At 35.6% G+C, this 72,089-nt stretch overlaps 2 protein-coding genes across 2 annotated transcripts; one reads left to right on the top strand and one right to left on the bottom strand.

Moving 5' to 3' along the window:
* Positions 1 to 17,468: 17,468 nt before the first annotated feature.
* Positions 17,469 to 21,309, top strand: LOC120424969 (zinc transporter 9). Its single transcript, XM_039589328.2, has 8 exons — positions 17,469 to 17,608; positions 17,694 to 17,883; positions 17,948 to 18,644; positions 18,701 to 18,827; positions 19,710 to 20,116; positions 20,179 to 20,507; positions 20,568 to 20,756; positions 20,814 to 21,309. The coding sequence occupies exons 2-8, from the start codon at positions 17,788 to 17,790 to the stop codon at positions 20,856 to 20,858; spliced, it is 1,890 nt and encodes a 629-aa protein (XP_039445262.1). The 5' UTR covers positions 17,469 to 17,608; positions 17,694 to 17,787; the 3' UTR covers positions 20,859 to 21,309.
* Positions 21,310 to 26,030: 4,721 nt separating this feature from the next.
* Positions 26,031 to 41,388, bottom strand: LOC120425168 (arylsulfatase B). The gene is made up of 4 exons (XM_039589606.2): positions 40,891 to 41,388; positions 40,502 to 40,832; positions 26,705 to 27,400; positions 26,031 to 26,648 (listed from the first exon to the last, which is right to left on the bottom strand). Exons 1-4 carry the CDS (start codon positions 40,910 to 40,912, stop codon positions 26,039 to 26,041), a joined length of 1,659 nt encoding a protein of 552 aa, XP_039445540.1. The 5' UTR covers positions 40,913 to 41,388; the 3' UTR covers positions 26,031 to 26,038.
* Between the last annotated feature and the right edge of the window lie 30,701 nt (positions 41,389 to 72,089).

The following is a 72,089-nucleotide window of genomic DNA, read 5'->3' on the forward strand; positions in this document are numbered from 1 at the left end:
AGGTGTGTCGTGTCGGCTCACGATCGCTTTAGGCTAGAGAGAGAGAGAGAGAGGTGTGCCATTGATCTTGAACTGATTTCTGGCGCGCGACGAACATGGCGAACAGGGGCGATCTTGATAGGTGTCAGTAAACCAGCAGCAGGTTTTGTTGATTAACTTTTTTTGCTGCGGTTTTAGCGTGTTTCCTTGCCATTTTCTAACGTCCGATGGAAATATTGCAATGTTTAGAATGGGTGAATGGAGGAATTCGAAGCACTGATCAGGTTGTTTAAGTAAAGTCAAGTATCATTTATAGTGCAAATGATGCAGATATTCATTGAAACACCCCCCCCCCCCTCGACTTTGTTCAGAGTCAAGGGACATAAACTTCAAAAATATTTGCAACTGCCTGATTTTTGAAAAAAAAAAATCGAAATTTCATGCAGAAACAAATTTAATTGATATGTATAATTGAATTTGCAATCGAAAAGTATTTTACAGATTTTGTGATAAAGAGCTCCGTTCTCAAAGAGCAATTCTCTCAGATTTCGGTCATTCGATTTTTGCCTTCCTCACTGAGGTAAGGCTATAATCCTGCTCTGAAAATGAACTTTTTATTAAAAGCTCCTAGACCCACCTTCATGTATACATATCGACTCAGAATCGAAAACTGAACAAATGTCTGTGTGTGTGTATGTGTGTGTGTATGTGTGTGTGTATGTGTGTGTGTATGTGTGTGTATGTATGTATGTGACTAAAATTCTCACTGAGTTTTCTCAGCACTGGCTGAACCGATTTTGATCGAACCAGTTGCATTCGACTTGGTTTAAGGTCCCATACATCGCTATTGAATTGTTTGAAGTTTCGATAAGTAGTTCAAAAGTTATGTATAAAAACGTGTTTTCGCAAATATCCGGATCTCAATTATATGCACGTAAACGATGTCCGGATCCATCATCCGACCCATCGTTGGTTAGGTAATAGAAAGGCCTTTCCAAAGAGTCCAAAATATTGAAGATCTGGCAACCCTGTCTCGAGTTATGACCACTTAAGTGATATTTATGTACTTTTTTGAAACCGGATCTCACTTAAATGTATGTAAACTATGTCCGGATCCATCATCCGACCCATCGTTGGTTAGGTAATTGAAAGGCCTTTCCAATGAATCCAAAACATTGAAGATCTGGCAACCCTGTCTCGAGTTATGACCACTTAAGTGATATTTATGTACTTTTTTGAAGCCGGATCTCACCTAAATGTATGTAAACTATGTCCGGATCCATCATCCGACCCATCGTTGGTTAGGCAATTGAGAGGCCTTTCCAATGAATCCAAAACATTGAAGATCTGGCAACCCTGTCTCGAGTTATGATCACTTAAGTGATATTTATGTACTTTTTTAAAGCCGGATCTCACCTAAATGTATGTAAACTATGTCCGGATCCATCATCCGACCCATCGTTGGTTAGGCAATTGAAAGGCCTTTCCAAAGAGTCCAAAACATTGAAGATCTGGCAACCCTGTCTCGAGTTATGACCACTTAAGTGATATTTATGTACCCTGTCTCTAGTTATTACCACATTTATACATTATTATATCTGTGTTTTTTCTGGAACTAAAAAAAGCTGAAATGTGTGTCCAAACCACTCATATTACCCATTTTTGGTAAAAAGTGAGGAAGGCATCAACCACATAGGTGGATTAGGTTAGTTTTTTTTGTATTTTTTAATCCGGCTGAAACTTTTTTGGTGCCTTCGGTATGCCCAAAGAAGCCATTTTGCATCATTAGTTTGTCCATATAAATTTCCATACAAATTTGGCAGCTGTCCATACAAAAATGATATATGAAAATTCAAAAATCTGTATCTTTTGAAGGAATTTTTGATCGATTTGGTGTCTTGGGCAAAGTTGTAGGTATGGATAAGGACTACACTATTTTTTATTTTTTATTATTTTTTGATATGTTTTAGGGAACATAAAATGCCAACTTTTCAGAAATTTCCAGGTTGTGCAAAAATTCTTTGACTGAGTTATTAACTTTTGAATCAATACTGATTTTTTCAAAAAATCGAAATATTGGTCGCAAAAAATTTCAACTTTATGTTTCGATGTAAAATCAAATTTGCAATCATTAAGTGAAATTTTGATATAGTGCACCGTTTTTAAGTTAAAGCCATTTTTAAGCAACGTTTTTGAAAATAGTCGCAGTTTTCCATTTTTTTAATTGCTGCCAAATTTGTATGGAAATTTATATGGGGTTCTCTACCAACTCACACGAAATCGGGAAAAGTTGCCCCGACCTCTCTTCGATTTGCGTGAAATTTTGTTCCAAGGGGTAACGTTTGTCCCTGATCACGAATCCGAGGACCATAAAAGGAACTTTTATGTGAAATTAGACGCCCGAATTGATGGCGTACTCAGAATTCCGAAAAAACGTATTAAAAAAAAATTCTCCCATTTTCCGTTACTCGACTGTAAAAAAATTGGAAAATGTCATTTTAAGGAAAATTTAATGTACATTTTGAGGTCATTTTTTTCATCTCAAAATTTCCTGTTTTTCCTAACTTTGCAAGGTTATTTTTTAGAGTGTAAGAATGTTCTACAAAGTTGTAAGGGGTTTGCTTATAAACATCATGAGTTATCGCTATTTTACAAAAAAAAGTTAATACAATGAGCAATTCTCTACCAAAACCGGAAATGGATTTTATTTGTATTTTTTTGATTCGGCTCAAACTTTGTGGGGGCCTTCCCTATGGCCAAATATGCTATTTTGTGTCATACAATTTTGGCAGCTGTCCATACAAAAATGGTATGTAAATATTCAAACAGCTGTAACTTTTGAGTGAATTTTCTGATCAATTTGGTATCTTCGGCAAAATAGTAGGTATTGTTGAGGACTTTTGAGAAAAAAATAAGTACACGGAAAAAAAATGCAGATTTTTTTTTCAACTTTTTTTTCACTAAAACTCAATTTCCCAAAATACGTATTTTTTGATTTTCGAGATTTTTTATATGTTTTAGGGGACAAAAATTCGCAACTTTTGAGCTATAGAGAAACATGGTCAAAAAATCTGCCGCCGAGTTATGAATTTTTGAAAAAATAGTGATTTTTGGAAAAAATCAAAGTTTCGTGCAAAAACAAGTTTGACATTATTTTTTAATGCAAAATTGAATTTGCAATTGAAAAGTACTTTACACATTTTTTGATAAAGGGCTCCGTTTTCAAGATATAGCCACCGAAAGTTTGATTTTAGCGAAATATTTGCAGTTTTTCAATTTTTAAAAATAGTGACCATTTCTAAAAATATTTTTTTTGAAAAGTTCAGAAAATTTTCTATAAAATTGTCTAAGAGACATTGAAGATTAGACCTCTGGTTGCGGTTTAAAGAAAAATAAACACGAAAATTGAAGTTTTCTCTGCCGCTCTAATCGAGTCCGTCCCATATGGCTTGCTGTTAGCCGAGAAAAACGCATGTCAATGTTGTCCCGCCCATAAAGCTACGTGTTAGAATTTCACAAAAAAGTGGATTTTTTTTTATCAAATTTTATTGGTTTTTCTGGTAGTTCACATGATTTCGAACCAAACTGCATCATTACCTCAAATTTGACGAAATTACATATGGGACGGACTAGCTTCGAGCGGGAGTCTAAGTCTCACCCAAACAGCCCATCATTTTCTAATGACGATATCTCAGCAATTAATGGTCCGATTTTCAATGTTAATACATGAAACATTCGTGAACTTTTCCGATCTTTTCGAAAAAAATATTTTGAAAATTTTTAAATCAAAACTAACATTTTAAAAGGGTCAAACATTGAATATTACGCCCATTTAAAATGCTAGTCTTGATTTAAAATATTTTTTTCGAAAAATTTCACGAATGTTTCATGTATTAACATTGAAAATCGGACCATTAGTTGCTGAGATATCGTCATTAGAAAATGGCGTGTTTTTTTGGTGAGATTTTGAAAACATCAATTTTCGTGTTTCTTTTTCTTAAAGCGGCTCTATCTCAGCAACCCGAGGTCCAAACTTCAATGTCTCTTAGACAATTTTATAGAAAATTTTCTGAACTTTTCAAAAAAAAATATTTTTAGAAATGGTCACTCATGGTCACTATTTTTAAAAATCAAAAATCTGCAAATATTTCGCTAAAATCAAACTTGCGGTGGCTATATCTTGAAAACGGAGCCCTTTATCAAAAAATTTGTAAAGTACTTTTCAATTGCAAATTCAATTGAACCAATGACGCAAAATAGCTTATTTGGTCATAGGGAAGGCCCCCACAAAGTTTGAGTTAAATCAAAAAATACAAAAAAAAAATGGTCGAAATCGGCCGATTTCGTAGAGAGTTGCTCAATTAGGAAAGCTTTTAACTGATTGATGTTATTTCATCAAAACAATATTAATTCCTTACCTCCAAATTAAAATTGAGATTTTTTTACGTTTTTGTTTAGTATGATCAAATGAGATGAAAATCGATTTTGTGCAAAAAGAATTATTTCGATTGGTTGAATACCTAGTACTAAAGAAATTACAATTTGAAGTAAAAGATGGAGCACTGGTGCAACTACAGGTGTTAGAGGGTTAAATGTGAAAAAAATAGAAGACTTTTTGTGGAATGATGTTAATTTATCGTATAATTTAAATCATATTGCATAATAATACAAACAAAAAATCATTAAAAAAATACTTTCTATTGTATGTTCTCAAAAAAACGAAAAAATATATTCAAACTTTGCTTCAAATATTTGAAAACATTGGGTTGTTTGGAGTAAAACCAACACTAAAAAGCTATACCATTTGTTCAAGAGCTGAATCCAGTATTTGTAATCAAAAACATAATTTCTACATGTTTTTTTTCTCATTTCAATAAATTGGTCACAGAGGCAAGTTTAAAATTTCTCATAAACAAATACCAAAATACATTTTCTTGTGGTTGAATGATTTTTTACATGCAGTCAAGCTGTTAATTGATCTTCACACTTATTTAAACCATTAATGTTGATGTCCTATACAATTTTGTTGCATAATATTTATTAAAACCTAGATCAAACATTGGACGCTCTACTCAAAAGTTACAGCTGTTTGAATATTTACGTACCATTTTTGTATGGAGACTTGTATGGGTGAACCAATGACACAAAATATCTTCTTTGGTCATAGATAAGACCCCCAAAAAAATAAAATTCACATCCGGTTTTGGTGGAGAATTGCTCCTATAACAAATCTGTAATCGTTATAGTGTTTACTGAATGATACCAGTTATTCAGTCGGTTCCAATCGATTTTCTTTCGGATTAATCTATCACTATGCTTGCAACAGTCTATTTTGAAGTTCACTATTCAGATAACCAACACTCAGTACCTTTTCTTATTTACAACTGAGAAGTAGTTTTTTTTTCACATGAGAAAAGCTTTGAAATGCGAGAACTGTTGCTAAGTTAAGATAATCAGAGTTAAATCTCAAGTGTTTCAGTCCGATGGAGTGTAGTTCACTATGCGTCACACTGTGGAAATTTATTAGTTTCCCATCAATAGTATTCCTTCAAGCATTTGATTCATTCGATTTTTATGTTTATTACGACTGGTTCTAATTTTATGTCTCGAATGTAAGTTTTATGTATCATGTCTCTAAATAATTATATCGAATTTTTCAAGAAGTAGATTTTTTTTTGTTAGAAAACGTTGATTTATAGTCATCTAATAGGGGAGAGTTGGATAGCGTGATCGCTAGCCACCAGCATGTGGATGAAAAATATGCCATTTTTTTTTCTCTAAATAACGGGACAATAAGTTGATATCTTGGTTGAATCTAGTTCAACCCGACTTAAGTCTTATCTTCACTGACGCAATGGATTTTCACAGCTCTCGTTTTCTTGAAAGGGGAAAAATCTTTGTGAACCTTGCCTTCTACAACTGATTGTACACCCCACAGCCAAAATGATTATGTTGATTCAATTGTTCATTGTCCTACAATCAGTCGAACTCAAAGACGAATCGCCGGACATTGGTCACGAGCAAAATAAATCTATCATTTTTGCGATTGATCTCCAGAACGGCACTTCCTCTCAAACCAATTGTTTTAATTTGTACAATAATTTGAACCTCACCCTGCCATGCAATTCACATGCAACTTACTTCATTCATATAACCTGATCTGCTAGGGGATCGACCGTTGTTGCGTTGCGCAAAAAAGCAACAGGATAATGATCTTCCCTTAATAATATGCAATTTTTCGATTTTCGCGGAAGGGTTCGGACCTCACGAGGAGCAGCCCAACTCGAGGAGTCCAGTGCGAACCAGTTTCGTTAAAATTCGCATTCGACTGACGACGACAAAGACGACAATGATGATAATATGAGCAGCCAGCAGCCAGCAGTTGAGGAAAGGAAATTGACCAATCATCACCGAGACTGGACCGAAGTGGAGAGGGCACTCCTCTCTGGAGTCTGTAATTGCAATCTACTTGCCGCTCGGACAAAGCAACGAACGACGACAGGTTCTTCGTTTGATGAAAGCGATCTTGTCGGGCTGGGCTGGGTTGATTGTGTCCCATGCACATGACTGCAGCGGACCAGAAGCATCAATGGAATCGTACGAGCTGTCGTGGGAAATCTTCGGAACTGGTTTCGGGCCCGGTTTGGTTTTAGGCTTTAGGGCAATTGCATTGTGCGGTGATACATCCCTATTGCACAAGATTTGCCTCAGAGATAAGAAATCATCAAACATGGTTAATTTGAGGCTAAAAGTGTTCCAAATTCCCCTGTAAGCTGGGATATTGGTCGAAGCATGCTTTTTCACACGCTTATCGCACAACTGTCAATCGCACGTGCGAAAACGCGCGCCGATACTCAAGTTCAGTCCGCGCCGCATGCTCTGAGCTGATGTGAGAACCTTCAGAGCATGTGCGCGCCTACTCAGAGTTTGGTTTGTAGCAGAAGCCTACTTATCAAACTACGCAGTTTAGTTTACTTTCTCACTCTCATTTGTGTTAAAAATGCTTCAACTAAGCGTGTTGTATTTACTACACACACTCTTGTTAAGTGAGCTGACGTGCGTTAATTGGTTGTAACTGATCGAATTAATTTTCACCTACTAATCAGTCGACTTTGATAGTACGGAGCGGTTAAGTTAGCTCTATAGGGTGGCGGGGCTTTGCTGTCGAACCGGTTAAGATTACCGCCCAAGGGCACCAGAATCTAAGCAGGGACAATTATATGATCACTATCATTGCATTATGCAGTACAAAGTTGTGATAAAAGCATGCAAGTGAAAGAGAATCCGGATTGTTCGCTAAACCTAGCTAGGTTAAAGTGAAGGTTGAATCATTTAACTAGTGCTTCCGTTTGCGGACACTCAACAGTACTTGGTCACTTGCTTAACATTGAAAGCTTTTGGGATTCATATAAAATGTAAAAAAAGCAAAACAAACAAACATATTTTTCGTGAAAAGTACAACCTGTGACACATTTTCAATACAGTTTTAACAACACAACACAATACTTGATTTCGTTTGCATAAATGTTTAGCAAAATTTCAAACAATTAGCACTTCACGACATCAGACCACCAGGCTGAACGTGGGAAAATTTAGATTAAAACAAGAAGTAACAACCAGTTATCAGTTGATAATTTATTTTGCAATATTTGTTTATCTATGTTTTTTTATGTTATGCCTATCGGATAAAGTTAGGGTATTTTGCTCAATAAAATGGTCATAAAAACTGTGCGTGATAAGCATTTTTTGTGTCTCTAGTGATATTTGTTTACGGAGGGATTGATATCGTGAGTGCAAGATTTGACACCTCTTTTTGGCAATTTGTTTTCGCGTTCATGTGAGAATTAAAAAAAATGCTTCTGAATTTGCCCGACTGACCTTTGAATAAAGAAGAGATTTCATTTGGCTAATTGTTCTTAACAAAACTTTGAAAAGGACAGTTTTATTTATTTTGATCATATTTTTAACACATTAGAAAATATTACTTGTATAATAGAGATATTTAGGATATTCAATCTTTGAATTGAAAATTTGAAAACTTTCATGCAACCCTGAGCAGACGGAAATAACTTGGGAATGACATTTTTTGATATTTGAAAAAACTAGGCCAATAACATTTTATGTTATTTATAACAAGATTTGTTATTCGTCGTTATGTTTTTTGTTATTGAATTGTTTTTGTAAAAACAGACTAATAGCAATTTTAGTTATACTTTGAACAAATCTTTGTTGTTATTTTTTGTTATTTTAACAACTAATTCGATCATCCTAATAACAGTTGAAGGTATTCTTCCACAGTAAAAAATGTTATTCCAAAGTTGTTTTGGCTTTCAACCAACATCAGACCGATAACAAATTTTGTTATGATAACATAAACTATTAATAAACCTTTATGCATTAATGATTTTTTCATGAAGATTCCATAACAGTATTTGTAATTGAAATGGAATGAATTTTGTTACTACCGTCTGCCCGGGACGAAATAAATTTAGTTGCCATTTTATATTTTTGCAGAATTTACAAAAGTAGAGCGTCCAATTTCCCGGGAAACGGGAAATTTTCAACAAATTTCCCGGGAAATCCCGAGAATTCCCGGGAAATTTGAAATTAAACGAAAATTATTCTAATCCTGTTTCTAATTGATCTTTTGCAACGAAATTGTATAGAACAGCAACTTTAATGGTCAAAATGAGTGTGAGGATCAATTAATGGCTTGACTGCTTGTTAAAAATCATGCAACTTTGAGAAAATATATATATAAACTATCTAATTTTTAAATCATTCAAATCGTCCCAAATGAAACAAAATATTATTAGTATTTTTGTTGAGAAGGATTTTTTTAAATCAAGGTGTTTGGACGGTGAAAATTTATGCTCCACAACCATAAACTTGCTATTAAATTTGTCTCAGTGACCATAAAGTTAAAGTCAGTTAAAAATAATTGGAGAACCTGATTTTATTTTATTTATTTCCATCTACTGTTCATATTGAACTAATCAGCTTGTCTGTAAAATTCATGTCAAGCTTTAAAAAATATTTTGAAAAAAAAAAATAAATCAAGACTGACATTTTAAATGTGCGTAATATTCATTGTTTGGCCCTTTTAAAATGTTAGTCTTGATTTATTTATTTTCAAAATATTTTTTTCGAAAAGATCGGAAAATTTTACGAATGTTTCATATTTTAACATTGAAAATCGGACCATTAGTTGCTGAGATATCGACATTAGAAAATGGTGGGTTGTTTTGGTGAGACTTAGAAAACTTAAATTTTCGTGTTTCTTTTTCTTAAAGCGGCTGTATCTCAGCAACCCGAGGTCCAATCTTCAATGTCTCTTAGACAATTTAATAGCAAATTTTCTGAACTCTTCAACATGTTTTTAGAAATGGTCACTCATGATCACTATTTTTAAAAATCGAAAAACTGCACATATTTTGCTAAAATCAAACTTTCGGTGGCTATATCTTGAAAACGAAGTCCTTTATCAAAAAAAATTTAGAGTAGTTTTCGATTGCAAATTCAATTTTGCATTAAAAAATAACTTAAAATTTGTTTTTGCATGAAATTTGGATTTTTTTACAAAAATCACTATTTTTTCAAAAATTCATAACTCGGCGGCAGATTTTTTGACCATGTTTCTCTATGGCTCAAAAGTTGCGGATTTTAGTCCCCTAAAACATATCAAAAAATCTCGAAAATCAAAAAATACGTATTTTGGGAAATTGAGTTTTAGTGAAAAAAAAATTGATAAAAAAATCAGCAATTTTTTTTTCCGTGTACCTATTTTTTTCTCAATTGTCCTCAACAATACCTACAACTTTGCCGAAGACACCAAATTGATCAGAAAATTCACTCAAAAGTTACAGCTGTTTGAATATTTACATACCATTTTTGTATGGACAGCAGCCAAAATTGTATTGAGACTTGTATGGGTGAACCAATGACACAAAATAGCTTATTTGGCCACAGGGAAGGCCCCCACAAAGTTTGAGCCAAATCAAAAAATACAAATAAAATCCATTTCCGGTTTTGGTAGAGAATTGCTCATTTCTGCTTGTATTGCGGAAATTCCCGGGCAATTTACAAATTTCCCGGGAAAGGGAAAATATTTTTTCCGGGAAATCCCGGGAATTTTAATTTTTAATGTTAATTTTATACAATTGTAGAGATTGTATTACACTTCAAATGTGAGCATTAGGGTGGAATATGATTTAATTCAAAATTGCATGCCAGTAAATTTCGTTAGGTTTTTCAACAAAGGCTATTAATTCGATGAAAAACTTTAATTTAAAAACTTTTTTCTCTTTTAAGAGTTTTTGTCAAATTTGAGGATTAGTTTGAATTATATTGTATTCATATGTTCAGTCAAAATTATTCGAGTTAACCCTAGTAACATTTTTAAACTTACAGGTTTTATCATGGTTCTGAAAACCCTCATACGGCCTAAATAGGCTTTTATGGCCTACTTAAAACCTAAAATGTTACTAGGGAAGTTTCAGCTCACTACCACATTCTTCGCCTAGAACACCACCAAAACCACAACTAAACAACCCAAAATCATTGAACTTGATCGCGTTCAATGCCGGGGCAGTAAATTGTAACCATTTCGTTACGACTGCCGCCAACAAAACGGTGCGACTTTTTTTTTGCATCACTCGTTTTATGAGATTTGCTATCTTGTACTAAGCGTTGGCGTAATGGTCGCGAACTTTTTTTTTTAAATTTCCGGTTTCCTCGCTTGATCAAGCGTTGCATTTTTTTTTTGTTCGCCCTCACACTGAGTGCAACATGTTCGCGGCATTTTCCCGTGCGAACGGTTATTCTATTTAAATTTATCAAACCACCGATTTCAGATCGTGGATTGCGGACTGTGTCGCGACAGTTAATATTACGATTGGTTTCGAGTTGGATTCTCTTGGCTGAGTGATTTTCGGAAGTAGCTTTTATTGCACTCTGAGAGCAGTGGACCTGGCTGTGATTGGAATGATTTTTCCAATTGTGGTGACATAATCAGAACAGGCGGTTTGAATAGGGTTTCAGAATAATCGATGTTGATCAGCATGCAAATTGTTTATTTTTAATTTAAACGATGTTTGATGGCACAGTGGATTACTTACTTGATACTTATGTTTATATTTATTCGATCAAATTATTCGTTGCAGGGTTTAAGGTTGATCAATTCAGCATTCTTTCACAAGTTTGTTAACAGCCCCTTTAGTCACACTCAACTGCTGATTGCTGATCAACTCAAATTTCCACAGAGCTGTCTTTTTTTTAGTTAGTCGATCACAACACTCGCGATCAATCGATCGCGGGCCAATCAAAACCTTTGGGTTTGAAACGGAGAGAATGGAACGCGACCAACGCTGCCCTCGGTTGAAAGGCAACTGACGGCGAGTTGCTGCGCGTGGTGACACGAGGCGTATACGCATCAAGAATTTGCGCGGTCCGAACTATCTGCCGATTCCACCGACCCGCCTGGTGTTCTGTGCTGACCGATGGGGTAAAAAAAGTTCTGAAAGCGCTAGCAGTTTTTGAGTTCACTTGAGTGTATGAACTTAGATTAGCGATCATGATTAAAATATTTATTTTAATGTCAAAGTTCAAAGATGATTTTTCAAACTGCTGCTTAAAATCACTTTCCAATGTTTTTAAGTCTATTTTTGTTCAAATTCAAACATTTATAACTTTTCTTTGGCTTTTTTTTCTTTTTTGGATCACAATTCAAAAACAGAACAGCTTTATGAAATAACATATTCAGGGAAGTGTGCAGAGAATTCGGTACTAAAGCCCTATGTCAATTTTTATGTACAACGGTAAAAAACACGATTAAAAACCATTTCTGATAACTTTTTTTCATTTTAACGCAATTTTTTTTTGACAAGACAACATTTTTTCGATGGATCAACTATGGTCCCCTTGGAACGAGCTGTCAAGTAGGAGCTTTTCTGTCAAGAAGGACCGCGAGGTTAATTTTTCAAAATTGATTTAAAAATCAATTTTAAACTTTTTGTGGTCGTACAAAGGGTCATTGTACTCAGAAAAATAAGCTTTATGGCTGTAATCAATAATATCACCAATCTAAGCTTCATTTTAGGACCCAATTGATTCTTCTTTTTTGAATTGCGCAGATCTTACTCAATTTATTAGAATTGTGTTTTTTTTTAATTGTGTCAAGTCCATTAACAACAAATTTTTGGAATGCTCCTTTTGTCTTGTAAAAAAACATAGAGACATCATACTCCTACAAAAGGAAAATGCTGCGATTCTGCGATTCTGCAATGCGTCGTGTTGATATAATCGTGATCAAATTGGGATTGCGGTTCTCAAGACAAATTGTCATTCTGCTGCAATCTTATCCCATACTTGCGGAAGTTGCAGAGGTCCCTTAACATTCCAACCCCCAACCCCTTAAAAAGTTGGAACGGTAAATTAAACTCGCTGGTTCTCGGGCATTGCTCAGCCAATCAGGACGTTTCTTTCTTCTACTGATTTGTAAGGATGTCTAGATGATCCTGGATTTTTGTAAAACTCAATTTGATCAAATCTGTAATTTTTGCGATCTAATACATCGTCCCAACTTTTTTTCAGGTGTAAAAAAAATTCTCCAGAAATTCCGCGGAGGCAGTCTTTAAAAAAAATGTAACGATGTTTTCGGTTGCAGAAATTACAGACACGGACGACGAAACAAAGAGAAACACAAAAAGTATTTTTTTCAAAACTTTTTTTTTTCGTTAAATCGCAATAACGCGTGATTTTTATAAGCAAACTCCGTATGTATTTTATATCAAAATTTGTGTAATTGGGTACTAAAATGAAGCTCAGATTGCTGATGCTTTTGTTAACAGCGATAAAGCTTATTTTTCTGAGTAAAATTACTCTTTGTACGACCACAAAGAGTTCAAAATGGATTTTGCGGTCCTTCTTGACAGCTCGTTCCAAGGGGACCATAGTTGATCCATCGATAAAATGTTGTCTTGTAAATTTTTTTTGCATTGAAATGAAAAAAAGTGATCAGAAACGGGTTTTAATCGAGTTTTTTACCGTTGTACATAAAAATTGACATAGGGTTTTAGTACCCAATTGTCTTTGTAGAACATTATTACACTCTAATAAATAACCCTGCAAAGTTAGGAAAACACGAAATTTTAAAATGAAAAATTTTGCTCTAAATGGAAAAATGACCTTTCTGGGTCAATGTAGATTCGAAAAGTACATTAAATTTACCATAAAATGACAAGCTCCCAAAAAAATTACGGTCGAATAACGGAAAATGGGACGGTTTTTAAAACTTTTTAAGTGTTTTTTTTTCGATGAAAAATATGTTTTTTCGGAATTCTGAGTACGTTATCAAATTGGGCGTCTAATTTTACATAAAAGTCCCTTTGACACCAAGTTTCTATCTCATCACCGTTTCAGGCTGCAAATTATTGAAAAACACCTCTTTTTCGCATTTTTAAAAATGGAACGGGTCGTACCGCCCCTCCGTTACGAGATATCAAAAACGGACCTCGGATTCGTGATCAGGGACAAACGTTACCCCTTAGAACAAAGTTTCACACAAATCGAAGAGGGGTTGGGGCAACTTTTCCCGATTTCGTGTGAATTGGTAGAGAATTATCCATTCAAATTTTCATGAAAAATGGAAATTACTCACATTTCTTCCACTCCGGAATTCGATCTGACCACCTTTGGATTGCGATTTTAACTGCTGACCAGCAAATCTACCGAAGCTGGCTTGTTCTGGTGCCTATTTGGTATTGTGGATTTAGCTCGTAGCTGGATTTTCTGGCATCTTCTCACGGTCATTGGAAACGGTCGTGGATAGACCTAGGGGTTCCCAGTTGGAGTGAAAAAAATCAATTTATAGAAAAAAATTATGGATTAAAATTTTGCTTTTTGATCACTTCTTCGACATCAGGAATAATTGTCTGAACAGAGTTCATTTCGAGGTGCCTGTCCGTCGGGACGCATTTTTTTCGCGTTCCGTTTTCGTCCATCGTCGTCGGTGTGTATTTCGGGTGAGTTCGTGCGTGTGTGTGTGAAGGTGCGGCTAGCTCTGGTTGTCACGATGACAGCAGAGCTGAGCCAGTTCGTTTCGCGGTGCCTGTCCGTCGGGACGCATTTTTTTCGCGTTCCGTTTTCGTCCATCGTCGTCGGTGTGTTTTTCTCGTTAGTCATGTATTTGATACACATCACAGTCGGATTTCTTTGTTCTATGATTTGCAATTGTTTCACGGGAAGATTCTTTATAAATTGCGTCAGCAAAATATAAATTATCATTCAATTAGACCATTCGTTTCCCGCGAATCACGGCGACAAATATTGTTTCAACGCGATTGTTCAAGTCCTTCAGATAACATCATAACTCTTCAGTCATTAATTGGTCGCTCATCTTATAATAATTTAAAAGTATAAATAGTCTCAGGGCAACTCTGCGTAAATATGTTACGCTAAGTTTAATATTTCACCTTTTAATCACACATAATTTTGATTCTATCTTTCCACAGCCGGCTGTCTAAGATTTAATCATTTACGTTAAACTCAACACCAAATAACCGGGAACGGTCTCATCCGCATCATCCGATTGTTTGCCTTGAGAATACATAATACACCACCCTATTCAACAAAATTCATTGATTATTGGGCCACATCATCATCCTCTATGATGAATCCTGGCCATTACCCTTCCCCACTAACAAAATCCCAAGTAGAAGTAGTTTTCCGGCACACGCGGGGGTGTGGATATCGTATAGAACCCACCCTTGGTAGCAGCCTGTGCTAACTAACATTCCCGTCCCATCCCCTCGAGATCTACAAACTGACATGGCGGGCGCCGTTGGTGGCCAACGACTGTTTCCTATTCGCACCGGCTCTAGTTTTGATGATCGTGATGTTTTATCTTTTCAGCGCATTCATGCATGCTGTTGATAAGGGAAACATCATTTGATCGTTGAAGCGTGTGGCCAGTTGTGCTGATGGGATATTACGGTCCTGTTCAGCAACGGAGAAGGACAACCATGGGTGGTCTCTCATGCTCATGCTCATGCTCATCAGGAATAATTGTCTGAACATGGAGTTCAATTAGTTGGGTGGTGACGCGCGGTCAATTATGTGGCATTGTGTGTGAAAAGAAAAGAATTTTATTTCGTGTTTCATCCTGGTTGGCTTGCCCACAAGCAGAAAAAAATCAGTTCAATTAGTTGGGTGGTGACGCGCGGTCAATTATGCGGCATTGTGTGTGAAAAGAAAAGAATTTTATTTCGTGTTTCATCCTGATTGGCTTGCTCAAGTCCTTCCTACATCATCGTTGATCGGGAGGCACGACGTCGTGTGAATTGTTGCATTAAAATAAGTTTAAGTATTACTGTAAATGACTGTAAAAAAGTCCTTTCTATATCATCAATGTCGTCTGGGTAATCGTGATGAAAAATTACATTTATTCAGTTTTTAAATACCTGTGCGCGAGTGTTTTGGTGTGCTAATTAGAAAGACCTCCCCATAGCATCGTTGCTCGGAAGGCTCGCCGACGGGTTTGTTATGAAAGTCCTCCCCATAGCATCGTAGCTCGGGAGGCATCGAAAAGCCAATACCTTATCCTACTTACCCAAAAAAAAAAAAAATAATCACGTGATGCTTGAAGGAGATGCTGTGGATTCAACGGTCTCAAGCGGTATCAACAAGTATATAGCGAAAAACTGTGTGCTTGATGAGTCTGCAACTTCAACTATCGGACTAACATTCCTCCCTTTTGTTGAACTGCAGGCTTCTTGGGAGGGCGCCGGTATTGACTAATAAAGTCGGGGTCTTCAGGGGTTAAACAGTGAACGGATGGTTGGCTCCCACCGAGGCTCCCACTGATCATTTTTGATTCATTGTTTAACTTCAGCTGATCTCTCAATAACGGAGTAGCAGCTCATTGGCAGTCAACCATGCTCATGCTGCTCATGCTCATGCTCATCAGGAATAATTGTCTGAACATGCTCGCAATTTTTTTATTCGGTCGGAAAAATAATATTTTTCTTGAAAAAACTTTCATTCTTAATCACATGATCACCCCTAATTCTTGCTCGATGCCGCCATCATGCGACCGCGTGCTCCGTTTCTTTGTCAACAAAGCTGCAGCTGGATGGTGAGACGAAGTGAGGGGGGAAGAGATTTTGACATTTTTATGCCCGCATCTGACCCGCCGCCTATTTCGTCGGTCACTGAGTCGCCGTCCAGCTAGGAACTGATCGTACAATATCTTTATCAAGGACACGACTTCTTCGCCTGAGCCGTATTGTCAAACTGGACTTTCGCACTTTAAAATTGCGATTGACAGGTGAAAAACATGCGAGTAAAATAGCTAGCGCTAGCTAGGCTCACTAAATCATTTCATAGGAAATTTTTAATTCCCAAAGCCAGTTTAATTTAGAGCTCAAATTGAGTACGAAATAAGTCCCTAAAATTATGTTTTTACCAGAATGCGCAATTATTCTGGTAAAAACAAAGTCCCATCCCAGAGAGTCTCGGAACACCAAAAAATCTTAGCATGGTGCTTCCAACGATAAATTGCTATAACTAACAGGAACTTGAGCGGGGATCTTTACGTTTCTTCCTCCCCTGTAGATTTAGAACTGTATTGCTGTTTGAACATTCGTCTTCAAACTCAATCCAATTCAACGAATCATCTTTGCGGTTAACTTTACGCAATTGGCCTGGCCGCTTTCTCGTTGGTGATGTTCCAATGCATTGGGCACGGCAAAAGTTAATACAGCACGCAGAAAAATAAGGCATATTTGAATCAACAAAACGTTTTGTTGATTTGAAAATCATATTTTTTGTTGAATCAACGCTAAACGTCAAAGCAGCTTTTTCAAAACAACAAAAGACTTTTGTGGAATCGAGAAAATCAAGGTTTGTTTCAACGCAAAATCGGCGTTGATTATATTCAACAAAAATTTTGTTGATTCAAACCTCGTACAGGCTGATTCTACAAAACTTTTTTCTGCGTGAGTAGTTGTTCGGCGACTATGTGCTTGATAACTGGGCCGTAGCCCAGTTAAAAAGCAGACAAACGTCAAAAAACCAAAACAACCCGAAACGGCCGAGGGCAAGACCGAGGGGTTAATGGATGCAACAATCATTTACAATAAATAAAAATCTTTTTTCAAATCTTTGTTAAATTTCATGTCACAATTAAAGAAATGTAAGACAGTATATAGGCATTGTAAATAAATTTGATTAACTTTTATTTTTATATTTCATCAGGAAAATATTATGCATCGATGTTCCCCTCGTTATTTTTCGTTCAGCTCAGTTAGCGAGCAGCATTCGGTGACTGGCCCAGTTACCGAACAAATACTGTAATTTAAATCGGGTTTGACCCCACCGCGAAGCGCCAAAATTTAACATTTTCTCCGTGTTTCGTTCCCAAAGGGCGTCCGCCACACAGCTGATCGGCGCGCCGGCGTCGCTCGTTCGTTGCGTTTGGCAACACGCAAGAGAAACGTCAAAAACAACTTTCCAAATCCAAAAGAAAAACAAAAGTTTCGTTCGGTGGTCGGAGATTGCGGAAAAAGTTGATAAATTACTGCAAAAATCGATTTGAATTCTGGTCAAATCATGGCATATTAGCGTTGAGAGGGTGAGTAACATCGGGGAGATATTAAAATATTAATTTAGTGGTTATTTCTCTAGAAAATCAATCAAATTCTTTCAATCGCCCACAGCTTTCTCTTCAAAATTGGTCAAACAAAACAAACAACAAAAACACTGCTCGTCGTCGTTTGTTGCGTGGTGTGAAAATTATCTAATTTCGGGAGGATGATCGTCCGAGTGGTGGACGTGGCCAAGACGATCGGAACCCGCCAGAACTTGTTTCCGTACCTGGCGCTGTGCCGGCTCGGCGGAAGCAATCAGGTGAGATTTCGCTTTTTGAGATGGGAAAATGAGTCATTTGTAAATCAATTATTTTTGTTTCCAGATTGGATTAATTGCACTGCGGAAGCTGTCGGCGTTCAGCAACTCAAAGTTCTCGAACAAAGTGTTGGCAAACGACTTTCTGAGTCGGTCCAACGTCAACGCGAAAAATGCTTTCAGTATTTCTAAGCTCACGTTTAGTTCTAAGTCAAATAGCACCGCACAAGAGGGCAAACCGGCTGGGGATGGCAAGGATAAGGCCGCCCAGGAGACCACCCTAGAGATAGACACCAAAAGTGGGAAGCTACTGGTCAAGACGACCACCTCTGCCGACGCAAAGCTCCAGGAGGTGATAATCGAAAAGCCAAAGACGCTTGGCGACGACAGCGATGGCCAGCTTAAAGTCCTTTCCCTGACCGACGACGAGAAGCTCCGGAAGGTGGAGGCCGAGCTGAAGGAGCAACTCGCCGAAAAGAACCGCCAGCTGGCCAAGAAGCGCATCCGGGTGGACTTTTCACGGTCTTCTTTGGAGCGCAACTTTATAACTCCGGTCCGCGCCATGTCGGACTTTCTGCTGAAGCCGTCCGATCTGGAGTCGCTGCCGAAGACGAAGCGAAGATCGCCGTACGAGCAGGAACCGCCGATTACGGTGTACTGGCGGAAGGACGTGGAAGCGCAGGCGATCGCCGTGTGGGGCTCGCGGGAGAATCTGCTGAAGGAGTGTCTGAAGCGGGAGATTGAGAAGAAGCGGCACCAGCAGAGTGAGTAGAGTTGAGAAGTTGTTGGAGCAAATTGGTTGAATAATTTTGTGTTGCAGATATCTTCACCGTAAAGCGAAGGCTGCGCGATTATCGGCGGGAGATTGGCAGCAGGACGAACGTGGTCGATTCCGAGCCGGGACTGTTTGGCAAGTCGGGGAAGGTGGTGCTTACGGCAATTGCCATGTAAGTATGATCAAGAAATTGCTTTTTACTGTTCTAAATTTCGGTGTTTGAGCATCTGTCAAACTTGACACTGAGCAGCAAATCTGGATTAGTTATTAAAATCATCTGTCAAGGAGTATCTCAAATAGAAAACCCATCTGATTCTCAGCAAGCCCTGGAATAGATAACCGAGAGATTCGTTGGTGTCAAAGAATCTGGATCCGTTGCCTAAAACAATTAAATTTCAGATTGAAGTTCCTGTGTTCCTAAAGTCGAGCCTCTCAACTGATAGATGGGGTCAGCTTTTCGTTGAAGCAAGTCTATAAGTCAACGATGCTACCAAAAATAGTCGAAAACTCAATAGTGCGGAAGATGCAGAAGTCTCATGATAATGTCATGCTGAGCAAACTGATAAACGTAATGTAGCACCAAAGAAGCCCGAATCATGTGGCCCATGGTGGTGAAACGAAAGTCAAATCGAATCCACAGTCAAACGGAGTTGCAATATGCAAAAACGAACATATCTTTCATGCCATACACAAAAGCTCGAGCAACTCTTCAGCTCGGAAGAGTTCAACTGCGGATCAGTGTCAACTACATCTACAGTCTTATCGAAGGCAAGGAGGCCAAAGATTTAGGTTCGGTCATTGGACCACCCTTTTCATTTAAAGTTGCAATTGGTTTGAGTGATTGATACATCTATCGGAACAGCAAATGTATGGCAGACATCCTGAACAAATGACCACAATTCTTTTTGTTCGAGAATTTTATACACTCTAGGTACTTGAATTCCACGTCTGTGTTCGGGAAGTGAAATTTATTCAGTTTTCTTTGACTTAAATTACCCTTGAGTAAGTAGTTGATGCAAATGGCAGATTATGATGATTTTGCAATCCGTTCCAGCAACGCCACCAACTGCCTGTTCAAGTTCGGCGCCTGGCTGTACACGGGCTCGCACAGCATGTTCGCCGAGACGATCCACTCGCTGGCGGACACCATCAACCAGCTGATTCTGGCGTACGGGATCCACAAGAGCACCCAGATCGCCGACTCGGACCATCCGTACGGGTACGCGAACATGAAGTACGTCTCGTCGCTCATTTCCGGCGTGGGAATCTTCTGCGTGGGGACGGGACTGTCGTTCTACCACGGGATCATGGGCCTGGTGGATCCGCACCCGATCGATGACTTTTACTGGGCGTTCTTCATCCTGGGCGGTTCGCTGGTTTCGGAGGGTGCAACGCTGCTGGTGGCCATCAACAGCTGCCGGGACGGCGCGAAGGCGCTCGGGATGAGCTTCAAGGATTATGGTGAGGATCGGTTGATGATCTTTGAGCTAGGTGGAGTTACGATCGCGCTTTTTGCTTCGCAGTTGTTCGCGGTCAGGATCCGTGCGTGAATGTGGTGCTCACGGAGGACGCCGCGGCGGTGCTAAGTGTGGCGCTGGCGGCGACTTGCATGGGAGTGTCCACGTACACGGGATCACCGATTCCGGACGCGATCGGATCGCTGCTCGTGGGCTGCATGCTCGGTGGAGTAGCTTCGTTCATCATCTACACGAACGTGGCTGCGCTGGTTGGGCGGTCCATCCGGCAGGAGAATCTCGACAGAATAAACGCCGAACTGGAGAGCGATATCATGATCCGGGCAATCCACGACGTCAAGGGGATCGACATGGGCAACTCGCTGGTGCGGTACAAGGTGAGGATCGCGGGTGATCTTCGTCAAGGAATTGAAAATAACAAAGCTTTTTTTGGACAGGCTGAAATGGACTTTGACGGGCGGGAGCTTACCCGGGTCTACCTGGACAAGCAGGACCTCAGCGTGCTGCTGGAGGAGGTCAAAACGTTCCAGACGATCGACGAACTGGAGGCGTACATGCTGAAGCATGGCGAGAACATTGTCGACCTGATGGGCGGTGAAATCGATCGAATTGAGATGAAATTGAGGGTAGGTTGACTTACTAACCATATTTCTAGAACTTACTAAAATTCGATCTCGTTACAGAAAAAGTTCCCCGAAATCCGACACTGTGATCTGGAGATATTGTAAGTCGACCTTGGGCGATACGAAGTTGTGAATGTTACGCAGAGCGAATCTAAACCCCCCTTAACGTGTAAGAAGAAAATAAATCAGCTATTCCAAATTTCAAACAAACTTGCTACAAATCTATTTAACTAACTTATCCAACGCAACACTGAACGCACTTGGTGATACACGGACCTGAGATGACGCTAAGCTAGTTTAAGTACTTAACAAAGAACCGAGTGAGCGTGGAAAGGTCTCTACTGGCTTTTCGCCCCGATAAAAGTAACACAGTCTGAGCAGCAACCGATCCAGTAGCGAACGCGCGAACTATAACTTATTGTTCAAAGTGTAGACCGAGTTCAACTCAATGTTTAAAGTTCACTGCTTGCGCGCACCGTGCGCTACAGAAATAGTGAGACAATATCTATTACTAACGTGTAACTATTTTCGGTGAAATAAAGAGATATTAATGTGACTTTTCAGTGAGTTTTTTAAGGCATCGATCTGAAAGAAACTGCACAATTCGCCGGATGATTTCGATTGGGGATTTCACGAACAACCTCCACGTTGTTGTAACGGATTCAGGCGTTCATCAGACATGCAATACCCTGTGTATTGCAGGTCGGGTTTTGGTCAGCATCTGATCGAGTATTGTAGCAGGTGTTAATCATTTACCCAAGTGTATTCTTGGGGAAGCATTTTGTTTCTTGTCCATTTCTTTATTCCTTTGTGCATTTTCAGATTTCTTCCTTTTTATGTTCTTCCTATCGCTTTCTGAGTTTGCTGACGATAAACTATTGTCATATCTAGTTATAAACCCTCCATTATATGTTCTACTCGCTGAATATATCTCCTAAATACATTTAGGATCTTCTTGGTTGCATAAATTTCGTACTGAGATTTGCTTTCATGCGCATATTTCGACTGATCGTTTCGTTTTTACCTATGCGTCGGTTTTTTTTCTTTGGCTGCTTGACAGGTTTTCTCGAAGTAAGAGTGTCAGGTGTTATATTTTCACTTTTTTATACTGCTGATAGATACAATTCTAAATGATCTTGTGAAAAGTGGTAAGTTGAAATCTAGCTTTATAATACTATTTCATCATGCTTCCTTGCTGAAAACCGCGTTTTTTGGTACGTTGAAATTGATTATTGGTTCAATTTCGTGACAGTTAACTTTTATCAGCCCAAACAAATGTCAGTTTCGGGGGGTTGGCAATTGTATAACCAATTTCAGCTAGTTGGTCTCCAGTACAATAAATATTCAGATTAGGATCATGTAACCATTTGTTCTACGTGTAATGGTGGGTAATCAAAAGACTTTTTCCAATCGTTCTCGAAGTGCCACTCCGAAACACTTGCTGCGGAGAGTACGCCAATCGGTTCACACTATGTCAACAAAGGCAAAATTGTCTAACAACTCTAACCCTTAAACTAAAAAGTGTCAAACTATCACTTTTTTCACTGCACTCACGCTGATCATAATATTTACCATTTTTTGACAGGTATGGTGGTGTATAGCGAACTATTTACCAACAGCAAAGCTGAACCACCACTCCTGTCAAAGAAGGTAAACATTCTGATAGGATTATTAGACGAATAGAAGGGAAAACCAACTCGTGACAACTTGTTGAGGCTAGGAATTTTGTCAGGAATGGTGTTTCTGTGATCTTCGCTTCATTTTCCTTGCCACAGAAAAATGTGGTCAAGCATTCAAAATAAATTACAAAATTTTGGGTTATGTTATGACCAATCTTCAATCACTAAACTTAGAATAGTTAAGTTAGTTCTAATATGGTCCTGAATAAAATTGTAAATTTTAATTTACTACGGTATAAAACACGATTAAAATCAACTTTTTTTCATTTTAATGCATAAAAATAAATTGACAGACAACATTTTACGATGGATCGACTCTCGATTAATTTTTCAAAAGGTCCTATCTGCATAGGAAATCCATGACTCATATGTTATTTTGAGAATTTACTCTAGAACTATGGTCCTTTGGAACGAGCTGTCAAGTAGTATGCTTACTGTTAAAAAGGGCCACGAAGTTATTTTTGTTAAATTCTAGAGTTTTTTTTAAAAGGTCCAATAAACAAATTTTATTTTTTTTGCTTATTGGGTGTTTTTGAATACCCCTGACTCAAGGCGGTTTCAAAAACACTCAAAAAACAATAATTGGAAATTGGAAAAGGCAATGGATTTAAAATGGCCTTTTCAAAATCAATTTTAAATCCTTTGCGGTCGTACAAAACTGGGTGCTGAAAAGACAGAATGCGTAACATGATTTTCGAATGTTCCGCACTACTCCAGCGACAGAACAGCTGTAAACATAAACAAAGTAGAAGGCTATGTTGGCAAAGTAGAAGCTCAAGCGTGACATAGTTTTTGCTGCTGAAGTGATTTATGTTGAAATATTTTGTGTATGTTCACGTTAAACCACTCGCTGTAAAATTAAAAGCGGCAAATGACGGGAAGTGGTCCATTTTACCCCATTTTGCCTTTTTTAGGGTGTTTTTCTCGAATATCTTCAACTGCCGTAGTTTGCCGCACTTCTAAAGTATCTTATTTTATGTAAAAAATCACGAGAAATCGATTGGTGACACTCTCATTGGTGGCAAATGACGGCAAGGGCCCATTTTGCCCATTAATACCTTTCAATGTGTTTTTCATTTATATCTTGAAATGACATTATTTCCTACAGTTTGAACGTATATTATTTCATGAAGGAAATCATGGGGAAACGATTGGTGGTGTTCTCATAAACTGCAAACGACGGCATAGGCCCGTTTTGCCACATTTACCCCATGTGTTTTCTTTAATATCTTGAATTGCCGTGGTTTCCCAAAGTTATAAAAAAGTTATTTTATGCAAAAAAAATCGCGTTGAATCGATTGGGAACACTCTAACTTACAGCAAATGGCGACAAGGGCCTATTTTGCCCATTTCATGTTTCAATATAATAAACGTATCGTGATTTCCTATACAGTTTACAAGAATGTTACTGTAGAATGCACAGTAAAAACATCTGAAGAGGGAGTAAATGGGGCAAAATGGGCCCTTGCTCTCATTTTCCGCCAATGAAAATGTCACAAATCGATTCCTAGCGATTTTCTTCATAAGATAACATACTTTAAAACTGTAGGAAACTACAGTAATTCAAGATATTAATGAAAAACACATAAATAAGGGGTAAATGGGCCCTTGCCGTCATTTGCCGCCATTGAGAGTGTCACCAATCGATTCCTCGTGATTTTTTTACATTAAAAATGATACTTTTGACAGGCAGAATCTGACGGCATAAAAAATCCGTTTTGCCCACTGTGCATCGATTTGATGACTTTGAATTCCTAAAAAGCCCGACGCCACCAAACGACACTTTTTTATTATTGACAAAAAAAAACTGATTGATGGATTACAATACTTGCTGCCTCTTGCTATCTTTTTGCGAACAGTAAATTTGTTAAACTTTGACAGTTCTAAGTTAGGGCGGCTTTACGAATCACTATTCCTCACCCAGGTACAGAAGATCATTGTACTCATAAGAATAAGCTTTATTGTTGTGAACAATAACACCAATGTATAGGCTTAATTGTAGGACCCGATTGCATTTCAACCGGATTGTTTTGAGTTGAGAGCATTTTGAACCGTTTTCAATTGATTGTTCGTTATTTGATCGAAACCCGATTGAAAAACGTACCCCGAGAAATGAGTTAAGTGTGATTTTAGTTCATTTCTTACGTCAAGCCTTCTTGTCTATGGTAGAAAGTGCGAGCGCCTTGAAAAAGGGTGCCAAACTAAAAGGTATCCCGATGGTTTGACAACAGTCGGTGTCAAACCATCACGGTGTTACTGTATAAAAAATGTAGTTTTTATTTTTTTTAAATGCTCAGAACTTTCAACCAAAATGTGCATTACCTAAAAATGCATATAATTGGCCACTGAAAAAGCGCTTCCCTAACACGGACGTGAATAGCTAAGTATCTAGTAATAACTGGAAAGCAAATTTGTTTTATCAAACAAATTTGAATTTGTGAGTTTGGAAATGGACGTTGGACCACGATTATCACCTAAATAATAAAAGAGGTCTATTACGAACTTATGACAAAGTTTAAACGATATTCAGTTCTAAATTTCATTTAAGTGCAGGAACATTTCCCAACTTCAACGACGACCATCGTCCAGAAGGCCGTCGCTCTTTGTATCATTTGCTGCAGTTGAGCATTTTTCCTGCTTAATTTTCCATAATTGGCCCGGATCATTATGTTGCTAACAATACCACGGGCCTCGTGGGCCTCGATAGGGTCATGCGTTCATCGGAATGTTTCATCGGTAAACTCTTTCAAGTCGTAATCAGATTCCTCATGTTTGTTTTTTTCTGAATAAGGTTTATAAGCTAGAGCTGTCAACGTATGTTACTGTTTACATAACAATACACTTCTTGATCCTGACCAGGGGGTAGCGAAGAAGCCGCCATCTTGGAAGTTCAGATTACAAATACTGTGAATCAGTATTATTCATATTACTTTGGTAACACGAAGTGTGTTATCTTGGTTAAACTCAAAAGTCCCATGGAAATGTGTAAAACCAAACTGAAAAAATTGTAATGCCGATTCACAGTGTACGGGCGCACTGTTTGATCGACCAAAAGAAAAAAAGCAAAAAAGGTAAACAGAAAAATCACTTTTTTCGATATGAATTTTAAGCCCAATACTGGCTGGAATCTCCAAGGTTATGATAGATTTTACCATCAGCAACACAATTCACGTGTTTTTTCAGGTATTTATCATTTGAATTGCGGGAAATTTGAAAATCAACAACCCAAACAATGATTTGTTATGGGCTACCATTTGACAGCTATTGCTTTTGTTGTGGGCTCTCATTTGACAACCGTACTAATATCGACTGTTGTCAGTTTGCTTTGGTTGGAATAGGGTTGCCATCCCCCCGATCCTGACAACCGTAATTTTTTGGGCTAATGAACTTCTAGTTTGTGCTTCTAATGGATGAAGAAAGCACTACGCCAGGGACAAATTTTAGGTATTTTAAGTTCACATTCCCTAACACAGGGGAAGAACACTTTTGGCCTTGCTGGTATTTGGAATCTGATGGCAAAAAAGCATGACATTTCGCTTAACGAAGTTATACACCTTTGAAATCTTACTACCTATTTTTTAAAAGAAAACAACTTAAATATTTGAGTTATAAGCTCTGTGTATTACACTCCTCCTCCCCTCCGTCACAATGCTCCAAATCGTCCCCAAAGTTGTGCCACGTGTACCCCCAGAACCGTGGATCACCACGCGTGTCCAGCGCCAGATTGCCCGGCGGCACCGCCGTCGCGTTGTACGCGTCCAGCTTCTTCAGCATCGAGTCCAGAATCGCCGGGAACCTTTCCGCCAGGTTGTCCAACTCGCACGGATCTTGCAGAACATCGTACAGACAGGGCTGCTCCAGGGGGTTGCAGGTCGCTCTGACCTCTTTGGAACAGTGAACCGTTGCGTTAAGTCGGAGGTTCCGGATTGCTGCTTCCGTTGGAAGCAGGTTCATCTCGGATAGTGCCTTCCCGGTTGGGCAGTGTTGGACGGCAGTGATGTTGTACGCTTCGGGGTCACGATCACCGGGCGGACCGTACCAATTGTCCCATTGACCCTTGTAGTTGGTACCCTTAAGAACCTTCCAGTTGTTGACCGTCAGCGCGGCACTGCCCCAGATGTCGTCAATGTTGTGCAGGATCTCGCGACGCTCGGTGGAGTTTCCATTGAGGAGAGACTTCCACACGTTGATGCCGTCAAGGGTTTTCGGGAGGGTCCTGAAATGAGAAGGTCTTTAGGAGTGACGATCAACCTTGATTTGATCAATACCTACTCCACATTGTATCCGGCCGCGTCCAACAGTGTCGGCAACCAATCGCTGATGTGGATCATCTGCTGCGACACTCGTCGACTTTCAGCGATCAACGGACTCCAGATGAACCCAGCCGCCCGAACTCCGCCTTCCCACAGCGTGTTCTTAACGCCCCTCAGTGGCCAATTGGACGCAGCATTACTGTTGAACCCCTCCGCTGGTCCTCCGTTATCCGAGCTGAACACAATTATCGTATTGTCCAGCATTCCCTTGACTTTAAGTGCTTCCACGATAGCTCCCACCGATTCGTCCAGCTCGCTGAGCATCGCCGCAAACTTCCGCCTCGGATAGGGTTCCACGTGCTCCAACCCGGCCACCGTAACATCCGGAGCAGGCAAGAAATCGTACGGATTGGCCGAATGTACCGCTGCGTGTGCCACGTACAGAAACAACGGATCCCCAACCGAGTGATTCCCGATCCTCGCGACCGCTTCGTCCCGGATCACGTGCGTCGTATACTTCCCGTGCAGGTCGTACGCCACATCGTACCCGCGGCGCATGTCCAACCCCCAGGTTTCCGTCTCGACTGCGCTGTGGTCGAACATGTGGTGATGACCGGTCCAAAAGCCCACGTGCGAGTCGAAGCCGCGCTCCAACGGGGTGTAGCGGCGCGTGTAGTGTCCCAGGTGCCACTTGCCGACGATGTGGTTTTTGTAGCTGGAAGGAGTGAAGTACGGAATTAGGAAACATATTGACCAACAATGTGATGCACGGAGCGTGAATATGAAATTTTCAAAAAGTAAGTATAATTTTCATGATGAGTCTTATTTTGGTTTAACGATGACCGGAATGGTTAAAATAAGACTTTCGAAATTTGTTATTTGTTTACTTCGTCTCTGAGTCTCCAATATGTGTCAAAATCACAAAATACAACATGACACCTTTGATGTTGATGTTAACTCTAATTTGCAAGAGTAATTGAGCTAACTTCACGGCACACTGCCGAAAACTTGAAGGTCGAGGCGACTTCCTTGGACTAAAAATTCGGTGTCAGCTTAGGGCAGTATTACACGGCCACGAGCGATAATGCAAAAAATCACGTAAAGTTGACTGGTTGCATCCGGGCCGAGCAGGAAGGAGAGTTTGTTGCGCAATATTACATCGAGTGCGTGCGTTGCGATCCGTACACTCTTAAACTCGTCGTCAAGGATGATACGAAAAGCTACGAACCCGATCTTAAAAAGGTTTCAGCCGTAGTAAGGGTGTACCGTCGCTCGGAGTACACCAGCACTCCGCTGCCACCAATACTGAACGCCACTAGTTGGAACCATTATCATTTGATAGTCCTCTATTGTTTCATTTTGAAAAATGATACACTTTGTGCGTTATGCAAATGTTGTGACGAAGATGTCAGTATGCCTTTAGGTGCTTAAAGTTCCCGTCCGTGTTAGGGAAAGGGTCTGCAACGCAACAAGTTACTGTTACGTGGAAGTTTACTCTGTAAGACCATCTCCACCGGGCGCGCGCAGTAAGGATTTGGAAGCGCTCCACCATCACTCTTCCCCACACCGGGCGCTCATAAACGCGCTCATAAAATAGCAGCTCGACCCTGGGTGAACAGCGGGTGACCAAATTTAGTCGCCCGCTAGTAGCGCGCACAAATATTTGACATCTGCTTGAAGTGAAAGGAGAATCAAGATTTTTTTTTTTGAATTGACTTTTTATGGTTCCATGGAACTGGACATTGATGATGGACATTTTCATTGTACTGACCACAATCCGGATTGGCCCAGGTTCCCCGGGGGATGTTCCGTTGAAAGGATATTGGCGGTACCTATGAATATGGGCAATATTGGTGTTAAATTTCACGATTTTCAAAATCACATATGGAAATCACAAAAATGTACATTGTGAGTGGACTGGCCACAATCCGAATTGGTCCGGGTTCCCCCGGGGATGTTCCGTTGTGTGGACATTGGCGGCACCATATGAATATGGGCAATATTGGTGTCAAACTTCACGATTTTCAAAATCACATGTGAAAATTACGAAAAGGGACATATTTAACGAACTGGCCACAATCCAAATTGATCCGGGTTCCCCCGGGGATGTTCCGTTGTGCGGACATTGGCGGCACCATATGAATATGGGCAATATTGGTGTCAAACTTCACGATTTTCAAAATCACATGTGAAAATTACGAAAAAGGACATATTTAACGAACTGGCCACAATCCAAATTGATCCGGGTTCCCCCGGGGATGTTCCGTTGTGCGGACATTGGCGGCACCATATGAATATGGGCAATATTGGTGTCAAACTTCACGATTTTCAAAATCACATGTGAAAATTACGAAAAGGGACATATTTAACGAACTGGCCACAATCCAAATTGATCCGGGTTCCCCCGGGGATGTTCCGTTGTGCGGACATTGGCGGCACCATATGAATATGGGCAATATTGGTGTCAAACTTCACGATTTTCAAAATCACATGTGAAAATTACGAAAAAGGACATATTTAACGAACTGGCCACAATCCAAATTGATCCGGGTTCCCCCGGGGATGTTCCGTTGTGCGGACATTGGCGGCACCATATGAATATGGGCAATATTGGTGTCAAACTTCACGATTTTCAAAATCACATGTGAAAATTACGAAAAGGGACATATTTAACGAACTGGCCACAATCCAAATTGATCCGGGTTCCCCCGGGGATGTTCCGTTGTGCGGACATTGGCGGCACCATATGAATATGGGCAATATTGGTGTCAAACTTCACGATTTTCAAAATCACATGTGAAAATTACGAAAAAGGACATATTTAACGAACTGGCCACAATCCAAATTGGTCCGGGTTCCCCCGGGGATGTTCCGTTGTACGGACATTGGCGGCACCGTATGAATATGGGCAATATTGGTGTCAAACTTCACGATTTTCAAAATCACATGTGAAAATTACGAAAAGGGACATATTTAACGAACTGGCCACAATCCAAATTGATCCGGGTTCCCCCGGGGATGTTCCGTTGTGCGGACATTGGCGGCACCATATGAATATGGGCAATATTGGTGTCAAACTTCACGATTTTCAAAATCACATGTGAAAATTACGAAAAAGGACATATTTAACGAACTGGCCACAATCCAAATTGATCCGGGTTCCCCCGGGGATGTTCCGTTGTGCGGACATTGGCGGCACCATATGAATATGAGCAATATTGGTGTCAAACTTCACGATTTTCAAAATCACATGTGAAAATTACGAAAAAGGACATATTTAACGAACTGGCCACAATCCAAATTGGTCCGGGTTCCCCCGGGGATGTTCCGTTGTACATACATTGGCGGCACCGTATGAATATGGGCAATATTGGTGTCAAACTTCACGATTTTCAAAATCACATGTGAAAATTACGAAAATTGACATTTTCAACGAACTGGCCACAACCCGGATGGTTCCGGGTTCCCTGGGGGATGTTCCGTTGGAGGGACAATGGCGGCACCGATGAATATGGGCAATATTGGTGTTAAATTTCACGATTTTCAAAATCACATATGAAAATTACGAAAATGAAATTTTCTAGTGGACTGGCCACGATCCGAATTGGTCCGGATTCTCGCGGGGATGTTCCGTTGAGCGGACATTGGCGGCACCGTATGAATATGGGTAATATTGGTGTCAAACTTCACGATTTTCAAAATCACATGTGAAAATTATGAAAATGGACATTTTTAGTGGACTGGCCACAACCCGGATGGCTCCGTGTTCCCGCGAGGATGTTCCGTTAAGCGGACATTGGCGGCACCGTATGAATATGGGCAATATTGGTGTCAAACTTCACAATTTTCAAAATCACATGTGAAAATTATGAAAATGGACATTTTTAGTGGACTGGCCACAACCCGGATGGCTCCGTGTTCCCGCGAGGATGTTCCGTTAAGCGGACATTGGCGGCACCGTATGAATATGGGCAATATTGGTGTCAAACTTCACAATTTTCAAAATCACATGTGAAAATTACGAAAATGGACATTTTGAGTGGACTGCCCACAATCCGAATTGGTCTGGGTTCCCCCGGGGATGTTTCGTTGAGCGGACATTGGTGGCATCGTATAAATATGGGCAATATTTGTGTCAAATTTCACGATTTTCAAAATCACATGTAAAAATTACGAAAATGGACATTTTCAACGAACTGGCCACAACCCGGATGGTTCCGGATTCCCTGGGGGATGTTCCGTTGGAGGGACATTGGCGACACCGATGAATATGGGCAATATTGGTATCAAATTTCACGATTTTCAATATCACATATGAAAATTCCGTAAATTTACATTTTAAACAGACTGGCCACAACCCGGATTGTTCCGGATTCCCCTGACGATGTTCCGTTGAAGGGACATTGAAGGAATTTATTTTTTGAATTAATTTAAATTGTGGATTGTGGATCTTTTCAACTTCAATATTTGTTATTTATTTATTTGTGCAGATAAGGTCCCTTCAACGAAACAACGAATAAACTTCACCCAACCGGCGGTCGCATGATTGTGATGCATGGCGGCATGAAAGTATGTCAGAATCTGCATGAAATCTGTCCTCATGCATTTTCTGCGATATAGGGGTATGACATTTTTGCCCGTTACCGATAATTATCGACGTTACCGACAGCTGATTGATTGTATTGCAGAAAAAAAAAAAATCTTAACAGAACGAGAATTGAACCATCAACTACTGGGTTGTTGATCCGACACGCTACCATCGCGCCATGGACGCTTGATGAATTGTGAGGGACGGAGCACCAACATATTCTTCTCTCTTTAGTTTTGCTCGAGAACGCGCCAGCATTATATGTGTTGATGAGAACTGCAGATCGCTGGCATGTTTACACGCGGGCAAAAATGAGCTATGAGCTTGCTGCAAAAACTGTTATAAAATGTAACATTTTCTGCAGCAAAACCACTGTTGCAGATTTTGATATATATTTTTCCTTTGGGTGTTTATATGTTCACAGGGTTGCCAGGTTGCCAGATAAATCTGGGAATGCCAGATTTTTCAAGTGTCAGCCAGAATAAAGATTCATCCTTCTCTGTGCCAGATATTGACAGATTTTGCCAGATTTTTCACTTTATGACCATTTTGAACAACTTTTTGATTAAAATGAACGAATTTAATTAAAAATCGAAATATTTAGAATGTGTTTTTATAAAAGAAAATGGCAATTCATCAATTTTGTGGCCATAAAATCAGTCAAACCATACAAATTCTACAAACTTTTTAATTGATCCATAAGTTCCTTCCCCTTCGCCATTTAAAATTGTTAGATTTTTGTCTGCCAGATTTTTCCAGATTTTTTAGCGATACTTTGCCAGATTTTAAAAATTTTGACCTGGTAACCCTGTATGTTCATTTTCGTAATTTCGATAGGTGATTTTGAAAACCGTGAAGTTTGACACCATTATATATAACTTCCCCCGGGGAACTCGGAACTACCTGGGTTGTGGCCAGTTCACTCAAAAAGTCCATTTTCGTAATTTTCACATGTGATATTGAAAATTGTAAAGTTTGACACCAATATTACCCATATTCATACGGTGCGGCCAATAACCTTCCAACGGAACATTCCTCGGGGAACCCAGAACCATCCGGGTTGTGGCCAGTTCGTTAAAAATGTCCATTTTCGTAATTTTCACATGTGATTTTGAAAATCGTGAAGTTTGACACCAATATTGCCCATATTATACGGTGCCGCCAATGTCCCCTCAACGGAACATCCGATTCGGGTTGTGGCCAGTCCGTTTAAAATTTTCTTTTTCGTAATTTTTATATGTGATATTGAAAATCGTGAATTTTGACACCAATATTGCCCATATTCATACGGTGCCGCCAATGTCCGCTCAACGGAACATCCCCGAGGGAACCCGGACCAATTTGGATTGTGGCCAGTCCACTCACAATGTCCATTTTCGTGATTTCCATATGTGATTTTGAAAATCGTGAAATTTAACACCAATATTGCCCATATTCATCGTAGCCGCCAATGTCCCTCCAACGGAACATCTTCCGGGGAACCCGGAACCATCCGGGTTCCGGCCAGTTTGTTTAAAATGTCAGTTTTCGTAATTTTCACATGTGATTTTGAAAATTGTGAAGTTTGACACCAATATTGGCCATATTGATACGGTGCGGCCAATGTCCTTCCAACGGAACATCCCTCGGGGAACCCGGAACATTCCTCGGGGAACCCTGAACCATCCGGGTCCACTAGAAATGTCAATTTTAATAATTTTCATATGTAATATTGCAAATCGTGAAATTTAACACCAATTTGCTCATATTCATAGGAGCCGCCAATGTCTCTCCAACGGAACATCCCCCGGGAAACCCGGAACCATCCGGGTTCCGGCCAGTCCGTTTAAAATGTCAGTTTTCGTCATTTTCATATGTGATTTTGAGAATCGAGAAGTTTGACACCAATATTGTCCATAGTGATACGGTGCGGCCAATGTCCTTCTAACGGAACATCCCTCGGGGAACCCGGAACATTCCTCGGGGAACCCTGAACCATCCGGGTCCACTAGAAAAGTCCATTTTCATAATTTTCATATGTGATATTGCAAATCGTGAAATTTAACACCAATATTGCCCATATTCATAGGAGTCGCCAATGTCCCTCCAACGGAACATCCCCCGGGAAACCCGGAACCATCCGGGTTCCGGCCAGTACGTTTAAAATGTCAGTTTTCGTAATTTTCACATGTGATTTTGAAAATTGTGAAGTTTGACACCAATATTGGCCATATTGATACGGTGCGGCCAATGTCCTTCCAACGGAACATCCCTCGGGGAACCCGGAACATTCCTCGGGGAACCCTGAACCATCCGGGTCCACTAGAAATGTCAATTTTAATAATTTTCATATGTAATATTGCAAATCGTGAAATTTAACACCAATTTGCTCATATTCATAGGAGCCGCCAATGTCTCTCCAACGGAACATCCCCCGGGAAACCCGGAACCATCCGGGTTCCGGCCAGTCCGTTTAAAATGTCAGTTTTCGTCATTTTCATATGTGATTTTGAGAATCGAGAAGTTTGACACCAATATTGTCCATAGTGATACGGTGCGGCCAATGTCCTTCTAACGGAACATCCCTCGGGGAACCCGGAACATTCCTCGGGGAACCCTGAACCATCCGGGTCCACTAGAAAAGTCCATTTTCATAATTTTCATATGTGATATTGCAAATCGTGAAATTTAACACCAATATTGCCCATATTCATAGGAGTCGCCAATGTCCCTCCAACGGAACATCCCCCGGGAAACCCGGAACCATCCGGGTTCCGGCCAGTACGTTTAAAATGTCAGTTTTCGTAATTTTCATATGTGATTTTGAGAATCGTGAAGTTTGACACCAATATTGCCCATATTCATACGGTGCTGCCAATGTCCCTCCAACGGAACAATCCCCGGGGAACCCGGACCAATCCAGGTTACTACCAATCCAGTTTTTTTTGGAAATAATTACTTTTGGCTTTGAAGATTTTGGCAAATTGGTCATGCCAATAAATTAAAACAAATTTTATTTCGAAACGTCAAAATAAGCTGATACTCACCCCCCGGTGGGGTTGGCAGTGACTATTTTACCAACCCGTTTTATCAACGACCGGTGTGGGAAGGGTGACTAAACTAAAATAGTAGCGCTGTGGGTGAACAAAATAGTCACTCATTTATGTGCGCACCGGTGGAGATGCTCTAAGTGCAACAAAAAGCTAATGAAGTTATATACTGCACAATTCCCCCCCCTCCCTGAATTTCAGCAGCCATGGGTTGTTTCGATGATCGATTGACACTTCTATGGCTCTGAGCTCTCTTCTCAGGTGAGTTTTCAAAATTCGGTTTTCTACAAATTATACGAGTTTTCAATACGCTGTACCGTCAACAGGGGTGACATTGGGTTTACGGGGTGAAATTGTGTCATACTGAGCAATTCTCTACCAAAACCGGAAATGGATTTTATTTGTATTTTTTGATTTGGCTCAAACTTTGTGGGGGCCTTCCCTATGACCAAATATGCTATTTTGTGTCATTGGTTCACCCCTACAAGTCTCCATACAATTTTGGCAGCTGTCCATACAAAAATGGTATGTAAATATTCAAACAGCTGAGTGAATTTTCTGATCAATTTGGTGTCTTCGGCAAAGTTGTAGGTATTGTTGAGGACTTTTGAGAAAAAATAGGTACACGGAAAAAACACGAAAATTGAAGTTTTCTAAGTCTCACCCAATCAGCCCACCATTTTCTAATGACGATATCTCAGCAATTAATGGTCCGATTTTCAATGTTAATACATGAAACATTCGTGAAATTTTCCGATCTTTTCGAAAAAAATATTTTGAAAATTTTTAAATCAAGACTAGCATTTTAAATGGGCGTAATATTCAATATTTGGCCCTGGTGAGATCTAGAAAACTTCAATTTTCTTGTTTATTTTTCTTAAAGCGGCTCTATCTCAGCAACCCGAGGTCCAATCTTCAATGTCTCTTAGACAATTTTATAGCAAATTTTCTGAACTTTTCCAAAAAAAAATATTTTTCAAAATGGTCACTCATGGTCACTATTTTTAAAAATTGTCCTCTAAAACATATCAAAAAATTTCGAAAATCAAAAAATACGTATTTTGGGAAATTGAGTTTTAGTAAAAAAAAATGTTGATAAAAAAATCTGCAATTTTTTTTCCGTGCACCTATTTTTTCTCAAAAGTCCTCAACAATACCTACAACTTTGCCGAAGACACCAAATTGATCAGAAAATTCACTCAAAAGTTACAGCTGTTTGAATATTTACATACCATTTTTGTATGGACAGCAGCCAAAATTGTATGGAGACTTGTATGGGTGAACCAATGACACAAAATAGCATATTTGGTCATAGGGAAGGCCCCCACAAAGTTTGAGTCAAATAAAAAAATACAAAAAATAAAAATGGTCGAAATCGGCCGATTTCGTAGAGAGTTGCTCATACTAAATTTGGGCAACTTTATTTTTTCCATACAACCATATTACACCCTAATGTGACATTTTTGGGATCAGGGGCAGTTTGGTATCTTCGGCAAAGTTGCAGGTATGGATAAGGACTACAATTTTTAAATTTTTTTGGGGGATTTTTGATTACACTTTTTGTCCTTAAAAGTTGATTTGCAAAAAACACTATTTTTGATTATTTTCTATTTTCTGATATATTTTAGGGGACATCAAATGAAAACTTTTAAAAAATTTCCAGAACGGGCAAAAAATCTTTGACCGAGTTATGAATGTTTGAATCAATGCTGATTTTTTCAAAAAATCGAAATATCGGTCGCAAAAATTTTTCAACTTAATTTTTCCATGTTAAATCGTATTTGCAATCAAATACACAGCAAAGAATCCGATGGTAAAATCGCATGCAAAAGCATGCACATCACCTTTGTCAAAATAAACACTTATTATTACACACTGCATGTGAGCAATTCTCGCTGAAACCGTCCCACTAGATGCACATGTTCTCAAATCGTTACGGCAATGTTCTCATTCGATTCAGCGCACCAAAAAACCATTAAAACAACCTTCGAACCAATGAAAATGTCAGCCTTTAGCCACCTGTAAATAAAAACTTGTATTGAACTATGGAATTTTTCGAAAAAATGCTCTAATTTGGAGAAATGATACCTCCCAAAATACATTACCAAACATCAAAAAGTCATATATCGTTGGAAAGGTAATCGCGAGGGCTTTCTATCGCACTTTGAAAAACATTTCAAAAATTATTTTTTCAAGGGTAATTTTAAGGGTTTTTGAGAAACTTACTCTTAATTTTGAATTTTGACCGTGATCGCAACCACTTATCATTACGGAACCATTTTCATTCGAAAGATTGGAAGATTTTGCATAAAATCAACTTGAGAAAAGTAGTGTAATGAAATAGTTTTCGTATAGTTATTAACGGATGAAAGAAATTGGTAAAATTTCAGTTAAAAATAACCAAAGCTCAGACTTCAGAAATGAACCTAATTTACAGTCAAAACAAAGTAGGATTGTATTTGAGCCGAATGTACAGTCATCTGAGGCAAATCTGGACATATAGGGTGAATAGGGACAGCTATAACAACTATACTTTCACTCATCAGATCATATTTTTAAATTGTTTATGTAAAAACATACATAAACAAACAAGTTTCTAAATTTTAAGCTTTTAAGTACTCTGAAAACTAATGTCCTTACTTAGACTTGATTCGCCACATTTCACTGAAGTAATATTTTATGTACATAATTTGTTTTGGGAAGATCTGCTTTATTTGTATAACCGCAATCGTGCACAAAAAAGTGCAATGTTGAAATCAATATTTTTTGATCAAGTTAAAATTTTATGGAGCTGTTGATGCCATAAAAACAAGCAAAAAACTCGATTTTCGTTCAAATCTGACTAGGCCCTTTTATTTGACACCACCCCAAAGTTTCACTTTTCTGCAAACAATTTTAAAAACCTTCATTGACAAACTGCGATATCTCTGAAACCGCAAGCCGTACAATGTCGAGTCAGAACTCACTAGAATGATTATTAGACGTAGAATTAATAAGTGTAGTCTGTTTTTCAATTAAAACTTTTTTCAATGTATTTATGTTGCACAAATGAAAATTTTAAATTTGGTTTCATATTGAGAGTAATCAAAAATTAAAATTAAATGAATCCCATTTTTTACAAAGAATAGAGAAGAGCGGGGCAAAGGTACGCACCTAGTGACAATCATTCTGTCACCGATGACCATAAAACATTTTTGATTCGTTGTATATACCAAATGGATTTGGGCGAAAATCGAGTTTTTTGCTTGTTTTTATGGTATCAACAGCTCCATAAAATTTTAACTTGATCAAAAAATATTGATTTCAACATTGCACTTTTGTGTGCACGATTGCGGTTATACAAATAAAGCAGATCTTCCCAAAACAAATTATGTACATAAAATATTACTTCAGTGAAATGTGGCGAATCAAGTCTAAGTAAGGACATTAGTTTTCAGAGTACTTAAAAGCTTAAAATTTAGAAACTTGTTTGTTTATGTATGTTTTTACATAAACAATTTAAAAATATGATCTGATGAGTGAAAGTATAGTTGTTATAGCTGTTCCTATTCACCCTATATGTCCAGATTTGCCTCAGATGACTGTACATTCGGCTCAAATACAATCCTGCTTTGTTTTGACTGTAAATTAGGTTCATTTCTGAAGTCTGAGCTTTGGTTATTTTTAACTGAAATTTTACCAATTTCTTTCATCCGTTAATAACTATACGAAAACTATTTCATTACACTACTTTTCTCAAGTTGATTTTATGCAAAATCTTCCAATCTTTCGAATGAAAATGGTTCCGTAATGATAAGTGGTTGCGATCACGGTCAAAATTCAAAATTAAGAGTAAGTTTCTCAAAAACCCTTAAAATTACCCTTGAAAAAATAATTTTTGAAATGTTTTTCAAAGTGCGAAAGAAAGCCCTCGCGATTACCTTTCCAACGATATATGACTTTTTGATGTTTGGTAATGTATTTTGGGAGGTATCATTTCTCCAAATTAGAGCATTTTTTCGAAAAATTCCATAGTTCAATACAAGTTTTTATTTACAGGTGGCTAAAGGCTGACATTTTCATTGGTTCGAAGGTTGTTTTAATGGTTTTTTGGTGCGCTGAATCGAATGAGAACATTGCCGTAACGATTTGAGAACATGTGCATCTAGTGGGACGGTTTCAGCGAGAATTGCTCATGTACGATTTTTGCAAACACAAAAAAAAGTTGCAACCGACGGGATTCAAACCCAGCACCAACAGTAAGGACTGGCGCTTTACTGTTGGTGCTGGTAGCACTTTAGTGTAAGCACTTTAGTGTAGCACTTTAGTGTAATTTTCATAAAGTGCACCGTTTTCAACTTATAGCCATTTTTAGGTAACTTGTTTGAAAATAGTCGCAGTTATTCATTTTTATTAAATTAGTGCCCATGTTTGCCAACTTTTGAAAAAAATATGTTTGAAAAGTTCCAAAATATAGTGATTTAAGGCTTTTAAAAGTTGAAAAATTTCATTATATTTTTGAATTCCAAACTTTCAGAATTTTAATATGTAAGATTCTACAAAAAACATAATCCACATATGTGGTTGATGCCTTGCTCACTTTACCTTTACCATCAATGGGTAGTATAGATGGTTTGGACACAAATTTCAGCTATTTTTTAGATCTTGAGCAAAACAGTACACAAATATAACTTAAGTGATTATAACTCGAGACAAAGATGCCAAATCTGCAATGTTTTGGACTCGTTGGAAAGGTCTTTCAATTTCCTAACCAACGATGGCTTGGATGATGGATCTGGACATCTTTTACATACATTTAGTGAGATCCGGCTCCAAAAAAGTATATAAATATCACTTAAGTGGTCATCACTCGATACAGGGTTGCCAGATCTTCAATGTTTTGGACTCGTTGGAAAGACTTTTTGATTATCTAAACAACGATGGTTTGGATGATGGATGATGGTGACGGAACAAAATTAAAAAAATATATTTTTTCCAAAATCCACCTCTCGAATTCTCGTGTACATTCTATTCTTTTCGCGTTTGTCAAATGACTGTAATTCTCGAGCAAGCAGCTGTCAAAATTCAACCATGCACGCTGAAACGCGACAACTCATTCGAAAATTTAATTTAATTCTTATGAAACGCAACTCATTTTTCTAGGTAAAGAAGGTTTGACCAAACAAAAAGTCGAACTTTATTTAATTATTTAGCATATATCTTTTCCTTATTATTTTCGGTTTCTTTTATTTCACGTTATCACTGCTCATTCCCTACAGCATATAAGTGAGATCCGGATATATGTGAAAACACCTTGTTATACATAACTTTTGAACTACTTATCGAAACTTCAAACAATTCAATAGCGATGTATGGGCCCCTAAACAAAGTCGAATGCAACTGGTTTGATCAAAATTGGTTCAGCCAGTGCTGATAAAACACAGTGATACATTTGTTCAGTTTTCGATTATGTATACATGAAAGTGGGTCTTGGAGCTTTGAATAAAAAGTTCATTTTTAGAGCAGGATTATAGCCTTACCTCAGTGAGGAAGGCAAAATCAGAAATTTTATAATTCAGTAAACTAATGTTTAAAAATAAAATCAAAAACATGTTAATCCAAGTCGTTGTATTATTCGTGGCATTATTATTTCTATTAAAATATTTAGGGCTAATTTATTTTTTTAAAGTGATCTGATTCTGTGTAGTTCAAGATGGTTAAAAAATGGGTCTAAAATTAAGTTAAATCATATACAATCCAACTCCGCCTCTAAACGGGCTTCGATTTAAAAAATCGCAAGAATCCTTTTTCAACCAATCTTTGACTTTCAAAAAACATTGGGAAGAAGAATTCTTAAAATTTTAGAAAAGTATAGGATTGGAAGTTTGGCTTGGTTTATGTGACTTTGCCAATGTTTTTCAAAATGTCATTTTGTTAAAAATAATTATTTTAAGCCCCATGTTCCGAAACTTCGAAGCTAAAAGTATCACAGAATGTTACTATCAATTATTTCCGATTCTCAAAGAATTTATGAAAATATGTTTTGTTAAATTAAAAATTGAATTTCTATGCTTATTCCGGCATTAACGTAAGTTCAACTGTTTCCAAGATCACATTCTTCACACGATATTTCCAAAATTATCACATTCATTTGACTAATCAATCTAAACACCCAAATATTTGCTTTGCTTCGAACATCTTCAGTTTTCACGTCACTCACCCCAGCTCCCTCAGGTATTCCGGCAGCAGCTTCTCCTCCAGCGGGAGTCCACGTGGTTCCATACCGTACAGAACGGCATGTTGCATTCCGGTGTGGATCGGGTATCGACCCGTCATTAGGGCGGCCCTCGACGGTGTGCAGATCGGCGTCACGTAGTACCGGTTCAAGATGATACCCGAGTAGGCCAACGCGTCCAGGTTGGGCGTTGGAATCTGAGCCGATCCGTGGAAGCCAACATCGTTCCAGCCGAGGTCATCGGCCAGGATGAAGACGATGTTGGGAGGGGGTTTACTACTGGTCACCAGTACGATCGTTAAGGCGAGGATAAGAACTAGGAGAAGAAACTGTGATTTAACAATTTAAATTTGGAGAAGTTTTATCAATTTTACCTGCAATAACCACTAAAGTCATTAGAACGATTAAATTTCTTGGGATATTCAGGATTGTTCGATTTCACAACGAATTGAATTTAAATCGCTAAGCAATAACTACTATTTACAACTAGTCAATAAAAATCACAGTTTATTACTGTAGGTGCAACAGTTCAAGTACATCTTGTTCAACTAAAGAGAGCACCACGCTCGATTCTGAGCGATTGTTTGTAAACACCACTTGGTACGAATTCAGACTTTCTCAACGCGGGCTTGACCTCGCAACAAATTGAAGATGTTGACAATGAACTATAAGTGCAGCGGTTCGTACTAGATATCTACTAGCCAGCTACTAGCCGTGATATAAACCGTTACTGTGAAATGCCAAACAGCGACTGAATTGAAAGACCAGTCCTGGTCAGAGAGAGAACTTCGATCGACGTTGTACGAAATCGTGTGAGCTGTGTGAAATCACCAATATAAACAGCGAGGCAAAAGTTGTCGCCGCGACATGTGTGGTTGGTGTTCAGAAAACAAATAAATGCTTATCTCATGCTCCCGATATCCGAACCCGAAAGTACGGCACTTTAGGTGAACCATGTGTTGAATTAAGAACGGGACTAAGCTTACAAGCCCAATCAAATTTTTCACGTTTTTACACTTTTTCAATTTTTTGCTTGTTTTTCACATTTTCTGCTAATGGCCCCATCATCATTTAAATTACAAACAATGCGTAGAAGCATAGTCTGGGAAACTACAAAAATTACTGCATACTACCCCTAAAAAAACGCAATTTTTAAAAACTTTGGCAAAGTCAGAAAAACAGTAAAAAAAGTTAAACTTCCAACCCTTTTTTTTCTTTCCAATGCTTTTTATACGATCAAAAATTGATTGAAAAAATGATTTTTGGATAATCAAAATATTTTAAAATGAACCCAACAATACTCAAATTTAATTTAATGTTTTTCTTTTCAGTGAAATTATAAATCACATTAAAGTTTAAAATAATCTGTCATACAATTTAACATTTTTATACAACTGAGTGTTTAAATTAAAGACAGTCACAGCTCATCACAAGTACTCTCACAAAACAACATATTTATTTTGAATTTACAGTTGAGTGACTGACGAACAACAGCTACTATAATGACCCACGCTGAGTGTTGACACGCTATTAGTGCTCACTGTTTGTACTTTTCCTAATAGTTGCCTAGTAGCCTGTCCCATTTTGAGGTCATGTCGAGGAATTTCAGGTGCTCACTTCTTAAATGATAGATTATGATGTTAGGAACAATGTTTTCTTAGACAAGAAAAAATAATAAAATACTTTCTCGCACCCCCTAGTCGATTTACTGAAAAAAGTCACTTTTTTGAACAAATTTTCTAAAATCGCTTGGAATCAATACAAAAACTGTTTCGATAAGGTATGTATTATCTTCAAACGATAGGTTTTTGTCCATAGATTAAGATGCACTATCAAAATTGGACCAAAATTTAAGTTTTTGGACTCTCCCAGGCGGATTTGTGTCGAAAAAATCGCATTTTTTCGAAACTTTTTTCAGAAATGTTCATTTAATTTAGGGTAGCCTATTTTTCCCAGTGAAACTAATAGATGCAGCTTGTAGGAAATTTCATGGCGAACATTTTTCCCTCTGAGAAAATGCAATTTCGGCACTCCAGAGCCGAGATATTTGAGTTTTAGTGAGGAAAAAAGTGCCAATTTTCAAAATTTCTCAGAATTCAGAAGCAAGGCCTACTAATTACACGATATAGCAAGCATATGTCTCAAAGGTCAGGGTATGCTTTTTTATAGTAATTTTGGCCGCTGAATCCGAATCTGAAATCAAATTTCGTGTAAACAGTGATGTTTTGGAGCTACACCCTTTTGGAATGTTATTTGCGTGTTTAAGAGGCAGTTTTTGTAAATATTGCTCGGTTTGTTCTAGAGGTCGTATCGAGGTGCTCCGATTTGGATGAAACTTTCAGCGTTTGTTTGTCTATACATGACATGAACTCATGCCAAATATGAGCCCTCTACGACAAAGGGAAGTGGGGTAAAACGGGCATTGAAGTTTGAGGTCCAAAAAATATATAAAATCTTAAAATTGCTCGCATTTCCGTAAAACTTCATCAATTCCAACTCTCTTAAATGCATTCGAAAGGTCTTTTGAAGCACTTCAAAATGAGCCATAGACATCCAGGATTTGTTTAACTTTTTTTCATAGCTTTTGCAATTTACTGTTAAAAATGTTTTTTTTTTAAACCTCAATATCTTTTTGCCACAGCCTCCAACACCCATACTCCCAGAGGTCAAAAGATTGGTAGTTTCATAGACTATAAGCCTACGGAAATAACTTTTTGGCCAATGCAGTTTTTCTCATAGTTTTTCGATTTTTCTATAACAAACATTTTACAACGTTAGTTATTGTCCTGCATCCATAGCGGCACTTTTTAGTCTCACTTTTGTCATATTCGAAATCCTCGGAAAATTCAAACTTCAATGCCAATCCTGGATGTCTATGACTCATTTTGAAGTGCTTCAAAAGACTTACTAAAATGCGAGCAATTTTTAGATTTTATTTATTTTTTGGACCTCAAACTTCAATGCCCGTTTTACCCCACTTCCCTTTGTCGTAGAGGGCTCATATTTGGCATGAGTTCATGTCATGTATAGACAAACAAACGCTGAAAGTTTCATCCAAATCGGAGCACCTCGATACGACCTCTAGAACAAACCGAGCAATATTTACAAAAACTGCCTCTTAAACACGCAAATAACATTCCAAAAGGGTGTAGCTCCAAAACATCACTGTTTACACGAAATTTGATTTCAGATTCGGATTCAGCGGCCAAAATTACTATAAAAAAGCATACCCTGACCTTTGAGACATATGCTTGCTATATCGTGTAATTAGTAGGCCTTGCTTCTGAATTCTGAGAAATTTTGAAAATTGGCACTTTTTTCCTCACTAAAACTCAAATATCTCGGCTCTGGAGTGTCGAAATTGCATTTTCTCAGAGGGAAAAATGTTCGCCATGAAATTTCCTACAAGCTGCATCTATTAGTTTCACTGGGAAAAATAGGCTACCCTAAATTAAATGAACATTTCTGAAAAAAGTTTCGAAAAAATGCGATTTTTTCGACACAAATCCGCCTGGGAGAGTCCAAAAACTTAAATTTTGGTCCAATATTGATAGTGCATCTTAATCTATGGACAAAAACCTATCGTTTGAAGATAATACACACCTTATCGAAACAGTTTTTGTATTGATTCCAAGCGATTTTAGAAAATTTGTTCAAAAAAGTGACTTTTTTCAGTAAATCGACTAGGGGGTGCGAGAAAGTATTTTATTATTTTTTCTTGTCTAAGAAAACATTGTTCCTAACATCATAATCTATCATTTAAGAAGTGAGCACCTGAAATTCCTCGACATGACCTCAAAATGGGACAGGCTATTGCCTAGTTATCAAATTATATTTGCATTGTGGAAGTTCACACCGAGTGCGTGTAAACACTTTCGCAGCGGGGGTTAGGTTTCGGTAATGATGTTCATAATATGGACAAGGTACGAACAATGATATCGAAATACATTTTTTTCTCCAAAAATAGCATATTAGTGGATTTGCCTGCAAAACATCATAAAACAAATCCACTATACATCACACAGTTAAACTTATTGTTTAGCATAACTATCGTTGATGAGCAGAAATCAACTTCGACGTGATTTGGCTGCGCCAAGTGCTTCCACAAACAAATCAGTAATGAGTTACGAGTACCAGAGATACTCGAACGTCACACGCGGTGCTTCTATCAAACTAAGTGTGACCATTTTTCCCCGACGAACCATCAGCTGAAACCTCATTACTCATTATCAATTCGTGTTTGCATTGAGTTGAGTTCACACCTGGTGTGAGTAAATACTACTCTCACCGACCAGAAAGGTTGTCTTCGTGTAACTGATAAATAATGTAACTAGAAATGCTGAAAAAATATGGCATTCCTTACAAAGGAGAATGGGCAAATTTGGTCCAAGGATGTACACGAACGGGACCAACTTTTTTCGAAAGATCTCGCCGAGACATGAAAAAAAGTCTTCTGGACCAACTCTCTAAACCCCGGGGTTCAAAAGTTACATGCTGTTGAAGTTTGAGCATTTTGGGTTAAAATGTACAAAAAATCGTATTTTTGCTATTTCTAAAATCATTCATAAAATCTTTGTTTCATTATGGATTTCGATTTTCTTGACTTCATTCGACGCGTATCAGCAAAAACTATGAGTTCTGATATGTCTTAGCATGATTGAAACATGATTTCTCTTGTTTTTATCCGTTTGAACCGTTTGTGCAAGAGGCATCCAATAGAAACAAGTCGAAACTTCAAGGTTTTGAAACCGGATCCGACCCAGACTGCTTCAGTGAGTATGGAAGGCTTCAGTGCAATGTTGTAACAACTTATTGGGATGGTCTGAGTCATCCGAGAACTCCTTGGAGTTAAGACCGGTGAGTCTACCGCCGTAACAAGCAAGATGTCGGCGGTTTTTGACCACGGATCATACCCGCATGGCTTCAGTGAGTATGGTAGACTACTATGCTGATGTGTTGGAGTGTCCTGGGTTCTCCTAGGACTCCCTGGAGTTAAGATCGACCGGTTTTGACAACGGAACATACCCGCATAGCTTCAGTGAGTGTGGTAGACTACTTTGCTAATGTGTTAGGATGTCTTGGGTCATCCAAGGACTCCCTGGAGTTATGATCAGTAGGTCTACGGCTGTCACAAGGACTCCCTGGAATGGTCCAGAACATCCCAACATAACAGCAATACAGTCTGCCATACTCACTGAATCTTTGCGGTTATGATGCGCGGTTAAAAATCATCGACCTTTTTCTTGTTACAGTGACCCAAATATCTAAACTCCAGGGAGTCCTAGGATGACCAAAGACATCCCAACACATTAACAAAGCAGTACTGTCTGAAGCTATGCGTGTATGTTCCGGGGTCAAAAATCGTCGACCTCTTGCTTGTTACGGCTGTAGCTCCACAGATCATAACTCCAGGGAGTCCTTGGATGACCCAAGACATCCTAACACATTAGCAAAGTAGTCTACCACACTCACTGAAGCTATGCGGGTATGTTCCGTTGTCAAAACCGGTCGACATTTTGCTTGTTACGGTAGTAGACCCACAGATCTTAACTCCAGGGAGTCCTAGGAGAACCCAGGACACTCCAACACATCAGCATATTAGTCTACCATACTCACTGAAGCCATGCGGGTATGATCCGTGGTCAAAAACCGCCGACATCTTGCTTGTTACGGCGGTAGACTCACCGGTCTTAACTCCAAGGAGTTCTCGGATGACTCAGACCATCCCAATAAGTTGTTACAACATTGCACTGAAGCCTTCCATACTCACTGAAGCAGTCTGGGTCGGATCCGGTTTCAAAACCTTGAAGTTTCGACTTGTTTCTATAGGATGCCTCTTGCACAAACGGTTCAAACGGATAAAAACAAGAGAAATCATGTTTCAATCATGCTAAGACATATCAGAAATCATAGTTTTTGCTGATACGCGTCGAATGAAGTCAAGAAAATCGAAATCCATAATGAAACAAAGATTTTATGAATGATTTTAGAAATAGCAAAAACACGATTTTTTGTACATTTTAACCCAAAATGCTCAAACTTCAACAGCATGTAACTTTTGAACCCCGGGGTTTAGAGAGTTGGTCCAGAAGACTTTTTTTCATGTCTCGGCGAGATCTTTCGAAAAAAGTTGGTCCCGTTCGTGTACATCCTTGGACCAGCTCCCATACAAATTTGCCCATTCTCCTTTGCTTTTTTATGGAGAAAAAAACGCTTTCATAGCATTTCCCCTTGATGTATTTAACCGGGGGGATGGCAACCCTATTCCGACCAAAGCAAACTGACAACAGTCGACATTAGCACGGTTGTCAAATGAGAGCCCACAACAAAAGCACTAGCTGTCAAATGGTAGCCCATAACAAACCATTGTTTGGGTTTTTGATTTTCAATTTTCCCGAAATTCAAAGGATAAATACCTGAAAAAACACGTGAATTGTGTTGCTGATGGCAAATTCTATCATATCCTTGGAGATTCCATCCCAATATTGGCTGAAAATTCATATCGAAAAAAGTGATTCTTCTGTTTACCTTTTTTTGCTTTTTTTCTTTTGGTCGATCAAACAGTGCGCCCGTACACTGTGAATCGGCATTACACATTTTTCAGTTTGGTTTTACACATTTGCATGGGACTTTTGAGTTTAACCAGGATAACACACTTCGTGTTAACAAAATAATATGAATAATACTGATTCTGAGTGTTTGTTTTCTGAACTTCCAAGATGGCGGCTTCTTCGCTACCCCCTGTATTTAACCAAGTTTTTATAAGGCTCCTGACAATCAAATCAAATGAAAACATGCTTAGCTTAAAGTTAAAATTTGAAAGAAATGTTCATAATTGAAATCAATTATTTTCCATAATATTTGGTAAGAATGTTTGCCGTGATTTTCTTCATTGAGAATGTAATTACCATAATAATTAATCAAATCTTTGACACTTATTCGACTTGTTCTCTGAAACAAATCAAATTTTTATTGTTTTCACTATAGAGCATTTAAAAGACGTGCAGATATACAATTCAAAGCATTTTTGAATTTGAGAACCGTTTACAACTGGCGCCTAGGACCTTTTGAAAACTAACCCGAGAAATTACCCATTAATTTACAAGGGAATGATGGAAAGAGAGGAATCACAAATCCGTATAAATAATTTCAAGATTGTTCAGGTGTGAACCGAAAACGCGATCCAAAATTAAATTGGAAGAATAAGGCTTTTAACTGCTTATTTAATTGTCGGTGTACATGCCGCCGCACGGTTTAATCATTTTCTGACGTATATTCAATTTTGCAGTCCAAAACCAGTCACTGAAATGAAAAAATAAAATTCTTTTTCAAATTTTCTTTTCTTGATTTGTGTGCACCTACGTCGAAGACCAAGATTGTTTACTTTTTGCTCTTTGGTCTGACAGATTTGGTCTGACAGCTTTATCATGGATTTTGGTCTGGTCTAGGCGAGGGATAGGACACAGCATCTTGCTGTTAATTTACCGATTTTTGACATCGTTTTCGATATGATTCCATAAAAATGGGAAATAATTCTATCGAAACCCGTAAAATTCAAATTGAGATAACGTCATGATTCGAAATCCGGACTGGTAATTAATCATGTAACAAGTTGAAAATGTAGAAATATCATCAGGATGTAGAGCAAAATATGTCTTTTCAATCAATTTTTTATCATATTTTTTTAAATTAAAGTGACTTGTTGTGCTTCGAATCCCGGACACTGATAAAAGCTGATTCGAAATCCGGGCACTCTTGCTTCGAATTCCGGACACTCATGATTTAGGTCTCAAATAAGCTGTAAACATTAAAACAATCGATATTTTATATATAAATTTGCTAAAGGAAATCAAAACCAAAAATTTCTGCTTTGCCTTCCCAGTGCATCGGACGCCTATGAAATATTTCAGTGAAATGTTTCGCAGTTTTGGTAAACTTATAATTTTATTTTATGTAATTGTTTTGACATTAACTACAGCGTTCAAACGAACTTTAAATGTTAGGCTGGATTTTCATGGATTGTGCAACGACATCGAGAGCACGAGCATCGAACCAACTCGATGCTCGTGGCTTGCGTTACTTCATTTAGCTTAGACACAACCCCAAAATCGACTTTCCGGAATAAGGAACACTTGCATGCAAGTTAACGAAGGATGGAAAATGACAGATTCAACAAAGCAGCATTGCGTGGCGATCGGAGCTCCAGAATAACTTTTGAAATCAGCTGATGTTGTTCAATAAATCTTTTTTAAAAAGGCGTTTGATTAGACTAGCGCATAATTTAATTAAATAAAACCATTTGCCTCATGTTCGTTGCGAAAAATCATGCAAAAAAGATGAGAGATAATTGAGGTTTTGCAGCGCGACTGTGTTTCAAATGTAGGTGGCGCCAAAATGAGGTTACTTGCCAAAAATCGTATTTCTTTCTGCTGGATTGAAGAACAAAATCGCTTATTTCTCATGGTTCCCTGCATCAATCTTAATGAAACTGGTTGCAAAAGACGAGAAATGTTTTTTGCTTTAAAATAATGAACATCATTTTTTTAGGCGAGTTTCCCCATATATATCAATGAAACAAACAGTTTTATAGTTGATAACAGATGTGTTAACGTATATTCAACAATTTTTATTAATTTTTGACAGACTTTCTTGCCAAATAGTCCAAATTTCTATCTTTTTCTAAATTTACAGTTTTCTCATAGAAAAATCAACGAATATTGGAAAGTTGTACACCAAATTGTTGGAAATAATTTTTCTCATCCGAATCCGGCATAAGTTCAATAAAAATGTTGATTATGAAGGAAAAAACACATTTTTAAAAAAATCATAGATTTACGCTATTTGTAGGTGGCGACATGTGTCTTTTAGCTTAGCTGCAAATTCTCTATAAAGTGGACTTAAAATTGGAAAATTTTTATGAATTTTAAAAAATTTAAGTAATTTAAAGTTTTTTAGAAATTTAAAAAATAAATAATTCAAGAAATATGAGAAATTAAAGAAATAATTTAGTAATTTAGGAAATTGGGTACTAAAGCCCTATGTCAATTTTTATGTACAACGGTAAAAAATACGATTAAAAACCATTTCTGATCACTTTTTTTCATTTTAATGCAAAATTTTTTTTGACAAGACAACATTTTTTCGATGGATCAACTATGGTCCCCTTGGAACAAGCTGTCAAGTAGGAGCTTTTCTGTCAAGAAGGACCGCGAGGTTAATTTTTCAAAATTGATTTAAAAATCCATTTTAAACTCTTTGTGGTCGTACAAAGGGTCATTGTACTCTAAAAAATAAGCTTTATCGCTGTAAACAATAATATCAGCAATCTAAGCTTCATTTTAGGACCCAATTGAGGAAATTTAAAAAATTAAAGAAATTATAAAAAAATTAAGAAAATTAAGGAATTAAAAGAATTAAAGAAATTTTAGAAATTTTAAAAAAATTTAAGAAATTTTCAAAATTTTCAAAATATTCAAAATTTTTAAAATTTTGGAAATTTTAGAAATTTTAGAAATTTTAGAAATTTTAGAAATTTTAGAAATTTAAAATTTTTTAAAAATTTGAGAAATTTTAGAAAATTTTAGAAATTTTAGAAAATTTTAAAAATTTAAGAAATTTAGGAAATTTAAGAAATTTAAGAAATTTTAGAAATTTTAGAAATTTAAGAAATTTTAGAAATTTAAGATATTCAGGAAATTATAAATATTTAGAAATTAAAGGAATTGAAGAAATTAAAGTAAGTAAAGACATTTTATATATTTTTTATACTTTAGAAATTAGAAAATTTTTAGAAAACTTTGAAATTTTAGAAAACTTTGAAATTTTAAAAAACTTAGTAAATTTATAAGTTTAAGAAAATTTTATATTTTTTTAAAGAAATTTTAGAAATTTTGGAATTTAAGAAATTTAAGCAAAATTTAGGCAAGCAATCCGTCCAACGGTGCACGGAATCCTCCTGCAAAACAATGCCCAGAAATCCGGCCACCGGTGGACGGATTCCTCCTGCAAAACAATGCCCAGAAATCCGTCCACCGGTGGACGTATTCCTCCTGCAAAACAATGCCCCGAAATCCATCCACCGGTGGACCAGTTCCTCTTGTCAACTTGGCCAGGCAATCCGTCCATCGGTGCACAGAATCTTCCTGCAAAACAATGCCCAGAAATCCGTCCTCCTGCAAAACAAAACCCTGCAATCCGTCCACCGGTGGACGGATTCCTCCTGCAAAACAATGCCCTGAAATCCAACCACCGGTGGACGGATTCCTCCTGCAAAACAATGTCCAGAAATCCGGCCACCGGTGGACGGATTTCTCCTACAAAACAATGCACCGAAATCCAACCACCGGTGGACAAGTTCCTCTTGTCAACTTGGCCAGGCAATCCTTCCACCGGTTTACGGATTCCTCCTGCAAAACAATGCCCTGAAATCCAACCACCGGTGGACGGATTCCTCCTGCAAAACAATGTCCAGAAATCCGGCCACCGGTGGACCGATTCCTCCAGCAAAAACAAACAATGCCCCGAAATCCTTCTACCGGTGGACAAGTTCCCCTTGTCAACTTGGCCAGGCAATCCGTCCACCGGTGGACGGATTCCTCCTGCAAAACAATGCCCTGAAATCCGTCCACCGGTGGACGGATTTCTCCTGCAAAACAATGCACCGAAATCCAACCACCGGTGGACAAGTTCCTCTTGTCAACTTGGCCAGGCAATCCTTCCACCGGTTTACGGATTCCTCCTGCAAAACAATGCCCTGAAATCCAACCACCGGTGGACGGATTCCTCCTGCAAAACAATGTCCAGAAATCCGGCCACCGGTGGACCGATTCCTCCAGCAAAAACAAACAATGCCCCGAAATCCTTCTACCGGTGGACAAGTTCCCCTTGTCAACTTGGCCAGGCAATCCGTCCACCGGTGGACGGATTCCTCCTGCAAAACAATGCCCTGAAATCCGTCCACTGGTGAACGGATTCCTCCTGCAAAACAATGCCCTGAAATCCGACCACTGGTGGACGGATTTCTCCTACAAAACAATGCACCGAAATCCAATCACCGGTGGACAAGTTCCTCTTGTCAACTTGGCCAGGCAATCCTTCCACCGGTTTACGGATTCCTCCTGCAAAACAATGCCCTGAAATCCGATCACCGGTGGACGGATTCCTCCGGCAAAACAATGTCCAGAAATCCGGCCACCGGTGGATCAGTTCCTCTTGCTAACCTAGGCAAGCAATCCGTCCACCGGTGGACGGATTCCGTCTGCAAAACAATGGCCAGAAGATTAACTCCATTTCACCATGCAAAATCAGCTGTTTTGATTGTTGACAAGGTCTGGTTTGACAGATAGAATTTGTTTCGTCAAGTTTCATTCCCATCCCGTACCAAGCGTTTCAAAGCGTTATTTAGGTTTGTGTCTAGGGTGCCGCTGAGGTAGCAAAAAGGCACTGAACGAGCATCGAGTTTCAATGCACGGACATTTTAGCAAAGCATGGTCGTGAGTATGCTTTCGATGTCGGTCGTCTAAAGATGCTCGTGCATCGAAAATGAAAAGTCGGAAAATCGCATTTTCGCAACTTTCCGGCGATGGGTATGTGTTTGTTTGTACTTATACTACCATAAAATATCAATCCAAACCATTTTGCGATTTAACCTGATTGATAAAAATGAGTTTTCGGCAAAATATGACCACGAGCATCGAAAGCCGCTTTCGATGTCGGTCATCGAAAAATCCATGAAAATCCACCCTTAGAATTCATGATATAACACAGTTTTGACATTGACATGAGGTGTCCGGGTTTCGAAGCGTCCGGGAATTCGAATCATGACGTTATCTAAAACAAGACACCGAAAGACACGGAGATATTTTCAGGAAGTTTAGTTTAAAATGTGTTCTTTTTTCAGATGCTTTGTTTGGTTTTGCGCAAAAAGGCGCCATTTAAAAACCAAGCAACTTAAGATAGTGATAACTCCTCAATAAAGACTCAAACATGTTGCTGTCTTGGGTAAACATGTACAATTTAATGTTATCAACAACTCTTCAGAACATAGTAGGCCGCATAACCATTTATCAAAACTGCGTATATTTGTAGATCAAGAAACAAACTATTTTGAAAATTTCTCCTCTTCAACTTTGCCACAGACTTGGTGTTGAATTTTTGTTGACACTCTGTCAATAACTTCAAATGATAGAGCTTTTCATCTAAAACAACCCTTCCGAAGTCACTTTTTGGCAAGGACGTCAAATAAAGAAGTCAACAATTTATTGCACTGAATTTTGCCTTTCCAAACACTGCACTGTACGTTGGTTTCTCCATACAAGTATTCTTACAAATTTGAAGGCGGTCCATAAAAAGTGTTATGCAAATTCTGATATGAAAAAAAAAAACTGAGGAAGGGATTGTCTGATCAAGATAGTGTCTACGGAAAAGTTGTTGGTTATGATTATGCCGATTCGAAAAAAAAACTACGACAAAAAAGTACATTTTCAATGGATGATATCCGGAAATCTATTAGTTGGTTTTTAATGTTGAATAGTGAAAGTATCTTAACCTGTTTACACAAATATTTTCAGATTTTTAAATCCCGACTTTCTTCACAACAAGAAATTTAAGATCCTTTTTTTATATAATGTTCTCATAAAATTTGAAAATTTTATTGTTTTCTTGAAGTTGTACGATTTTTTAACCACACAGTAAAAGGCTTGGGTGTAATATAAATATTGCATTGTTTTATGCAGTTTTATGTGATTTTACACCCTGAAATATGTAGTCCATCAGTAGGGAAAACCTACTTGACCGAAATGTCAAGCTCATATATGCGTTTATCCTTTCAGCTATTCATCGGTCTGATGGCCGAGTGGGCTAAGGCGCCAGCCCGTACTGTTGGTGCTGGGTTTGAATCCCGTCAGTTGGAACTTTCTTTTTGTATTTGCATGACGAAGGTGATGTACATGCTTTGGTATGCGATTTTACCATCAGATTTCTTGTTGTGAAGCATTCAGCTATTATTGGTTGTTCACACTTTTTATGAAAAAAAAAACTTTTTAAGAAGTTGTTGCTAAATTTCAATTTTAGCCATTGAAATCAAAAATTTATTTTCAAAATATTATTTTATTCTTTTTCAAATTTCCGGAATTTCCCCGGGAAGCTTACGATAACAAGGATTGAAATTATGAATTGTCTATTGTGTTAAGTAAGCATTCAAAGAGTTATAAAACCAACCGTCGGAGATTTCTACGTAGAAAGTTATGTGTTACCGGCCTGAATCAGAAGCCACGATTTTCAAATTTTTTTGGTTATAAATTTTTGGTACGGATTTTTAACTTTCCTGACCTTGTGGATTGATCTGAAAATAAAAATTATATTTATTATAACAGACTTAAAACTGATTTACAAATCATAAAAAAGAAAAGATTTCTCTTAAAACTTGGTAAAATAATATTATATTATTTATATTAGTTTACCCAATTTGAATAATATAATATAAAATAAATATTTTTTAAGGATCGCTCCACCTATAAGGTCAGGTTAGTTTAAAATCTGTATAACAAATCTAAAACCTAAAACGCATTTTTCACCGATAGAATATTATAATTTATTCAGATTATGATACAGGCAGGACATCTACTGATATTAAAATTTCTCACATATAGTTCCTTGCATTTATTTTTTAAATAATGTTCAGGAATTCAATTGAATTGATAATATTATAAAATAAGAACTGGCAATGTGTTGTATAGAGTTTCAAATTGGGGTCTTATCCAGAGAACAGATGCTTGGTTGAAGAACTGAAAGTATTAAATCCATGGCAATATTGCGGCTCTGCAAACATTCCATCACTACCCGTTATATTGTCCCGCGCGCACAATTTCCTCCCTCAATGACCACCAGAGTAGACCGTAATGGACTGCACCACCGCTTCTACCTGTGGCGGAATCCAGGTCTCCATAGAATTCCGTGCACTTTCCTCATTTCCCAGCAGCCACTACAAGAGGAAAAAAAATCCACCACCTTCTCTGCACCGGAAAAAGCTCAAGGCTCAAGAGCAAAAACACTCCACCTTCGTCGTCGAGGATCACGGCGAAGAGAACACGTTGACGACAACCCAGCCTCAGCCGGGGCCAGGATAATAATAAACTATCCGCTTTTAGCTCGTAAACTAACAAATTTAAACGAGATTAAGGTTTCAAGTGCTGCGGCGGAGGTTCTCCTCATTCTCTCAAGAGGAAAAAGTGTATTTATGCGAGTGCCATTTTTAAAGCGATAAATTGTGTGGTCTACAGTTAAGGTATGGGCTTTAGTGCCAGGTTTTTCCTATGACCCAGTTTTCTGATAAAATACTCGTTATTTTAACGTCCGTAGGAGTAATGGAGAAAGGGAAAACCAGCCTTTTGTTGTGCCTGAATTCAAGCTCTAGCATAACATAAAGGTGAGGAAGAAAAGGTTAAGCTACCAGAAAATTGCACATCACTTAAAGAATAGCAATTTACACAAACACACGCAGACTAACACACCCACTATTCAGGTGAGAAAAGCGTTACTTGGAAAAAGAAAAGGAGTTTTCCTCTCATTTGGTTCGGTGCTTTCTGCCAGCAGGTGGGTAATTAATTGCCCTGTTGTGAAGGGAATATTTCCTAGTATTTATGGGTCCTGAATGGATGGTTTATTATTGCCTAGGAAAACGAATTAAAATGTGTGTTTGGGGAATACTAAGTTGAGGAAGGAATTAAGGACATGAAAATAAGATAGAAAGCGTCATTGAAGTGTTTTTTCACCAAAATATCTGAAATCCTTTAAAATTAAAAATAACTAAGCCCTGGTTTTCTCTGAAGCAGACGTTATCGTAAGCCACCAATAAAACGCAGCAAACTTTTCGTATCTCTTAAAACACATTCAGCAAACACTAAAAGTGTCGTTCAAGTGACAGCGAGGTACATTCCGACAAATTCGGGGCCACTCATTACTCTGAAAACTCGTGCTTGTTTCAACGTCGACTCACTTGGAGAAGTCACGAACCAACGGAATTAGTTTCCAGCTCCAAGCGACATTCCAAAGGTCAGACATAATTTCAGATCTAATTAGACATCGCACGCCAAAGTGAATCCTTCGTCGTTTCAATTGAAAGGAGTTTCGAAAGGGTGGGGAAATTCCTGAAACAGCTGGCAAGCCAGGGGGAAATGGAAAACTACAGTGCAAGGAAGTGGTTTCATCTGACACGGAGACTGGCGTCAGACCGCACCGTCGGAGGAATTTAATATGGTGCTCCAGTTGTAGGAAATTTGTGTGATTTTGTGCTCTTGATGAGGCAGAGGGTTTATTATGCGTAAGCATTTAGACAAAATTAAAACCAAGAACGTTTAACGTTCAAATTGATGTTTACTATTTACTTAGGATAAAACGTTATCTCAAAGCTTTATCAATTCAATCAGTTTTTTGTCTTCCTCACATTACTGAAGAAAGACTATAAAATCACTTGAAAAATGAACTTCTCAATTAGGCCTCCTAGACCCATCATCATGTATACCGTAAACCGAGGTCACTTTGATAGGATTTCAATTTGTTTTTTTTTTTTAATATTTTCCAATAGGTAAGCGTGGTGATTATTGCATTCGATCGTAATATTTCGATCGTAATTTCTCGACTCACGATCGAGATTTCTCGATCGTAATATTACGATCGTAATTTGTCGATGGTAAGTCGTAATTTGTCGATGGTAAGTCGTAATTTGTCGATAGTAGATTGAGATCATTCGATCGTAATTTTTCGATCTACCATTGACAAATTACGACTAACGATCGAGAAAATCTCGATACGGGTTTTTTTTTTAAATTCAAGTGTTCAAAAAACTTTTTTTTATTTCAAAAATTTTCAAAAGTTTAAAAAAATTAAAAAATTTAAAAAAATTTAAATTTCAAAATTAAAAAAAAATCAAAAATTTAATTTCAAAAATTTCAAAAATTTCAAAAATTTCAAAAATTTCAAAAATTTCAAAAATTTCAAAAATTTCAAAAATTTTAAAAATTTCAAAAATTTCAAAAATTTCAAAAATTTCAAAAATTTCAAAAATTTCAAAAATTTCAAAAATTTCAAAAATTTCAAAAATTTCAAAAATTTCAAAAATTTCAAAAATTTCAAAAATTTCAAAAATTTCAAAAATTTCAAAAATTTCAAAAATTTCAAAAAATTTCAAAAATTTCAAAAATTTCAAAAATTTCAAAAATTTCAAAAATTTCAAAAATTTTAAAAATTTCAAAAATTTCAAAAATTTCAAAAATTTCAAAAATTTCAAAAATTTCAAAAATTTCAAAAATTTCAAAAATTTCAAAAATTTCAAAAATTTCAAAAATTTCAAAAAATTTCAAAAATTTCAAAAATTTCAAAAATTTCAAAAATTTCAAAAATTTCAAAAATTTCAAAAATTTTAAAAATTTCAAAAATTTCAAAAATTTCAAAAATTTCAAAAATTTCAAAAATTTCAAAAATTTCAAAAATTTCAAAAATTTCAACAATTTCAAAAATTTCAAAAATTTCAAAAATTTCAAAAATTTCAAAAATTTCAAAAATTTCAAAAATTTCAAAAATTTCAAAAATTTCAAAAATTTCAAAAATTTCAAAAATTTCAAAAATTTCAAAAATTTCAAAAAATTCAAAAATTTCAAAAATTTCAAAAATTTCAAAAATTTCAAAAATTTCAAAAATTTCAAAAATTTCAAAAATTTCAAAAATTTCAAAAATTTCAAAAATTTCAAAAATTTCAAAAATTTCAAAAATTTCAAAAATTTCAAAAATTTCAAAAATTTCAAAAATTTCAAAAATTTCAAAAATTTCAAAAATTTCAAAAGTTTCAAAAATTTCAAAAATTTCAAAAATTTCAAAAATTTCAAAAATTTCAAAAATTTCAAAAGTTTCAAAAATTTCAAAAAATTCAAAAATTTTTAAAATTTCAAAAATTTCAAAAATTTCAAAAATTTCAAAAATTTCAAAAATTTTAAAAATTTCAAAAATTTTAAAAATTTCAAAAATTTCAAAAATTTCAAAAATTTCAAAAATTTCAAAAATTTCAAAAATTTCAAAAATTTCAAAAATTTCAAAAATTTCAAAAAATTCAAAAATTTCAAAAATTTCAAAAATTTCTAAATTTCAAAAATTTCAAAAATTTCAAAAATTTTAAAAATTTCAAAAATTTTAAAAATTTCAAAAATTTCAAAAATTTCAAAAATTTTAAAAATTTCAAAAATTTCAAAAATTTCAAAAATTTCAAAAATTTCAAAAATTTCAAAAATTTCAAAAATTTCAAAAATTTCAAAAATTTCAAAAATTTTAAAAATTTCAAAAATTTCAAAAATTTCAAAAATTTCAAAAATTTCAAAAATTTCAAAAATTTCAAAAATTTCAAAAATTTCAAAAATTTCAAAAATTTCAAAAATTTCAAAAATTTCAAAAATTTCAAAAATTTCAAAAATTTCAAAAATTTCAAAAATTTCAAAAATTTCAAAAATTTCAAAAATTTCAAAAATTTCAAAAATTTCAAAAATTTCAAAAATTTCAAAAATTTCAAAAATTTCTAACCAAAAATTTCAAAATTTAAAAAATTTTTTTTTGAAATTTTTGAAATTTTTGAAAATTTTTGAAATTTTTGAAATTTTTGAAATTTTTGAAATTTTTGAAATTTTTGAAATTTTTGAAATTTTTGAAATTTTTGAAATTTTTGAAATTTTTGAAATTTTTGAAATTTTTGAAATTTTTGAAATTTTTGAAATTTTTGAAATTTTTGAAATTTTTGAAATTTTTGAAATTTTTGAAATTTTTGAAATTTTTGAAATTTTTGAAATTTTTGAAATTTTTAAAATTTTTAAAATTTTTGAAATTTTTGAAATTTTTGAAATTTTTGAAATTTTTGAAATTTTTGAAATTTTTGAAATTTTTGAAATTTTTGAAATTTTTGAAATTTTTGAAATTTTTGAAATTTTTGAAATTTTTGAAATTTTTGAAATTTTTGAAATTTTTGAAATTTTTGAAATTTTTGAAATTTTTGAAATTTTTGAAATTTTTGAAATTTTTGAAATTTTTAAAATTTTTGAAATTTTTGAAATTTTTGAAATTTTTGAAATTTTTGAATTTTTTGAATTTTTTGAAATTTTTGAAATTTTTGAAATTTTTGAAATTTTTGAAATTTTTGAAATTTTTGAAATTTTTGAAACTTTTGAAATTTTTGAAATTTTTGAAATTTTTGAAATTTTTGAAATTTTTGAAATTTTTGAAATTTTTGAAATTTTTGAAATTTTTGAAATTTTTGAAATTTTTGAAATTTTTGAAATTTTTGAAATTTTTGAAATTTTTGAAATTTTTGAAATTTTTGAAATTTTTGAAATTTTTGAAATTTTTGAAATTTTTGAAATTTTTGAAATTTTTGAAATTTTTGAATTTTTTGAAATTTTTGAAATTTTTGAAATTTTTGAAATTTTTGAAATTTTTGAAATTTTTGAAATTTTTGAAATTTTTGAAATTTTTGAAATTTTTGAAATTTTTGAAATTTTTGAAATTTTTGAAATTTTTGAAATTTTTGAAATTTTTAAAAATTTTAAAATTTTTGAAATTTTTGAAATTTTTGAAATTTTTGAAATTTTTGAAATTTTTGAAATTTTTGAAATTTTTGAAATTTTTGAAATTTTTGAAATTTTTGAAATTTTTGAAATTTTTAAAATTTTTGAAATTTTTGAAATTTTTGAAATTTTTGAAATTTTTGAAATTTTTGAAATTTTTGAAATTTTTGAAATTTTTGAAATTTTTGAAATTTTTGAAATTTTTGAAATTTTTGAAATTTTTGAAATTTTTGAAATTTTTGATTTTTTTGAAATTTTTGAAACTTTTGAAATTTTTGAAATTTTTGAAATTTTTGAAATTTTTGAAATTTTTGAAATTTTTGAAATTTTTGAAATTTTTGAAATTTTTGAAATTTTTGAAATTTTTGAAATTTTTGAAATTTTTGAAATTTTTGAAATTTTTAAAATTTTTGAAATTTTTGAAATTTTTGAAATTTTTGAAATTTTTGAAATTTTTGAAATTTTTGAAATTTTTAAAATTTTTGAAATTTTTAAAATTTTTGATTTTTTTGAAATTTTTGAAACTTTTGAAATTTTTGAAATTTTTGTTTTTTTTGAAATTTTTGAAACTTTTGAAATTTTTGAAATTTTTGAAATTTTTGAAATTTTTGAAATTTTTGAAATTTTTGAAATTTTTGAAATTTTTGAAATTTTTGAAATTTTTGAAATTTTTAAAATTTTTGAAATTTTTGAATTTTTAGAAATTTTTGAATTTTTTGAAATTTTTGAATTTGAACTAAACTTGTTTTCAAATATTCCGTTTAAATTAAAAAATATTCAAAAAAATGGTATAACAAATTACGATCGTAATTTCTCGATGGTAAGTTGTAATTTGTCGATGGTAGATCGAAATTTGTCGATGGTAAGTCGTAATCTTACTATCGAGAAATCTCGATCGTGAGTCGAGAAATTACGATAGAATGCAGTAATCACCACGAAAGTTTTCTCAAGATTATTATTTTAAAAACATGTAGGCCACACAAAGTCGATGCACTATTTTGGATAAAAAGTTTTTTCAATAGTGTTTAGAAAAATAGTTATGTTAAAAATTCTTAGTTTAAATTCCGGGGTGACTTTGATAGTCATAGCTTTTCTTATTTAAATCATATTTAAGATGTTCAAACTGAGCAACTCTCTACGAAATCGGCCGATTTCGATCATTTTTTTTTGTATTTTTTTATTTGAAACTTTGTGGGGACCTTCCCTATGACCAAATAAGCTATTTTGCGTCATTGGTTCACCCATACAAGTCTCCATACAATTTTGGCAGCTGTCCATACAACAATGGTATGTAAATATTCAAACTTTTGAGTGAATTTTCTGATCAATTTGGTGTCTTCGGCAAAGTTGTAGGTATTGTTGAGGACTTTTGAGAAAAAATAGGTACACGGGAAAAAAAATTGCAGATTTTTTTATCAACATTTTTTTTACTAAAACTCAATTTCCCAAAATACGTATTTTTTTATTTTCGAGTTTTTTTTTATATGTTTTAGGGGACAAAAATCCGCAACTTTTGAGCCATAGAGAAACATGGTCAAAAAATCTGCCGCCGAGTTATGAATTTTTAAAAAAATAGTGATTTTTGTAAAAAATTGAAGCTTTATGCAAAAACAAGTTTGACATTACTTTTTAATGCAAAATTGAATTTGCAATCGAAAAGTTCTTTACAGATTTTTTGATAAAGGGCTCCGTTTTCAAGATATAGCCACCGAAAGTTTGATTTTAGCGAAATATTTGCAGTTTTTCAATTTTTAAAAATAGTGACCATGAGTGACCATTTCTAAAAATATATTTTTTGAAAAGTTCAGACAATTTGCTATAAAATTGTCTAAGAGACATTGAAGATTGGACCTCGGGTTGCTGAGATAGAGCCGCTTTAAGAAAAAGAAACACGAAAATTGAAGTTTTCTAAATCTCACCAAAACAACCCACCTTTTTCTAATGACGATATCTCAGCAATTAATGGTCCGATTTTCAATGTTAATACATGAAACATTCGTGAAATTTTCTTTTCAAAAAAAATATTTTCAAAATTTTTAAATCAAGACTAACATTTTAAAAGGGCCCAATATTGAATATTACGCCCATTTAAAATGCTAGTCTTGATTTAAAAATTTTCCAAATTTTTTTTTCGAAAAGATCGGAAAATTTTACGAATGTTTCATATTTTAACATTGAAAATCGGACCATTAGTTGCTGAGATATCGACATTAGAAAATGGTGGGCTGATTAGGTGAGATTTAGACAACTTCAATTTTCGTGTTTCTTTTTCTTTAAGCCGCTGTATTTCAGCAACCAGAGGTCCAATTTTCTATGTCTCTTAGACAATTTTATAGCAAATTTTCTGAACTTAAAAAAAAAATATTTTTAGAAATGGTCACTCATGGTCAATATTTTTAAAAATTGAAAAACTGTAAATATTTCGCTAAAATCAAACTTTCGGTGGCTATATCTTGAAAACGGAGCCCTTTATCAAAAAAACTGTAAAGTACTTTTCGATTGCAAATTCAATTTTGCATTAAAAAATAATGTCAAACTTGTTTTTGTATGAAACTTCGATTTTTTTTCCAAAAATCACTGTTTTTTTCAAAAATTAATATCTCGGCGGCAGATCTTTTGACCATGTTTGTCTATGGCTCAAAAGTTTGCGGATGTCCCCTAAACATGTGAAAAAATCTCGAAAATCAAAAAATACGTATTTTGTGAAATTGTGTTTCAGTAAAAAAAAAGTTGATTAAAAAATCTGCAATTTTTTTTCCGTGTACCTATTTTTTTCAAAAGTCCTCAGCAATACCTACAACTTTGCCGAAGACACCAAATTGATCAGAAAATTCACTCAAAAGTTACAGCTGTTTGAATATTTACATACCATTTTTGTATGGACAGCAGCCAAAATTGTATGGAGACTTGTATGGGTGAACCAATGACACAAAATAGCTTATTTGGTCATGGGGAAGGCCCCCACAAAGTTTGAGCCAAATCAAAAAATACTAATAATATCCATTTCCGGTTTTGGTAGAGAATTGCTCACATGTCCATTTTTTGTTCCCCCTCGGCCTTGACCAGAATAGAACCCGAGCTGAGGGATAACAACTTCAAATAAAATTCTTACCAGCCTAAACGTTAAATAATGACTTTACGATCTATTGTACCAGTTGTTGTAAATTAAAATTATAATTTTAAACAATAAAATGTAATGGTAACATAAAATTTAATTACACTTGCAACGGGTTGATAAAAAACATATTCTTCCACGTTTTGAAACAAAGCCGGTTTCGGTCTGTTTTTAAACATTAACCAACTTATAATTAGCAAATCAAATTTAAGCTTCAGACTAAGCTTTTCTATGATGACAATCAGCGTCTTTTCCAATATATATCTCCCCCAGCTTGTCTCACTTTAAAATAGCTCTATAATATCGAGGAGACATGCCTCCCAGCGCCACCAGATGAGCAGCAGCACGGTGACAATACGGGAAAACTTTGGCGTATCATCTTATCGAAAAACTTTTCTCAATATATACGCTTTAACGCTCCAGCACACACACTTGCTCTCGGTGAAAACTTCCTGTATGTTTCAACTTGGACTGTTGGAAATGCTTCCGAAATAGAGACAGCCAAAAGTTCGCTTTTCATTACAGGAAATTTGGGGGAGAAAAATTTTATCAGATGGAAAATTTGCCAACCTTACACCAACTTATGCTCTCTGTCGGTAGTCTTCTGGTCTGTGTTTTAAGGTAGTTGGTCATATAATTAACCCTAATAGTTTACAAGTTTAAAACTGATTGGTCAAAGAATGATTTTAGGGAACAGTACCTTTTGTAGGAAGAATATGTCTGTTCATATGTTTTCATTGGAGTAATTTTTGGAAGATGAGTTCTCAAAGCAAACGAAAGCAAAGATTTCCATAGAAAGCGTGTTTTTAAAAAGTTTCTTTAATGCCAACGTTTGTGTTTGATTTTAATCTTAAAAGTTACTAGCCTTTTCGCGTGTATCTTCAAATGAAATTGATATGAATATAAAGTGAGGCTTTTCTCGCTAGGAAAATTCGAACTCACATGCAAATGCGAAAATTGAAAAAGATAAACGCGAGTCTCCATCGTTTCAACGGGTTATATTTGCTGGGGAAAAACCCTCCACGCCAAGGTAACGAGCCCTGGCGGACCCATTGCTAGCAAATTTGTTTCGCCAAGTCGAAGAAAAATGCCAGCTTTTCTTTCTTTCCCAATCATTTCCCCAACAGAGAAAAAAAACTCATGAGCAGTTCTCTAGGATTTCGGTCATTCGATTTTTTTTGTATTTTTTAATCCGACTGAAACTTTTTTGGTGCCTTCGGTATGCCCAAAGAAGCCATTTTGCATCATTAGTTTGTCCATATAATTTTCCATACAAATTTGGCAGCTGTCCATACAAAAATGATGTATGAAAATTCAAAAATCTGTATCTTTTGAAGGAATTTTTTGATCGATTTGGTGTCTTCGGCAAAGTTGTAGGTATGGATACGGACTACACTAGAAAAAAATAATACACGGTAAAAAAAATTTGGTGATTTTTTTATTTAACTTTTTGTCACTAAAACTTGATTTACAAAAAAACACTATTTTTAATTTTTTTTATTTTTTGATATGTTTTAGAGGACATAAAATGCCAACTTTTCAGAAATTTCCAGGTTGTGCAAAAAATCATTGACCGAGTTATGAATTTTTTAATCAATACTGATTTTTTCAAAAAATCGAAATTTTGGTCGTAAAAATTTTTCAACTTCATTTTTCGATGTAAAATTAAATTTGCAATCAAAAAGTACTTTAGTGAAATTTTGATAAAGTGCACCGTTTTCAAGTTATAGCCATATTTAAGTGACTTTTTTGAAAATAGTCGCAGTTTTTCATTTTTTAAAATTAGTGCACATGTTTGCCCAGTTTTGAAAAAAATATTTTTGAAAAGCTGAGAAAATTCTCTATATTTTGCTTATTCGGACTTTGTTGATACGACCTTTAGTTGCTGAGATATTGCAATACAAAGGTTTAAAAACAGGAAAATTGATGATTTCTAAGTCTCACCCAAACAACCCACCATTTTCTATCGTCAATATCTTAGCAACTAATGGTCCGATTTTCAATGTTAATATATGAAACATTTGTGAAATTTTCCGATCTTTTCGAAAAAAATATTTTCAAAATTTTCAAATCAAGACTAACATTTCAAAAAGGCCAAACATTCAATATTACGCCCTTTTAAAATGTTAGTCTTGATTTGAAAATTTTGAAAATATTTTTTTCGAAAAGATCGGAAAATTTCACAATTGTTTCATATATTAACATTGAAAATCGGACAATTAGTTGCTGAGATATTGACGATAGAAAATGGTGGGTTGTTTGGGTGAAACTTAGAAAACATCAATTTTCCTGTTTTTAAACCTTTGCATTGCAATATCTCAGCAACTAAAGGTCGTATCAACAAAGTCCGAATAAGCAAAATATAGAGAATTTTCTCAGCTTTTCAAAAATATTTTTTTCAAAACTGGGCAAACATGTGCACTAATTTTAAAAAATAAAAAAACTGCGACTATTTTCAAAAAAGTCACTTAAATATGGCTATAACTTGAAAACGGTGCACTTTATCAAAATTTCACTAAAGTACTTTTTGATTGCAAATTTGATTTTACATCGAAAAATGAAGTTGAAAAATTTTACGACCAAAATTTCGATTTTTTGAAAAAATCAGTATTGATTAAAAAATTCATAACTCGGTCAATGATTTTTTGCACAACCTGGAAATTTCTGAAAAGTTGGCATTTTATGTCCTCTAAAACATATCAAAAAATAAAAAAAAAATAAAAATAGTGTTTTTTTGTAAATCAAGTTTTAGTGATAAAAAGTTAAATAAAAAAATCACCAAATTTTTTTTACCGTGTATTATTTTTTTCCAGTGTAGTCCGTATCCATACCTACAACTTTGCCGAAGACACCAAATCGATCAAAAAATTCCTTCAAAAGATACAGATTTTTGAATTTTCATACATCATTTTTGTATGGACAGCTGCCAAATTTGTATGGAAAATTATATGGACAAACTAATGATGCAAAATGGCTTCTTTGGGCATACCGAAGGCACCAAAAAAGTTTCAGTCGGATTAAAAAATACAAAAATTAAAATTGAAGAAAAAAGACCGATTTCGTAGAGAATTGCTCTCATGCATTGCATACACGAGCCATTGGCAAATATTCAGCGTGTTTCCCTTTCTCATAAGCAAATTGGTCCCCTGTTGAATGTCGTGTGGAGAAGAAAATCGAGCGCAAATAAAATGTGACTGCGATACTTTCCCCCCTTTTTGCTTTGTGGACATTCGATGGGGAAACTAAAATATACATCAACTTGCCCTCGGGTGTGTTATTTTTCAAACCCCTTTTTCGGAGCGATTTTTGGGGAATCCGCTTTTTGGATTCGAGTTGAACTTTGCTACGGCTGAGGGATGGTGTTGGGATTTAGGAAAGTTTCACTGGATTATGGATGCGATGCTTGGGGAAATGTTTTGTTGAATTTCTTTGTTTTGTTTGTTAAGCATATTTGAATAAATTTTCTATCAAAAAGATTTTTAAAAGTCATGGAAAATTGATCGTACCAAAAAGTGTGAAATTACATTAAAATTGCCGTGACTTTTGACTCTAAGTGCAAATTGGTTTAGCAAAAATAAAATTATTTCTTTTTCTAAGCCCCGAATATCACTTTTCTCTAATACTTAACCTCGAATTGACACGTTCAAAAACTAATTTTTGGAGGTTTGATCAGATACTTTCTCTAAATTTTATCGTAGAAGCCGTAGATTTCGAGATAAAATTTTGGTGTTGTCAAAGTTGCTTAGACTGGCAAGCCCAACAACTTTCTAGAAGACAAAAACATTCCTGGAAAGCTAGCTTTTCAAAATTACCCTAATCATGAACTACCCTAATTTTAAACCAAATCAAAAGTTGCCTCTTTCCTAGTCTCCTTCCGTTTGCAACAACTCTTTTGAGGACACCAAGGCTCCAAAACATCACAATTTCTGAAAATCATTTTCCACTTAATTTTGCGATCTGGGCCACGGTGCAGTGTCTGACATAGAATTGGAAACAGATATCATAAAATTTCGTAGAAAATAAGGGAAAATCTAAATTTTGGAATTTACTGTTGAAACATGAAGGTACGTTTAAAAATCAATCCACATAATTTAAGATCATCAACAAGTAAAAATATGCCAAATATAATTGAAAATTAAAACAAAAATATTAATTCTGGTTCGTGGTTTGGTAATTCAGTCTAGACTCGATTATCCGATGTTCCATTATTCGAAGGTATGTAAAAATTCGTATTTTTTTTCTTCCTTTTAACATCAAATTCGAATTCTGCGACCCCATTTTAGTCAAATTGGAATAGTTGATTGCCTTAAAAATTACAAAACACATTTTTTCAATATTTCATCACAATCATTTTGGCCGCCATATTGGATTCAAAAACTCTAAATCTCTTCTGAGTAGTTTGGAGGTCATACTTAAGCTCAACAATCAAAAATAGGATAACGATTTTTTTTGTTGTTCGATTATCCGAAGATTTGATTATACGAAGTGAAATTTTTCTGAGGTCTTCGGATAATCGAGTCTGGACTGTACTGTGTTTAGTTTTGAGTTTTGAGTTTTTAGTTTTTAGTTTTTAGTTTTTAGTTTGTAGTTTGTAGTTTGTAGTTTGTAGTTTTTAGTTTTTAGTTTTTAGTTTTTAGTTTTTAGTTTTTAGTTTTTAGTTTTTAGTTTTTAGTTTTTAGTTTTTAGTTTTTAGTTTTTAGTTTTTAGTTTTTAGTTTTTAGTTTTTAGTTTTTAGTTTTTAGTTTTTAGTTTTTAGTTTTTAGTTTTTAGTTTTTAGTTTTTAGTTTTTAGTTTTTAGTTTTTAGTTTTTAGTTTTTAGTTTTAGTTTTTAGTTTTTAGTTTTTAGTTTTTAGTTTTTAGTTTTTAGTTTTTAGTTTTTAGTTTTTAGTTTTTAGTTTTTAGTTTTTAGTTTTTAGTTTTTAGTTTTTAGTTTTTAGTTTTTAGTTTTTAGTTTTTAGTTTTTAGTTTTTAGTTTTTAGTTTTTAGTTTTTAGTTTTTAAGTTTTTAGTTTTTAGTTTTTAGTTTTTAGTTTTTAGTTTTTAGTTTTTAGTTTTTAGTTTTTAGTTTTTAGTTTTTAGTTTTTAGTTTTTAGTTTTTAGTTTTTTAGTTTTTAGTTTTTAGTTTTTAGTTTTTAGTTTTTAGTTTTTAGTTTTTAGTTTTTAGTTTTTAGTTTTTAGTTTTTAGTTTTTAGTTTTTAGTTTTTAGTTTTTAGTTTTTAGTTTTTAGTTTTTAGTTTTTAGTTTTTAGTTTTTAGTTTTAGTTTTTAGTTTTTAGTTTTTAGTTTTTAGTTTTTAGTTTTTAGTTTTTAGTTTTTAGTTTTTAGTTTTTAGTTTTTAGTTTTTAGTTTTTAGTTTTTAGTTTTTAGTTTTTAGTTTTTTTAGTTTTTAGTTTTTAGTTTTTAGTTTTTAGTTTTTAGTTTTTAGTTTTTAGTTTTTAGTTTTTAGTTTTTAGTTTTTAGTTTTTAGTTTTTAGTTTTTAGTTTTTAGTTTTTAGTTTTTAGTTTTTAGTTTTTAGTTTTTAGTTTTTAGTTTTTAGTTTTTAGTTTTTAGTTTTTAGTTTTTAGTTTTTAGTTTTTAGTTTTTAGTTTTTAGTTTTTAGTTTTTAGTTTTTAGTTTTTAGTTTTTAGTTTTTAGTTTTTAGTTTTTAGTTTTTAGTTTTTAGTTTTTAGTTTTTAGTTTGTAGTTTTTAGTTTTTAGTTTTTAGTTTTTAGTTTTTAGTTTTTAGTTTTTAGTTTTTAGTTTTTAGTTTTTAGTTTTTAGTTTTTAGTTTTTAGTTTTTAGTTTTTAGTTTTTAGTTTTTAGTTTTTAGTTTTAGTTTTTAGTTTTTAGTTTTTAGTTTTTAGTTTTTAGTTTTTAGTTTTTAGTTTTTAGTTTTTAGTTTTTAGTTTTTAGTTTTTAGTTTTTAGTTTTTAGTTTTTAGTTTTTAGTTTTTAGTTTTTAGTTTTTAGTTTTTAGTTTTTAGTTTTTAGTTTTTAGTTTTTAGTTTTTAGTTTTTAGTTTTTAGTTTTTAGTTTTTAGTTTTTAGTTTTTAGTTTTTAGTTTTTAGTTTTTAGTTAGAAAAAATCTAATTGCCATGATTTTTTGTTAGAGGGTATAAATTTAGCATTGTTTACAATATTTAAAAAAATTCTTTTTACAAGAAAATGTTTGATCATATTTCATTCATTAAAGTTCGAAAAAAAAACTCACACACAGTCCGAGATATTTCAATATTTTTGTAAATCGGGAAAAATGTTATAATGCTTTCCAAGATACATGGAAAATTGATAAGTATTTTACTTGAAATCATGCTTTAAGTGCTTTACATCAGCTTTTTTTAAATCGCGGTCCACTCAGTTTATTTACGATTTCATTTTACATTATCAAATCCGTACTCACCAAAATAAATGAACCCTTCTTTTCATAATTATCATGTTACGGGAGAATCTCCCCGCCTAAAGTAGGTGCAAATCGGTATCTCGAGACAGAGCCTCTTTCCACTTTTCAACCCCATATCAACATCACAATAAACCTTGTGGTTTTTCTTGCGGCAGCATTTTCCCATCTTTTTTTAGGGGGGAAGAAAACGAAGAAAATTCCACCCTTTTTCACACAACTGACTTTGCCGGAAGATGGCTGCTCCTCTGATATAGCAAGCAGCCATGGAAAATTCAACGAATGCAAGGAGTGGAAACCTCCTTAAGAAAAGGATGAATAATTTTTTGCGCTTTCTTTGCTCGTTTTTTCCACACTTCGTGGAAGCAATTTTACGCCTACCAGAGATTGAAACGACCAACGAGTTTTTCCGCGGGAACGGAAGGGGAAAATGGAGCGCAAATTCGTAGAATATGATAATTTTCCTTTTGTTTCACTTAAAGTGGGCTTGGTTGCGGGAAAATAAGGTTTTAATGTACACACCTGCTTGAGGAAGATGGGTTAATCTGTTTAGAAAAAAAGTGGTTTTAATGATTCTTTGATTTGCGTTGAAATATTCTGGAATTAATAAGTTCTGATTTTAAGACAATTTGGACAAGCTTTTAGGTAATTCGAAAAACAATAATTTAATGTGTTTGAATCAACTAAACTAAACAAAATCAAGATCTTATCCATTTCTCATGCTGAAATATTAAATCCGATCAATACAAAAAAATCTTTCGAGAAAAACTTTTTTCCCCTTTCTTGTACAATCAATAATTGATGTTTGCAAATCAGTCTGTCTTTTGAATCGGATTTTAATTATCGCTGCATCCTTAGCGTTTACACGAGTGGAAATGATTGCAAAAAAAACCATTATCATCGCGGGATTTGTTTTACAACTCTGTGATAAAGACGGCTCATCCCAAACAAGATAACTGTGTAGGAGTCAATCCATCTAAAGGGACAGAATGGTGTAATATGCGATATTTGTTATTTCATATTTATAATTTAGGTAAAAGGATTTTTTGCAATAATTTGATTATTTGTTTATTTTTTATGTAGAAAAGAAGTTGTACTCAGTCTACAAAAACCAATAAACTCTAAATGCAAACCTTTTTTTAGTTTGAAGCTTGTTACATTTGCTTGTTGCAATTCAATTCTGCAAAACATAGTTTGCAAGAATGGCAAAAATAATTCTGCATTGAAAACCTACAACCAAGAGATTTCCATTCGTTTTCCCATTTACCATTGCACCATTTTTAATTAAAAATTTGCTCGTCATATTCTTCTTTTTTGCAATGCTGATTCTGAGTTGATAAGTTCATCATGCTCTAGCCTAGCTCATCAGCATGGTTTGAGTCAATTCCCACGTGACAGTGATGGTAGGAAAAAATGAACTAAAATGAACTATAGGATCAATTTCATTACGATTCCCAAAATGGAGCCTGATCCCACAGGTCGCATGATTCGAATTGTAGCTCGCTTTCGTTGCGTTTAGCACGTGCAAAAGTGACCCCCCCTCCCTTTTGGCTTGGCAGTCAGTCAAAGCCCTAAATCAACTGACGCATGGGTTTGGGTGGTACGTGACACGAATCACTCGACACGTGGCGGTCGCTTGGCCACGTTCGTGTACCACACACAGAGACCTCACACCTTTTGTGCTGGTTATGACGGGTTGAAAGTGCTGAAAATTAGTTGTGTGAGAGATGAGTAAATTTAAATCGGCTTTGAAACATATTTGGAATCAACAAAAAATCAATCTTTTATTAATTTCACAAAATTCAAAAAAGACAAAGAGTAACGTTGCTACAAACACACACACAAATTAAAAGGATCAGTGGCATGAATGAAAGCAATTTGAAACGTGACAGATTAGAGACTGAAACGCACCACACCACAGCACAGAATGGAAGAAAATTAACTCGGCTAAGCTTACCTTCTTGAGAGTCCAAGTCGTCCGTGGGGAAGTTGGAGCAAAATAACATTTTCAACAGATGTCAGGAGGGTTACTCTTTTATTTTCGATAATGTTGCAACCAGGGCTGCGGGATCGGGACTTATTTCAAACGACTCCGATTCGGTTTTCTGAGTTAAGCCGACTCCGACTCCGGCTCCGACTTTCAGCTCCAACTGACTCCGACTCCGGCCTACCAACTCTAGCTGACTACGATTTTGACTCCTGCTTTCCAGCTTCAGCTTCCGACTCCGACACCGACACTTACTGTTAAAAAATTTCAATGACATTTGCGCAAATACCGTAAACGCGGATGACATTTATGTTGTAATATTTGAACAAACCCTATTAAGTTTCTATGTTACAAGTTTTAAACGTTTTTGATACAAAAATCAAAAATATCTTCAGATTTTAACGCACAATTTTCTTAGTAAGTAAATAAATTGAACTTTTTATTTAACTAACCTAAAATTTACATCCATATTACTAAAAGTTAATAAACCCTGAATATACAGTTTTAACAAACAGGAAATTGTTTGAATAATATAACAATTACCACCTAAACAAATATTTACTTGTTCAGATAAAACATTAAAAGAAATTTGACGTATGAGCAATTCTCTGAGATTTCGGTCATTCGATTTTTTTTTGTATTTTTTAATCCGGCTGAAACTATTTTGGTGCCTTTGGTATGCCCAAAGAAGCCATTTTGCATCATTAGTTTGTTCATATAATTTTCCATACAAATTTGGCAGCTGTCCATACAAAAATGATATATGAAAATTCAAAAATCTGAATTTATATGGAAAAATGTGCATCAAAATTACTTTTTTTTATCATTTTAATGTTTATAGTTGTTTTTTTGATACGTTTTCTTTGACCTTTTTCGGAAATAAATTTGTTTAAATGTCTGTTAGGAGGCATAATTGAACAAAGGAAGCGCGTGGTCGTAAAAAAATATTCGGAGTGAAAAGTGATTTTTTTTGTGTGTGCCTTTTGATTCGCATTTTTTGTCGTGTATTGTGCGCTGCGAGGAGAAGATTGCCCTCTGAAAATGCAGCGTCATCAGGCATAATTGAACAAAGGAAGCGCGTGGTCGTAAAAAATATTCGGAGTGAAAAGTTATTTTTTTTTGTGTGTGCCTTTTGTTTCGCATTTTTTGTCGTGTATTGTGCGCTGCGAGGAGAAGATTGCCCTCTGAAAATGCAGCGTCATCAGGCATAATTGAACAAAGGAAGCGCGTGGTCGTAAAAAATATTCGGAGTGAAAAGTGATTTCTTTTGTGATTTTCAAAGCCCTTCCTATATCATCGTTGATCGGAAGGCACGGCGTCGGGTGGATTGTGTTTAAATTTTTCGAATAAGGTTTTATTTTTTTTGCGATGAAAAAGCCATTTCTATATAATGATCGAAAGACGCACTGACAATTTGGATCGTTGAGTTAATAGTGGAGCAAAATAACTGTGTGTGAGTGATTTTGTGTGTTAACCAGAAAGACCTTCCCATAGCATC

Source organism: Culex pipiens, chromosome 2 (assembly GCF_016801865.2).
Source record: "Culex pipiens pallens isolate TS chromosome 2, TS_CPP_V2, whole genome shotgun sequence".
Lineage (NCBI taxonomy): Eukaryota > Metazoa > Arthropoda > Insecta > Diptera > Culicidae > Culex > Culex pipiens.

Bases quoted from the DNA above. Each gene is read 5' to 3' on its own strand.
- LOC120424969 (XM_039589328.2), top strand. From the start codon at position 17,788: ATGATCGTCCGAGTGGTGGACGTGGCCAAGACGATCGGAACCCGCCAG. The intron at 18,828-19,709 runs GTAAGTATGATC...AATCCGTTCCAG, and splicing joins GTGCTTACGGCAATTGCCAT to CAACGCCACCAACTGCCTGT. The intron at 20,508-20,567 runs GTGAGGATCGCG...TTTTTTGGACAG, and splicing joins ACTCGCTGGTGCGGTACAAG to GCTGAAATGGACTTTGACGG.
- LOC120425168 (XM_039589606.2), bottom strand. From the start codon at position 40,912: ATGACTTTAGTGGTTATTGCAG. The intron at 40,833-40,890 runs GTAAAATTGATA...TTCTTCTCCTAG, and splicing joins GACTTTAGTGGTTATTGCAG to TTCTTATCCTCGCCTTAACG. The intron at 26,649-26,704 runs GTAGGTATTGAT...TTCTCATTTCAG, and splicing joins GCGGCCGGATACAATGTGGA to GACCCTCCCGAAAACCCTTG.